This window comes from Cygnus atratus, chromosome 12 (assembly GCF_013377495.2).
Source record: "Cygnus atratus isolate AKBS03 ecotype Queensland, Australia chromosome 12, CAtr_DNAZoo_HiC_assembly, whole genome shotgun sequence".
Taxonomy (NCBI): Eukaryota; Metazoa; Chordata; class Aves; order Anseriformes; family Anatidae; genus Cygnus; species Cygnus atratus.
In genome coordinates, this window is record NC_066373.1 from 18,582,443 (window position 1) to 18,654,531 (window position 72,089).

Here is a 72,089-nt window from a genome sequence, read left to right on the forward strand (position 1 = left end):
GAATTACTTGCAAACATTCAGGGTGAAAACACAAAAACAAACAATAGAAAATACCCAGAGGGGCTTGCAATGAATTTATCTAGAGAAGATTAAGCACTGGATTCCCTTGAATGTGTGGCATGGTCTGGAGTTGCTTTACTTTGTTCTCAGTTGCTGAGAAGTGTCATTGTCTATGGAAGGTAGGATTTAGTGTGTAATAAAATGCTTAAGTCTCTCACTGTCCCTTGCTGAGAGCTCCTCCTGTACAGGGCAGGGGTCTGTCGCTCAATAGCAAAGGTCCTAGACTCAGCCTTCATTGATGATCTGGGTTTAGGTGTTTGCAGTCTCACCCTGCGGGGAATAGACTGTTGAAGAGAAGGTCCTTCACACTGAGGGATTACTAAATCCAGGTCATTTACAAAAGATTTGGTCTGCGATAGAGACTTTCCTACGTGTTGCTATAATAAAACATGCCTTGGCAGGAGACGTTTTAGAAATGCTGCTTATAAGAACGCAACATTAAAATAAAATTAAAATTTTGCCCTGTACTCCCAGCACTCTGAAAATTGAACTCTGCTTCCAGGAGTATATAAACTTCATTCACATATTTTTTTTCTTTAAATGCTGACTTGAAACATTTGGCTGCTTTATAGACTGACTGGGGTTATATAATCATTAGAGCTTGCTAATTTAGGGAAACAAGGCTGCTTTGTTTATAAAAGGTCTGTTCGAAAAATGACGTGCTGCTCCAGCATAGTCTTTCCTATAGATTAGCCACAGTACAGTACATGTATTGGGGCAGCCAAAATACATGTAGACAATTAGCTTTTCTACCAGAGACTAGTTTTGTTAACATTCCCTTGATTTGACAGCTGGAATAGATGAATGTCATTCCTGACCTTTTCAATTTTACAGCTTCTTCACTTTCATAATTCCAACTCCTGCAGCTGCAGCATGGAAATGAACTTTAATAATGTCCCCAAACTCTTGAAAATGCATTACTTACAGTTAAATTTTATAATACTCTAAACAATAAGAACCCTTCATATCATTGCTGTTTAAACTATGGAATAGTTGTTAGCAATTAAAAGGGGTGGACTTTTTTTGACTGCTTTCATGGAGCAGATTTGAATAATCAGACATTAGGTATCCACGTTTCATTGTGATTTATGATGATGGAAAAAATTATTCTGCCCTGAGTTTTAATTATGGCTGGAAGATATTCTCTAGGTTCTTCTATTAATGCCTTTCATTTACTATTAGAGGATCAAATACTGTTCATTTTATTGATCTGAATAATTCCACTAAAGCTAATACAAGTAAATAGAGGGCAGAAAGCAGTTACACAATCTGAATTCAAGAGGTACAATTGTGTAAGCTGTGGTATGCCACTAACAATACAGTGATGATGTGATACTGCTCTAGATGACTCTCTGCTTAGTTAATTAGACACAGAGTAACTAGCACAAGCACAGATTGTGACTAAATTCAAGTTAAAGAAAAGGAAAGGTTAGAGGGAATACCGCCCCTATACAGAATGTGAGATTAAATAACCTGAATTTAATACTATTATTAGGGGTCTTTTAGTCATATCTCCAATGTAAGGCTAGTCCAGTTTTAACTGTCCAGATTAGATAAAGGATTTAGAAATTGCGAAGTAAGGTGTAGAATATCAAGGCCCATCTTAGAAACATCAGAAATCCAAGATGTTGGTGCTGTTCCTTGATGGGCTCTAGGGGTGACTTGAGCCTATGAGCGGCTGTGGCTGCAGGACTTGTGGAGAAGCCCGCCAGTAACAACCTCCTGCCAGGCAGCCTGATCTGAGGGGAATCCTGGGAAAGTTCACAGCGCATTAACCACTTTCTAGTATATTCTTATAGTCCTTTTGAAAGGATTATTTCAAAGCTTTCATGTAGCTAATGGCTTGAGCCTCTTTTGAGAGTTCAAATATCCTAATGAGATTAACTCATTAAATATCTGCCCATCACTTAGTTGCTGATACTCTGATTCGTTTGTGGCATTGCAAGACAGTGTGGCCCATGAAAATGGAGACTGTTTCTCTTTGAATGTTTTTAGATTATTACCCTTTCCACCCCAGTCTCCTTTTCTCTGTCATGCAAGTGGATTGGACTGTGCATTAACAGTCTTCTTCTCTTCAGGATGGTCGGGCAAAGGTGACAGATTTTGCCACCATGACATTACCTCCTTCCTTAGGAATCCGACTTTAAGCCTCCCCTTGACTAACTGCTTGTCTCTCAGGATGGATTTCTTAGTGCGCACACAACCAGAATCACACAGATTCCTTCCACAGAACCAGATGAAGTGAAAAATACAATAACGTCACCTTGAATTTTACAAATTAACCAAAAACCACAAGGGGAGACAATACACACGTGAATGTTTCTGAAATAGCAAAAACCATGGCAGCTAACACAGAGTAGTGCCAAACGTGCATACTGGTGGGAGGTGGCAGGAGCTGCTACTTGACTTTAAGAGGGGTGGGCTGAGTCTTGCTTCTGCTGGCTCGTTTGTGTCCCAGTGGTCAGGGAAAGCTCGGGAGTCAGTGTTTCTTTGGAGAAAGGCCAGAAAGGAGCTTGGTTTTGGAAGGGCCTATGTGGGGAGCAGCTGAGGCTTGGCATAGAAGCGGGCGGCAGAGCAGACGGAAAGAAGTCCGGGCAGCACGACCTGGCTTGGCTGCTGCACTACGCTGGTGGCCCCAGTTTCGAGAAATAAATGCTCTGTCCCTGGACAATCGACACAAATAATGCCAAGGCCAGGAGATTCCTTTGAAGAACTGGCTGGCTGCTTGGGCTGCTGGCATGTTCTACCTTTAACGGGCCTGGGAGTTTCCAAGCACGCTTGCTTAAGAAAGTGCTGAAATGAAACAAGTGGCTGTTGCAGGGACCTACACAGATGCAGGCAGTGGCTTACTGGAGCAGCCGTTGGGAAAATAATAGCGAGCCCCATTTGCAAAGCTCTAATTTGAGGAGTCCCTGCATAGCACAACCAGCATATAGGCATGATTTGAATGGTCTGAAGAGGTTTGGACCCAACAGTTAATGAACTCGCATTCGAAAATCAGACATGCGCTATTGGGATGGCTGACTAAGACCCCACTGGTATTGTGATGATGCTAGTGTATAATCAGCAAGTTTATAGCTCTTAAGATATAAAACAGAATTAGATGCAACACTTAAAAGAAACAAGGTGTTATTTTCCTTATAGTCTGTGCTTCTCAAGTGTTTGTCTACACAAAGTCTTTACTATTGCTTTTTAAAAAGCTCTGGTTTCTGAGAAACTCTTTAACTCTTTTTAGTGGTATGAGCCTGCCTTGCTTTTCAGGTTCTTTTGGTGAGCAAAGCTAGTCAAAATTATGGATTTGAAAATAAAATGTGAAAGTTTTGACTGTTGGTGGAGAGAAAATTTAAACAAAATCTGCATTACGTTTTTTCATGTTTTTAACCCATTCTAGTATTGGTTGAAATATTTAAAATAACAATATTTTGACTGTTGAATTGGGATAGAAAGTAGGAAAAAGGGAAAGGTTTTTGCCTGGTCTTTTTGCAGGCATGGTCTCTATGTACCAGTCAACCACAGAGGGACACCAAGGTTCTTTATCTGTGCTAGGACTCAGTACATGTTCATCTCTATGGTAAAAAACATCCCAACTATTGAACCTACTAAGGTAGATCCTTCTTAGTTTCAGGGCTTTGGTGTTTTGTTTTGCTTATTTTATTTAATTGAATAAGTCATTTGAAAACAAATAGAGCAATGTATTTTGAACATAGCTTTATGGTTTGCCTAGTCAAACTTTTAGACATACTGTATGGTATTCAATAGATTATTAAAGAGCCTAGGCATTAACCCTTCATATCGAATGTGGGAGCCTAAATTAGATGTATTTTTACTATTTTTTGTATGGTAGGCTAATGTGTTGTACTGCAGAATTGTCCTCCACATTCTTGGAAAGCAATAACTGGAATACAAAAGTGGAAATGCCTCAGATTCCTAATGGTGGACCCTGTGTGGGGCCATTCAGACGAAATGGCAGTCAACATCTGATCCATGCAGTACCATTTGTAAATGAAACAAAAGAGCAGCAATACCTCATTGCTAATTTTTTGCTGGCTGTAAACTTCCTTCAAAGACAGCAGAAGGAAATTGGAAAGGGTGGAAACTGCCAAAGTCACATCTGTACCTAACTGTGTCTAACATTACCTTTTATGCCAAATCATTAGCATACCCAGGAAAAAAACACTGTATTTAGTGCCAGATGTCTGCTTATTACAGCAAGGGAACTGGGAGAAGACACTGGGAACAAGACAGGCACTTAAGGGGTACAGTACCTTTGCATTATTAACACTTGTAGGTATTACCAGCATCACTTCGGGATAGCGGGCAGGAAGCATCATGGTGTGGAGCTAGGAAGCACATGGTAATTAATGACTTGGTCCCACCAAGTTGTGACTTGCAGAACCTGCTGCCAGTCTGCTTTCAGGGGCCAGAAGAGCAGCAGCAGCACTTTGGAAGAGCGACCAGCACAGCTGCTCAGCCAGCGGTGGTTATAAAGTGGTACAGGCTAGCAAGCAGTGGAGGGAAACAAGCAGAGGCTCACCTATAGACAGAATAAAACAGAAGAACCATTTTGTCCAGTCTGGGTTTAGTGGACAGAGTGCCTGGCATTGTGTACAAATATGTTGCTAATCTGAGCAAGGGAACAAAACGGATTTGAATGAGGAATGTAAAGGTGGCAGTAAGGTTCAGGACTGGCCCTGACAGTGGGCATCCCAGTGCTGCCTTTGGTTTTGTTCAGTGATGAAGACTGGTAACTCAGAAGTTTGATCAATATTTAATGCGAGAGACACCATGTGAATGCTGGCTTAAAAGAGAAGTGCATGTACACTGTTATCTCTGTTTTTCTCAGATAGGAATGATGGCAGTTTTCATATTGCATTCAGAGTTACTGTGGGAAAGAGTGTGTTCAGTCCAGGATGCAGCCTATTGAGTGAGGTGAGCTCTAGAAATGCAGAGTAATAAGAGCTTATGTTAATAGCCTAAGCCATTGACTACGTCTGCTTTGATAGGAGAACCCCACCACTGACTGAACTTACAATCACATTGTAGCTGAAGTCAGGGACAGATGCACCTCATGAGTGTTTTTAGCCAAACAATTCTGATTCATGTGCCCGTAATTGCTTCAGATTCCTATTATTGATCTCTCATGTCAAAATAATTGAACTTTATGGCTGACTTCTGATGCTTATTGAGAAATCATATAATTACTTCCAACCAGCTGTGAGTCAATAAAAGTTGAGTACATACCACTACTCAGATTGCTTAATGCATAAATTTCTCTCCAAATAAACACAAGATGTACAATATATGAATAAATCTGGTAGTGCATGCTCCTAAGTTACATAATTACATCCTCTAATATTTGAAATAATAGATATATCCGTTACGCATTCGTATATAAAATATACCTACTTCAACCCCAACCATACGGTGTGGGGAGGGTGCTGTGCCTGCAGAAAGCCCTAGCATGTCTGCTGACATGCAGGGCAGGGATCAAGGTCTTGCTGGACACACAAACACTACGAAGCAGTGGGAGCCAGTGTATTTTATCATGCTGGGACTGACTGGGACATGTCCTAGAAGTTCACACCTGTCTAGAAAATCCTATCCTATATATCACTTTTTTAGTTTTGCCTTTACTCTTTTGTTTATACCAACCATCTGGACCCTTACTTACAAAACACTGTAACCAGGACTTCCTGGCCTTAAGAGAGGGTCTTCATAGTAGATGTACACATGCAGTGTCTTCAAAAAGCTCATACTTCTATGATTTCACAAAAGCCTAACATTTTTGCTGACTACAGGATGGTGAGAAGTAAACGGTTACACTTTTGACAAGCTTTTAAAAAAGCTCCCTGATAACCCAAAATTGTTTTCTAGAGCGGTTTCATGAAGCCAAGAATTTTCACACCCCACTGCTGATGGTGATAGACTATGTAGTGTATACACACACACAGTTGGCAAGGTACTTAAGTGATAAGAAAAATGTTTTATGTGAAGGTAATGAAGACTTCATCTTGCCTAGTTGAATAGCTTTAGCTGCCAATTACTAGATCAAATCCTGTCTGAGAAAGCACATTAGCTTTACTGTGTCTTGTTTTCTGTGTAATCACTGTGCTGCGAGTGCTGGTTTTATTCACTCCTGCATTTCTTTTAATATTGTTGTAGTAATTCTCCTTCCTTCAGGGGAAGGAAGCATTAATCAGCCCGTGCATTTAGCTCCTACTTACATTAATATATAGACAATGCAGTGATTTAGAATTCTTTGCACCTTTTTGCAGGTTTTTCATTATATTTCTTAATGTCTTGAGGATGCCTTTCCTCATGACACTTTACAGCAAACCTTTGCAAAATGAATAGCTTTCATTATGAAATCAATGATATTCCCTCTAAACTTCAGGGGCAATGTCAAAGAAAAGCTACTATAATTGCTAATGCCAAGCAGTTTTTTATGACCAAACTCTACTTTCCAGATGTCACAGCAATGCAGTCATCACCTTCTTCAGCACTCTTGCCCTCTCTTGTCACCGTGGTTCTTTTTCTCAAGAAAGTGATTGTCAGCTATGGCTTTTTCTATTCTATGTCTTTTCTCTGGTTCTGATTCAACCTTAAAGCTACCCTTTCCAGCAGAAACAGTCTGAAGTTTACAGTTGTGACTCTGCCTAGCAGGAACCCTTGACGACTGCCTCTCCTTAGGCATGATTATATGAATGAATTTTAATTCTGAAGCACAGTAGTAGTTATTAAGAACTTGCAGCATTTATTTTAACTCCAGATTTTTTATTTTATTTTGTTTTTAGGAAGATCTACTGTGCAGACACAGAACAGTTACTGTGACCAACCCAGTCTTGGCCAATCTGGGTTAGTGGACACAGTGCCTGGTGTTGTGTTCAAATATGTTGCTAATCTGGGCAAAGGAACAAAAAATACTTGAGTGAGGAGTGTAAAGAGGGTAGTACTGCCTCTGCCACACATATACTAGACCTTGTTTTTACACAGTCTGAAAAAGTTGAAATACTGTAATACGGAAATTCTGGTTTATGCATCTGAGTATATGCAGTAATGTGGAGTCATCGGTTTGGTGAAAGGCTTATAAACTAACAGGTAGAAGTAATCATCGTCTATTCATTAAACACAGATAGCGTTGGGTCTAACAATGCAAAAAGGCATCAGCCTGTCTCTCAGAGAGACACAAGTTTCTTCCACTTGCAAAGTTAATACTTATGTTTAGTTCTGGTTGACAAGAAAATGCAACTGAAATCCTAAAAATTTGGCAGCATTTTGATATTCTCTTAATTACAACAGTTTAACTTACTCTTCCCTTTTTAGTGCAGAAACGGACATCTGAGCCACTAATTTGTTTGCTCTCTTTGAGGTTGTTGAAATGTAAAAGAGATGAGATAGCTGCCCCTGGCAGTGGGGGCAATGAGAGAGATGCTGACAGACTTACTTATAGCATGGTCATGCTAGCAGGCATTACAATAATACATTTCAATTGAGGAAGTTAGTTTGACTTCTTTAAGTAATAGCTGTAGTTAAACAGCTTTCTAAAGCTCGTCGTACCACCACATGTGTTTAGACAATTGAATTTTTGTCATAACCTGGGTACCATACTAGTGGTTGTCCTGATGCTCTGTTTTACTTTGAAGGCATAGAATTGGCTTTTCTCATTCCTTGCCTTAAATACTTTAAATGTACTGACAAGCACAACTGACCAATTAATAGTACTTTTTCTCATCTTACCTCATTTGTTATCCACGGTGCTCTTCAATTTTTCATGACCCAAAATAGTAGATGTACGTAATGAATACAAATAGCAAATTGATTAAATGTAACATGCATTGTAGCACCAGTGAGATTGTCATTTGTTATTAATGAGAGAGATTTGTCAGGTTCCTGTGAAAAGGCTCGTGATGCACAGTGATCCAGACCTAATAGCTGCAAGACTGCAGCCAACCGTCAGCTCTTTCATTGTCATGCAACGAAAATAGGGAGGACACATGATTTTCAAGATAATTTCATATTTTGGTACCATCTCAACATTTTCAGGATTATTTTCAAAACATGCAAGTCAGGTTTACCGAGGATGTTGCAATAAATGGTGTATCATTGTAAGGCACTGAATTTCAAGGCCAAAGCCATTCTGTAGGAGCCAAAACACTGAATTTTACAAGGATGAAACTGAGTGGGGCCTTTGGCTAAGGCAGCATGGCCAGCAGCAGTTCAGTAGTCAGGCAGCTCGTGCAAGAAAATAGCGTTCAGATTTCACTGCCTGATTTAACTAGGCACACAAATATGTACCTCTTTTCACATCCTTGCTGAGTCACCGAGCCATGAGGCAATGGACAACTCCAGAGCCTTGTTCAGTTGCTCCTGATCAAGCTGGTTTATTTTACATAAGTTAAGTATCCATTGAAAGTTCCTCTTCTACGTACTGGGGAATATTTGCTATTGTGGCGTAGGCAGGGAGAGTTTGTGGTTTTGCGTGAGCTCTTCCATGCCAACATTTTACAAGAAGTTTATCTGAAATCCAAAAGCTTTTTGTGGAATGAGGAAAAATGTCATCATTGTTTTGCACAGAATGTACCACTGAATTTGCTAATGAACAGCAAGGGAGGGCTCAAAAATGAACATGGCAATGCAGGATATTATTTCCCAACCTTGAGCAACGAACCTAAAAATCCAAACAGCTGAATCCTTGTCCCCACATGCAGCTTGCTGTTTCAGTGTGGATCAACAAAGTTTTTGTTTGTTTGTTTGTTTGTTTTCTAGAATCAGAGACTTGACAATAGTTTAGTTCTTTGTTATTGCAAATTGCTTTAGCTACACTGACTTCAAAAATACTTTGCATCTGCTCAGGTCTGCCTGCTGGCCAGTTTGTTCTAGCCACGGACTGTACTCAATTAAAAATTACAAAAAACAGGTTTCCTTTTAAATTACATTATGGTGTGTACGTGTATTATTTACATAAATTTAACAAATTAACTGGAGATCAAACCTTGCTATTCAATTCCTTGGAATTCTGCTTTCATAAGGGAATATAGGAATTTTATGGGCATTATTTAAAACAAAATTTTTGATCGTAATGCCTCTGAAGAACTAAATAAAATGTTATGCAGTTGTTTCACATCTCAAGGTGAGGAGAATCTTTGAAATTTATTTTGCAATTAGAGGCTCTATTCCGCATAATTTATACACTGAGTATTCATAAAAAGCACTACCATTGAAACTCACCTGTCATCAAAAGGAAAAACACAGAAACAATGGCTAAGACCAAGGCAGGGAAATGGTGTTATGGATGTTATTTCCTAAACATTTTCTAAGGAACAGTTTCTACCAGTTACTGAGGAAATTAAGGAAAAGTGACAAAGCAACAATCATTTCCAAGTAATGGTTCTTTTTTCTTTTCATTATCTGTGCTGTCTGCCCTCAGATCTCCAGCATTGTTCACATTTCAAAACATTTCCTGTTGTAATAGACAAGCAAGAGCCGTTCTGCAGGGGCAAGGAGGAGAGCTCTGCTCCCGCAGCTCAGTCGTGTATGGGGCAGCTCTGGGGTGTGCTGCTAGAAACCTGGACTAAACAGCCAGCTTGGGCATCTTCATAAATTAAGGGATAATTTTTCTAGGCTCGGAACTTGGTTTGGGTAAACCTGTAAAAACCAGGCTATAATTTCATTATAATGAGCTGAAATTCGGCTTATTTTCTTTTTCTGCCTCTTAACTTCCTGGGAAGGACAAGTTTACTACTACTTGTCTTTGGAACCACTTTGGGCTCATCAGGTTTTTCCTCTCTGCTGTGTTACTGGCAAAGGTTGTCTCAAGAGCACCTGTTTCATCTTCAGCAGCAGTGTTATTATTAAACATGGGTCCTGAGCAGGATTTACACCCTTCCTCTGGAAACACAGGAAGCTTGTGTCAATTCCTACTCTTTCACAGACACGCGTCAGCTTGTGAGGGCTTGTGATTTTTTTCATTAAAAATTTAACAGAGCAAACCTGACAGGATTGGTCTCTTGGTGCTACAACAGTATAAATATTTAACAATGACATGATGATACATTTCTATTAACACCGCTGGCATTCTGCACTTAAGCACAATGGGATAATAGTCCTTTTTATGACTACGTAGGCAGTAAAATATTTATGTAATAGGTGGACGGACCAAAGCTACAGTGAACAGTGCAGAACAGGCAATGTCTTATGACCAAAGCGATGGAAATCCCTAGTGATTTTCACATAAAACATTGTTATTTGTGGACTCTGAAAGGTTGGTTTCCTCTGAGGTAGAAGTTCCACTCATGTTTGCCCAAGCCCATTGTGCATGCTCTCTTCTACTGCTCACTCCTACTGTACAAGGCTAAACAGACATTAGATAGAAGCTCTTTCTTTGCTATCAGGTTAATTAGCTGCTCTGCCATTTTGTTTAATAATTCAGCTGCAGTGTCCAGGAGGTCAGTCTGACACTGCTCGTTGCCACAAGTTATCAGTGTTGATTGTTGCTGCTTTTTACCTGTTGAAAAGTTGTCTTCCAGTACCTGGGTGCCACTGTGGACTGGCAAGTCACCACCCAGTACAGGATTTCATTCCTCCAGCGAGCACATTTCTTTTAAATCCAAACAGCAATTCCATTGAGTTTTAAACTGATAATTTATGATAACAAAGAAAGAGCAAAATAGAAGGTCATGCAAGATTTTAAGCTAATGATGGACAGGTAGAATCAGAAAGCATGGGGACTGCCCTCCTCCTCACCATATTCCCTAAAATACCTCTTTTTGTGGAATGCAAACATCTCCCTAGGCTCCAGAGAGAAGAGGATAGAGGTGTCTGAATGGCAGCACTCAGCCTTCCTCCTACCCTTACCTGCTGTGGCAGGTGACAGGAGAAAAGCTCAGCAGCATGGTCCTCTTCTTCAGGGTGTTCAGGCACTGCAGGCAGCCCTTCTCAGACATTCAGTTAGCTCCTGCCCTCATGCATCTCTTCTCAAAGTCCTTATAATATCTTCTGGGGAAAGTCCATCAGCTAGATCCCACATTAGAAAACAGAGGAAGAGCACAGGTCATAGAGGTGTTGTTTTGGAAGCTGTTGCAACTATTCAGCCGTAACAAAGCCTATCTGTATCCAAAGGGTGTACCGCGGATTTGATGGAACCAAGGGAGCAAGAGCTGAAGTTCAGACTATCGTGCCGTGTCCCTGGACCTCGCAAAGATTTCAGGTACTTGATCTAGATGTGCTAGGAGCAGATCATTGTTGTAGCTACACTTTTTTAATAAATTCTTCTTTCATGATTCTGGCCAAATTTTGAGATTTTATTCTGTTACCACCCAAGTCCATGAGTTGTTCCAGTGACTGCTGTGGAGACTTTGTGGAGCAGGATATATAGATTGCTAATATCAAGGAATCGTAAACTCCTATAAAAATTAGTGGAGGAACGGAAATTTCAAACATAATCATCCTCTCTCTTCTTACATTTATTAGCATTTTCTCATGTATAAAGTTGTGTGATTGGAGACCTGGGGAAGGAACAATATATTTTTACCTTAAAAAAATGCACCTATTTGGCTTACCTATGAAATTCAATTTTCTCGTCTAAGTATTCTTGAATATAAATTTTTGAAACTGGACTTAATTCAGATCGTAATTGGAAAATTGTTTAAAGATTTTTTTTTCTCTCAGCTCTGTCTTTGAATTGATGTAAATAACAGAACTAACCTGGCAATTTTTAACAGTATGATCAAAAGTACTGCTTTTTCACTGCTCATATTTTGACTTTTTTACTCAGGTCTTTGCTTTGTTCAGTAACTCATGCCAGTTCAAGGTAGATTGGAGCAGAATTACTTATTTATCCAATTAAATAGGTTATTTTTCTTCAAACATGCCTCAAAAATCTGTGCCACTCGGTCAAGTGTAGGTAAACTGTGCAGTGTACAGCAGGGACAGGCCTGTTCTCAGCTGTGCACAGTGACACTGAACTTGGTCAATGTGAAAAAGCAGATGGTTTAGCATATAGGTAGGTTGATATACCTGATACAAGGCCTGCTATATACTACCTCTGAGCTTCTTTCAAATCTAGGGTGCACAGGCTTAAGCTAGCAATGTAACTAATATATGTGCAAACATAAAGGTAGTCTTTCCCTCCCTTTCTTCTCAGCTTAGAGGAATATTCTAATCAGTTATTGCTGGCAGGAGAAGAAGGGGAAGAAATTTGGAGCAAGGGAAATGTGTGACTGTTGACTTTGCAGTAGCCCTGTCAAAAAAAAATGTATTCTACTTTTAATACATACCATTTGGAAAGCAAAGCCCCTTTTAAAATGCTTCAGAACTCATGTCCTTTTTAATTGCCTGGAATTCATGGTGGCTGTGTGAGAAAGCCATAAACATATACAATCATAAAAACACATTTAGACAACCCAAACAGAATCAGTGCCATATTATTTTAGTTTATTATTCCTAGTGGAGTACAGATTGGTCTTCCTACTTTGATATTTATTTATACCAAAGAACTACAAGGACATAAATGCCACTCTTGGGATAATCCTAATGCTGGGGCTGAACAGAATACACATTGCATCTGTCTCATTTGCAGTAAAATGAAGGCGTGTTTAGGTGTAGTCCTGCTAATGAAGGACAAAGTTGAAGGTCAAATGTAGTCTTCAAAATGAATGTGTCACTGTGCAACTGAGAGAACTGTACTTTTTGCATTAAGAAGTTTTCTTACAATATCAAATAATGAAGAAAGGGAAAAGGAAAATGTAGCTCCTTGGCTTTATTATTCCTTTTCCTTTGAAGCCACTTAAGGATTCTGCTCAAGACTTTAGTGCTCATATGAAAAATTAATGATGGGTTTTTGCTAGACAGAAAGCCTTCTTATTTTCCACATGATTAACAAAGAAAACTCAATGCAGAAGCAAGATACGCAGCAGGGGGTGGTTCTCTCTGAGGCCAGCTCACAGCTTCACACCAGAACATTTATTGACATGGGAAAATACCCACTTTTATCCAAAGACAGTTAAACAGATAGGATATGTGCAGGGCTGTACATGCTGAATAACAAGGAACAGATTCTTGACAAAGGAAAATGTCAACCAAAATAAACAAACAGCCTCGCAGCAGTCTGACCCTGCACCGTGCCTGTGGGCTGTTTTGAGTCTACTGCAGAGCCAGGCGCAATGTTAGTCTTTTGCTAGTTATTGTCAGCAAGTAGATTATCAGCTGAAAAGCTGGAGGGTGACTTCAGACAGTCTGCCTGTAGCAGAAGAAAAGCCAAGGCCATGTAGGCAGAATATGTAAGCCAGATCTGCACTCTGCTCACATGCTATTTTGATTTGATGTTCCTTGGCTACAAAGGTCTCACTTTGGGGGGCTGGGGTACTTTTCCCACAGGTCTTTTCCCACAAGTGAGAGCACAGATTAAGGTCACACGAGTTTGTCCAACTGAAAGCAGCCTGGTTTAATTCTGTTGGTCCTGCATATACCAATTAATTTTTAAACCTTCTTATTTTGGTCTGGTCAGCCAACTTGGTGCATCTTCTGGGGATTCAGAATGGCCATCTGCTCCTGGCACCCTAAAGAGGAAAGCCAGCCAAACAAGGTATAATTTTTACAAGTTGTGATTGAAGTGCAATGAGTTTTATTTATTTTAAGCATAAGACAAGACAAACCTCTATTACTGGTGTACATTTATGATCTGCCCCCAAGTACAGGAGGCCCTTATAAATCTCTGTTAAATACAACAGTGCGCTACAAAGAGCTGAGTTGGGTTATGAATCTCAGGTCAGATTCAGGGTTTCAGGTGTAAAACGGGAATGAAACAGATCTCCCTGGGCGAACTGAACCAGAAAGCTTTTTTTCCTTTTCTTGTTATGCATGTAAACAGAAAATGATCCCCCAAATACTGCCATTATGAACTAGAAGCTATGTTTATCTGTAGGCTCTAAAAGGAGTTATGTTAGCTTTGAAAGTACTATGCCTAAGTATATATGAAAGGTGCAGAATTAGTGTCAAACAAACAAAAAGCAGTGTTCCATGTAGAAACCTGATTTCCTTAAAGCTTTATTCCACATAGAGAGCAATGCTGAAGTTTTCCCATGCTATCTGGAGTGCCGCTTGCTTTTGAGGAAAGAAATGTGGTGAAAGTTAAAGCTGATAAGAACTGGTCTTTAGCAGAAGGAGGCAACGTAGGGCTTATTTTGACTAATAAGTTATTATCTCTAAATGATAGGGAATCAGATATGCTAGATATAAAAAGACATTAAGCTTCAAACAGAGCACCCGATAACAGTACTTATGAGCTTTTCTAAAAGGCTTCATACTTTGTCTGATTTGGTTATAGTTTGTTTGCTTGAGCAATCCTTTTGAAGTTACCTACAGTGGTGGCACTGAAATGCAGTGACTAGTGTACAGTCAGAGACCGAGGTTGGCTGATGACAGAACTGGCTAACAGCCATTTTCACAGCAATTATTTTTTTTCTTGTGGACTTTTAGATCAGATCCCTGCAGGAACAGATTGAGTGGAATTTTTGTTTTGTTATTATGAATGTTTTGATACTGCAGTAATGATTTTTTGATATTTGATAATAAAACCTTGGGATGATAGTAGTAGAAGCCTCAGAGTAGCTTTCATAATCTATTGATTTTGTGTTTTGTAGTGGTGATTTTTTTTTCTTTGTCACCATCAGTCATTCATTTATGTTTTCATATATATAATTTTTGTGTGTATTTCTCTCACTGCTTTTGCCTACCACCAAGTACTGCTATTTACAAAGTATATAGAAATAAATGTGCTTCCATTATCCTGTCAAGTGCTACCAAACAAACACAAAGCAGCACAGCCCAAGTTTTGTCCTGCAGGACAATTGAATTTAGTGGGAGTTCTGTTTCAGCTACACACACAAAGAAGATTGGGCCCTGTCTGAGAGCAGCTGGGATGTTTTTGATCAGTGAGGTTATATTCCAGCCTGTAACTCAAGATTCAGACAAAGAGTAGGTTTTAAGAATTAATATAATTTATGTCCCTCAGTTGTAACATCTCTAAAACAGGAATTGCATTGCCATGTGTCATCTGCAAAACATCCAGAATATTTTGGCAGGGGAGACAGAATATGACGATGCAATTGTAACTACAGCTGTGAAGCGCAGAACTAGAGGCTTGCCTGAGAGAGAGCCGTGCCCTGTGCTCCTCGGAGCCGCCTGCAGATGCAAGTTGCCAGGTCTCACTGTTGCACCCTCACCAGCCAAGAAGCAGTTTCTGCTCTGGCTTGTCCAAACTTAGCCTGGTGCTGATGAGCAGCCGGTATTGGCTTGCTCGTCAGCTGCTGCCAAGCAGGTGGCACAGGCTGCATTTTCCTCACCTTTGCTCAGCTACAGTGGAGACCTGTGTTTCCTTCTTCTCTCCAACCAAAAATGTCTGTGAAGTCTTACAGGTATCCACTTATTCTCAAGATCTACGTTGCTTTTTTATTTCAGCTGAAATTGTCCGACAGGCTAAAAAGTTTCTGTGAGGCAGTATGAGAGAAAAATCAGGACAGACAGACAGACAGCAATGGCATGACCCTCATTTCCTTAGGAAACCAAGCTAAAAAAGAAAATGTAACCTCAGACCCTTTGCTGAGGGCTTTGAAAGCCACGATAAGAACATATATATCCCAGATCAGAAATGACATCTGTGGAGATTACTCTGTTCTTGTGGCTGTATTAAAGGAGTCAAGAAAAGAAACCAACTGAAAATAGCTCTTAAGTCCTTTTAAATGACCACTATTATTATAATTATTAATAACAATTTTAGTGTGTTCACTTTTCAAATTAAAAAAAGGTGATATGGTACAACTGAAACCAGAGAGGGACACCTGGGAGCCAGAACGCGATGTGCATGCAGAGGTGCCCCCCAGCCCCGCTCCCCGCTCATGGGGCAGACTGAGGGGTGGGCTGCTGTCATGTGCTGTGCCGGTAAAACCAACCAGGAAAGGAGGTTGGCATCAGCATCCCTTCCCTAGGTAAGGTCTACAACAGAGAGAGCAGAGAGGACTTTGCATTTTGCTGTGTAGCAGCAGGGGGGTACATCTGTGGAGCGTGCTCATGAGAGGAAAGCCACGCATCCTCTCTGAGGCCACGCTCACCTAAGCACTGTACTCACAGGCAATTTGTAACCATTTAGGTGGGTGTTTGGCATGATTTGACTTTAAAGCTTTATTAAAGCCCTTCAGTCCATTCACCAGTGACCTTGAGAGGTTCTATCATGTACTGGCAATTGTGTAGATGATGCATTTCCATACGAGGCACTAAACCCTTCTGTATTGGAAAAGTCATTTGGTCTGTTAGATCTTGCATGGAAAAAATACAAATATTTCATAAGGACAAGTGGGCAGATTATTCTCAGGCTATTGATTCCTCATTTTGATCTGCTGAAAACCTGCTGCCGAACAGACCTCCCTACTGGAGAGACTGAGCAAAACAGCCATTACAGGGAGAGGCTCTGGGCATTTATTGATTACACATGAGAACACTAATCATGCAATAGCAAAGATTGAGCATGTTGTTGTGATGACTATTTGCATAAAAAGGTATCATTTGACTGTTGGGAAGCTAGATCTTTTCAGAACATTAATGGTAGCTGTCTCTGATCTGGTCACATTCCTTGCCACAGCCAGCTGGGCAGCTAGTTCCTCGGGCTTTTCCTTTTCCAGCATCTAGACAACCAGGACAACACACATTATGTTGTCTGTAACAAGTAAGTTAGCAAATATATTTGGTGCACTAATTGAAAATGAAACTCCTATCTCCAGCAAACCTACAGGATGTTGTTTCATCTCTCAAGAATACTTGAAAAGAGCATCAATTTTGGATTTTTGAAATGGCTAACGATTTTCTATTTGATTCTTGTAATCCAGATGTCAGTTCATTTCAATCAGTTTTTGTAGTCAAATTCTTGTAAACTTTCCTAACTCCTGACAAAATGCTAATGTTGCCAACTTCAAGTATTCAAAACTCAGAAATGAGGAGGCCCTTACAATTATGAGCAAAACTATTACAGTTTACTCTTTCACAACAGTATTTATTTCTTTCCCGCTTTACCTTTCTGATTTTTTATGCAATTCATCAAAGATACAGACCAAAAATGAGGATAGAAACTTTCTACACTGTTTTTTTAACAAATGACAAATTTTACACACATTTATATAACGCCAAGCTTTATGACTTTAAGAAAACACACGAAATTATAACACTCGTCATCAGACTAGGTAATGCTTCGTAAGCTGCAAATGATTGCTACAAAACTTACCTGTATGAAATACTTCACAGTTTCTCCACTTTCCTGTCTTTGTTACTGTAAGCTGGTAGAGTTAGTCATTGGAAACATCCACAAGTGCATTCATTGAGCATTTTGCTTGGAGAATAATGTATATAACCAGAAAATAAAGCATGTTACCAGAGAGGGTGTAAACCTTGGTCACAAGCCCTCAAAATCTGGGGACAGCAGTCACTGGGCTCTGACCATGCCCTGAACTGGGCTCTGAAGAGCATGTAGGTGTTTGCCAGAGGCAGGGGAAAGTCAGTCAGAGAAAGAAACAAATGGAGGAAGGTTGTTTACTACATATCATGTGTGCTCAGTCTTGGAGAGAGACCCTGGACAAGTGCAACCTTTGTGTGCAGCTTTTTAGGTACCTGCTGGTCCTCTGCTTTGTCAGTGGATGCCCAGGCATCTCCTCTGGCAACGCCACTGGGAGGACTGCAAGATTTCCATAGATGGCAGGTGGTTATATAGCTCTACAGGTGCTTGGACGACTTATGGCCATATACTTAATCTCTGTTGTGACATTTCTCCCTTGTTTTATCACCATATGGCTGGTCATACCAGCTGCCTTGTGAACATCAGAGTCCCACATTTAGAAAAAAGATGCCCTCAGCTATCAATCTTGTAGCTTAAACCCCACAGCAAAACATTCACGACCTTTTCTAGAAGCATCTAGAAGTAGAGGCTGAGACAAATAACAATTTAGTATTGTTTGTGCTAGGGGCTGGAGCCAATGAAAGATTTAATCTGTGTTTCCGTACGCATGTGGATGCCAACGGCACTGGTTTGGTGCAGAAGACAAAATTGCTGGAGTTTCTGGTGCTGCTGTGCACTTGGGCATATTGGAAACAACCAGTTCCGAATGAATGTATGAAGACACCACACTGTGCACGCTATGTAGCTCCATAAGTGCAATATGGTTTTGTTTATTAAGTTAGAAATGAGAACGGCCCAGACCGAGCTCTTCTTCCTTAGATTAGACCCCTTCCAACTACAGTACTTTGTGCCTAGTGCCTGCAAGTCTCAATCCCTTGCAGGTGGGATTCAACAAGGTATCTTAAGCACCAGTACCTCCACAAAGTACTTTACCAGATGAGGTCCTGAAAGATATCAGTCCCATAAATGCGTGTTTGGCTTGCTGAGGGACTGGAGGATTTGCTCCACGTCTGAGGAGAGGAATCAAATTGTCTGTTCAGTAGGATAATCTTTCTGTTGTAGGGATGAAAATCTCAGAGGACTTCACTCATGCTCAATGGTCTTGTAATTAAATGTTACACACTTGATGAGCATTGCATTGCAAGCCTCAAGGCTAATTTACATGTTACCACCAAAATGTCTTATTTCAGTTTGTTTATAAAAATACTGTGCAGGCATCATTGCATGTCATTGCAAATGGTTTGTTTCAATGATGCTTGGGTGAGTCTTAAAATTACTAAAAGCTGTACATAATTACCATTAAAGAGCCCTGTACAGAACCAATAATACTTCCCCTACAATAGCTATTTTATGACTAAGATGGCTTTCCTGATGGTGACTGACAATGCTAGGATCACAAACAAGCAGCCTGCCAGCAAATAAAGAATAGCCTTTTCGGGAAACAAAGTAGTTTGATTCAATTACAGTATTATGTGCATAATTAAAGTGTATGTCACTTTTCCAAGAGTTGCCCATAATTCACAACAGTAAGGCAGGGTAGGAGGAAGGAGAGAATAATGAAAGTAGATAGGAGCGCGCTGTATGAATGGTGATAGGTATGATGCCATTATAAGGTATTTACTGGCACATTTAAATGCTTTATGTAGTAGAAGTTGCTTTTAGTGATTTGGGGCCACGACTTATGTCAGTGTTTTCATAATGGATGAGTGATGAGAGAAAAAGCTTTTCTAAACTCCAGGATCCATTTAGCACACACAGCTTTATCAGTTTCTTGTTCTGAGGAGGTCGTCCCGCGAGTAACATTTCAACACAGGCATATCAGATGGACTGAACTGAGGTTTCTAATAACTCATGCTTTCTTTAATACTTATTTGACTGACTTCAAAGCAATGCTAAAGCACTGCAACCGTTCATTGGAATATATTAATAATAATAAATTAGAGTTTCATTCACTGAATTCAAACCCTTAGAAGAAAAAATAACCTTGTGCAGATGCAGAGAAAAGGCAGAGAAATAGTAGGTGACTTACCCAGTCTGCAGCACATGAGTGGAAGAATTAGGAACAGAACCTTTGGTCTCTGGCCTTTCTTCCAAATCATCATATTTCCTGTGGTTTTGCCACAGTAAAATGGTTTTGCATATGTCCTGTCTTGGAAATATGAAAAATATATGCAAAACGCAAAGCAGCCAATTGGACTGTCTTTTAGAATATATAATCATTTATGAAAGGTACGTCTTGAAGCCTAAAGAGATCGTGTGCAATTGCACACTGTCAGAGAGACTGCAGCACTTCACTGCCAATTTGTAAATAAAATAGTGGTCATGCAAAAGGGCTTAGGCCAGTGGGGTGAGTTTCCATAGATAAAGGAAAGGCAATGTGCAAAGATAATGCAACCCAATTCGTACACTCTAGCCTTTAAGAGTTGTGCTGACCCTGTACGAAAATGGAGTAATGCAGAGTCATTGAATGCAGTTAGGCTTCTCCAATGGTAATATTTTGCATAATCCAAACAAAGAAATCCCTGCTTACTTGAAAAGCTAAAAAAATAAAAAGTCATCAAGCGCAAAAAGTCCTTTTAGATTAAAATCTTGGCAAATACATAAGCACTTTTATACCTTAAAGACGTGCTGAACAATGTTGGTAAAGTGTGGATCACTCCAATACAGGGGACTGCAAACAAAGCAAAATTCCCTTTATTTCCTGATCCTGACCGTCAAACGATCTTTGTTAAAAATATGCTCCTCCTGGTAGCTGGCCAATACCTGACTCAATTCCTTATCCGGTGCTGTCTAGCTCCCTTTGTATCACTGCTGTTTCCATCCTATATCTCACTGTTCCCCTCCATTATGTTCAATAAATACAATATGTTTGGTGCCACTGCTGATCTGCTGAGCCAGTCAGTGGCCAGCCCAGTGACTCAGACTTGGTCTCAGCTTCAAAGGAAAAATGATGATGCCTGTCTTTCTAGGTCTGAACTCCTCCGGTGAGCAGTATCACAGATGTAATATGGATCTTCAGTAATTACTGAAACTGCAGTTTGTCACAAGCTGCTAGGGGCACTGATGGACAATCGGCTTCTGGGTATAGTTAGGGGAAGGAATATGTAAGAAACTGTGATATTTGCGACAGGCTCATCTTGGATTTTTTTTTCCCCCAGGGGATAAAATGTACATATGGAAGCAGTGCAAATGACAAGCTAGTACCTATATTCATCTATAGTGCTTTCCACCTCTCTGATATTTAATATATATGCAAAAATTACTCCAGTGTAAATGAGAAGCTGGGCTAAGCAGTAGCCACATCTACACTAAATGCAACTTGTATCTCCTGTGAAGTTCATGCACATCAGCAGTTTACTAAACAAGTATTTTTGGCCCTTAGGAAAGAGCAGAACTGCCTGCATATCCCAGCCACCCTCCACACCGGTGCCACTAGGGGATCCTTATGATGCTCAGCAAATAAAAAATTCCTTCTCCACAGCCCTGAGCCTTGTAGCAGGCCCAGAGCTTACTGCAATGTACAGGCATTTTCCTGTCCTCTGTGAGCCTTAAAAAAAAAAAAAAAGGAAATCTAAAAGTTTGCTCTTTTTGTGAAGCAGTTCTGCTTTTTATTCTTTTTCTACCCTTACCTTGTAGTGCAAATACAGCTTCAGAAACTACATAAAACATCCAAAGCCACAGATTGTGAAGTAAATTCAAGACTGAGAGAGGATGAAAGATAAAATGGACTCAGAGCCTGACAGGCTTTGGATGAAGCTTTACAAGGAGCCAGAACTGCAAAGGACGCTGTTGCAGTGAGGACCTGTCTGTGCATGTGAACCGCAGGCCTGGCGTGCTGCACAGTTGGAAATCCAACATTCAGAGGTAGGAATGTACAGTGTGGTCCAAGCCAAATAATTAATGGCATTTTGTTTCATGACTTAATATTTAAAACTGTTGTTCCAATTACTGAAAACATTTAGTTTTCTATGAGAAATATCCCCCTCCCCCAAAGGAATGTATTTTAACTCCATTCAGGACTTTTTTCTAAGCTGCACTTGACTCTAGAATTAGGCTTCCTTCAAAAATCATCACTGACTTTATGGCACAGACAGCTATGTCTCTCCAGCCTTTATTAACTCAGCTGCACAAAATCTCCATGTCCGCAGCTCGCCATTTGTTGTTTTGTTTGTTGCACTGTTGAAGACTACCAGCATTTCACCAGCAAAGGCTCTCATGTCTGCAGCTATCCTATTTTCTCTCGTGTCACTCAAGCGAACTGCCTTGAAGCTTGCCTGCACTGAGGTCGGAGTGGAGCTGCAGGAGCCCGGGGACCCTGCTGGGGGCTGACGTGCCAGGCACCCGCTCAGCCTGCGGGAGCTGCGGGTGCAGATGCGAGCAGGGCTCCCCGGCACTGCCGGGAGCCAGGCAGACTTTTGCCTGAACGAGTACTGGGGGATGGGGCACTCGTTCAGAGCCACAGACAACTGCTTAAAATACCAGATGTGTGCAGAAGATGGAAATTGGCAATGTTACGAATTCAGAAGGCATGGGATGAACACCTGACATAATGACAATGGCCTCACCCCCCTTTCTGACCAGCTACCCCAAACACAGCGAGCCCTCTGAAACAGTTTAATTGTAGCCCTTGCCCTTATTCATTAGAGTTATTTTGATGTACTGTGATGAATGGGGGAGATCACTATATATAAAAAGAGTTCAATAAGCAGTATGGAACAGTGCTCATATGTTCGTTTACAGGTTTACTCTGTCCTTACTAGATTGGTAGTTTCCAGCCTGGAGTCATGACAGTTTGGTTGGCACTCAAAGTTTTGCCCTCCTTTCCCCCTCTCTGTCATGGAAGTCATCATTTTCAACCAGGTATTTTTGAGTGTTACCTTTATTTTAGTTGCCAGTGTCTTTAACAGCTTAACTCTGTTCCTCTTACCACCATCTCTGCAGGTACTTCTGGAAAGCCAGAAGGAGACTTCTACCTCCTGTGCTTGTTGCCAGCATGATTCTGTGGTTTCCCAGCTGTGGTAAGGAACTGAGGTATGCTGAGCAATACTGATGCTGTCCTGGCATAACAGCAGGTATGTAAATACATGGTACTTCAATGCCACAAATATTTTGGAAGGTAGAACAAGGAACGAGGGAAGAGTGTATTATTTTCTTTAGAAATAGCCTTCATCCTCTGCCTTCCCTTGACACCTGCCTCTCACAACACCCCTGTGTTGCAAAGTGCACTTCTTCCCCTGCGGAGGCTCTGCTTCTTTTGGAAAGGCTTCCAAAAGGATAACAGCAACACTGAAATCCCACTTGGCCTGCTTGTTTTTTTGCCAGCCCTACTCGATTGCCCTGCAAAAACAGAGAGGAATATTTTCCTTGCTTTCAAGAGTAAAGTCCTCAATTATCATGCCACGAAAGGAAACAGGCTGTTTGGTAGCAAAGTAAAAATGCTGACTTTAAACCTGAGATAAGGTTCTATCATTTACACTAATGAGCTCACTGGTGGGGAATTTGTAAAATTTTATGATAAAAAGTAGCTGTAGTCAGTATTTGATGGAATTTATTATTTCAATTTTTTGCTGAAAATACACATAACCACTAATAATTTTCTCATCCAAACCTAGAGAGAAATAAAATACAGTGAGAATTGTCCCAGTAGAAGTTCAAAGAATTTGTAAGTAATCCATTATTTTAGAGTTATTGCTTAACCACAGGTTGTTCTGAATTCTGCTGGGAAGCCTGTAAATACTTTTAACTAGTTGAGTAATGAATTAGTTACTCAGAAGGAGGAGACCTTAATGAAATATTAATATTAGGATTTTAATTGCTGATAACTTGTGGTTAAAAGTTAAGCCTCCAGATCTGATAGTCATCATTGTCATGTCAGATTTTGGTTTCTGGTGGAAAGGCACTCTGGGATTGCCCTGTAATAGTTTCTGTGCCAGACACTGTATATGTCCAATGAGTGCAGTGAAAAAGGGGAAGTATCTAATAGCCTTTTCTAGCATATACTGTCAGAGCACTGAGAAACATTAAGGAAATCTTCCATTCGCTGTAGGTTACAAAGACCTAGACTGTTCTGTTCAGAACCAGAATAGACGTGTCTGGCTGGAGAGAGCAACAGAGCAGCCCTGCTATGATAGTGTTATAAATGGATGAAAGCAAGGGATGACAGAAAGCAGAGAGGAATAAAGATGTCTTCAGTTGAAGGACTGGAAAACTCTCAGTTTGACACCCGTGTGAGACAGGAATGAAATTCCAGCAAGTTTTCTCTCCCCCTCTGATATTTTTCCAGATATTTTTCCAGCCTACCCACTGAGCTTGAGGTGTTTAGGCTCCACAGTCTCTCTGGTTCAATGCCTGGAAAAGCTGGCCAGAGCTGCAGTACGGCGCATGGACTTGCTTGCATGACCACTCGCCACTGTCTGCAGGCAAGAAATAGGTCCTTACAAAATATCCCACGTGCTGGTTGTACCTCTGCAGCCTTGTTTTCTACCTATGGGTAGCTGGGCTTCTGCAGTGCTGTCTGAGCTGCCTCATCCTCCTAACGGTCATGGGTTTGTCTCATCACTGTGACAGCAATTTGGGAGGGGGCGCAGGGTTGCATTATAGGCACTAATCCCATAGTAGAAATAGCTGAACAGTAAACGATGAACATGGAGACTTAGATATTGAGAAAGTATGTAGTGGATAGGAGAAAAACGTTTGGAAGAGCTAAGTGGGATGGCTGGTTTACGGGCAGTTACTGACGGTTTCTAACTCTGTGAGTCCTGCAAGGTACTGGCAATATGGGATAAACGAGGCAAAACAACAAAAAAGATGGGTGTGAGGGACAGAAATGGCTGAGAAGCTGGTCTTGCATGTAAGTGATCACAACTATTATCATCTCTCAAGCAAAACATTGCATTTTTCACAAAAATACTGTCAAATCTACAGCTCTTGTTGAGCATCTCTGTCTTGATAAGGCTCATATCACTAAGAGATTTGAATTTTGTAGTACATTAAAAATTGTGTCTACTTGTTGCCTTCCAGTCTAGCATCCCTCCATCCTGTACCCATCACTTAGTGCCTAATACAGATGAAGCGCTGACATGTTGCTACTTTTCTGTGAGAAGAGCAGCCACTAGAGGGGAGGATGTACACGGAGAAGTCCCGCTCAGTACCTCTGGTGCAATGAGAGGCTTCCTGGGTAAGTAGAAAAAAAAAAAACAACTTCAGAATTTTACCCATCATTTGTAGGCTGGTCTGGTTTATCCTTTCAGGTAAAATATATTGAATGAGATTATTTTTAGTAATGCAGTTTCACTGTTCATCTTGAAACACAGCCAAAACTAAGGGCCAGGAAAAAAAATCATTGGCTAAATTACACAGAGAAGATTGGATTACCTGTTCAAACACAGCTCTTAATTCTGCATATAAATAGAATCCCCAAATACAAGAGAACTGTAGTAGAAAATAAACCCAACCAACAGTCCCTAATAACCCCTAATTATTAGGAGTTTCAGTTAACATTTGGACAGCATTGGTCTTAATTCTTTTAAGTCTGAAAAGGAAGCATGACCGAGGTAGCCCCGTTTACAATTACAGCAAGCACACATGCTGTTCCAACCCACACTGGCTTTAGCTGAGTGTTCTCTGGCTGCTTGGGTTGGAATTTTGCCCTGTTAAAATACAATTACCTATTTGAATAGCGACTCAGTTTCAATGTGAGTTAGTTATTTGTAACAATGCACGTTTTGACAGAAGCGTATGACAAGGAAAACGGGTCAAGCTCCTGACTTCGGCATCATTGCTCACTTTGGAATTTTTTGTTACTGAAAGAAAACCTGCTAATATCCTATCCAAGCATTAGCTTTCATGCTATCAGTAAATACAGTAGAGATCTAGCTGTAAAGCAGACAGTCTCTCAAGGCAAGACTGAAACCCAACATTACTTTAAAATAAAGAAGACAGAAAAGCTTGACAGCACTGTGGACTTATGGACAATTATGGTTGTATAAACCAGAATGTTTAATAATTGTCTCAAGGATGGTGCTTTCAGGTATCTTTGGCATTGAGCTAACATTTTTCCCACTTTTAACATTATCCTATGTAATATATAAATGGGAGATTAGATGTCAAAGGCTGCAGGCAGCCAATAAAAAGCAGCAGACAACATTACCCATGTTATGTTAATAAACTGTGTTGTTCTTGGAAAACATACAAAACCCAATATCCATGCAGCCCAGTGATCCTTCAAGGTCGACAGTTTCATATTCATTTACTGCTGCACTCTCCACTTTGGTTAAGATCATCTAACAGTTTCTCTTTTAACCTTCTGTTTGCAGTTACCCGTATCCATCAAAATTTCTCCCTTCTGAGACTGAGATTCGCCATGATGGTAACTGCAAAAGGTGAATTTTTATTTCAACATTTTATCACTGTCTTTGCGAACATTTCAAAACACATTACAATACAGGGAAAACGCTAAGCTTAATTTGTTTGATATTCTCTGGCCAGAAGTGAGATCTGAAAGTAAAAAATCAGAACTATTTCTCTATAGGAAGGAGCGTATGATTAACCTTGGGAAGCAATCTGGTTTAATTTGATTAACTAAAATTAGAGAATGTTTGGATATGAATATTTGCAAATGTCTACCTGGCGGTTGTTCTCAGGTATGCACCCAGCAAGCATATGCACTCTGTAGGAGTCCATGTTACTGGCTGGGTTTTACCCTCAGCATCCCTTCTTTCTCCTACAACCACAAGTGATCACGAGAGAATTCCTTTGGCCTGGTGCTGCTCTGCATGGCCATCTGAAGCAGACCGTCTGTGCCATTTTCCGTCCTTCCTCTGCTTGTACAACCTGTGCTGGCAGGCACGTGGCCCAGCAAGTCTCTGCGGCCTTTCTTATTCCACGGGGTGTGGAATGACAGATCATTTCTGCTGGGTGGGACCCTAACAGTTCATCTGCTCCTGCTGTGTACTCTTTCACTGAACTCAGTCTGCTCTTTGAGATACCTTAATTGCTTGCTGTGGAAGCTGAAGGTGACACTGTAAGCAAATCTCCATAAACACATGCAAATCTCTCTTACAACAGAAAATGAGATGGTTGTAGATAGTGCGCAGTATGGATCAGCAAGAGCTGTTTTGCTCTAAATCTCATTTTCACACATCTTCAGACTTTGTACAGAATCCCAGTAGATGCTTGGAAAGAGGAGTATCTTAAGTTTATATGGCCATATATGAATCCCTGAATTGCTTTTTGCTGTTTATCCTTCATAAACTAATATAGCAGCGAACAAACTGCATTTCATATAAGTTATCCAGTTACGGGCCAGACCTTGTATTTTGTACTCAAGAAGTATTAAATCAAAAAGCAGTAGTCTGTGAAAGGGTGGTTTTCTACACAGCTAGTTAACTCTTGATAAATTATTCTCTTGAAGGAAAAAAAAGGCTTCTAGTAGATTTTTCTGTACTTGTTTTCAGAAAAGCTTATGCTTGCCCCCCTTAGAAGCTTTTTTTCATAAGTGGAGCTAAAGTTAAATGTCTAGTCAGATTGAGTTTCCAGTGGTGCTTTCCTTTAAACAGGATTAAGGCTCACTGACAACGTAATGCAGGGTAGGTAATGCTGTTGCTCATGATTTAAACTGCTTTGTGGCTAAATTGTGCTTTAGTTTCTAGAGATCTAGATCTAGTTCAGTACCTCTTAGATTTAAACTTGCTTCTCTAAGGTAAAAACCAGTTTATTTTGGTCTTTCTGTATTTTTTCTGGACTGAGACAAGCAACCCTCTCATTATCTGAGCAGGACAGTAACTGGTTCTAAAGCGATTCTTCAGAGATTCCTGGGTTCTTCAGGATCATTCCACTGTTTTTTTTTTTATTCCTCCAGATTATTTCCAAGTTGGTGCTTTTCTTTAAGCATGGGTGAAACATTCAAGGTGTTCTACAGACTGTGCTCGAACTGTCAACAACTAGGTCATGGCTAGTTACCGTGAGATGGACAGTTCACACATTTTCTCCATACCCACAGAAGTACTTCTGAAAAACAAACCAAAAAGGGTTCTGCTTGAGAAATACCTTAGTTTCTGTCCAATACCTACAGCATCTATTATAGTTTGTTAATACCTTGACCCAGCTGCCATTGTATCTGAACATCAATTGCCCTATTGTATCTCAGTGACATTGATTAACAAGGCAGTTTGTAATTAGATGGAGTAATGTAATTCGTGGCCCTCTGTAAACATCTGGATTTGCAAATCTGCACTCCTAGCTTGGGAGCTCTCTGCCACACATCACTAATTAAGCCATGTTCTTGTATATCAGTACATACATCCTCCTGCTGAGCATCTTTTCTTTGTTCCCAGTACAAGTCAGAGCCTGTTGTCAATACAGAGAAAATCAACATAACTGCCTAGCGCAGCGTGTGACATTTAATGAAAATGAAGTAATGTCTAATTTGCATGGCTGGCGTTACTTTATTAAAGCCAGAACTGCAGAAGCTGGGTGCTACAGCGCCAGTCAAGTGTGCAAGACTGATAGTCCATGGGAACGACAGGGTCTCGCTTGGGGAACTCTGCATCCCCTCCTTCCCTGTCTGCCCACCTCCTCTTTGCAGAAGAGGGCTTCTGGTAAAAGTGACAGATTTGGTCATTTTTCCAGGTCCCTGTTCTTGTTCTTTGTGTTATCTCCATCCTTCAGAGCCTGGGGAGCTGGTGGGATGGCTGGAGAACAAGAGCCCACCTTGCCTCCCCCCAGAGGGGTCCCCACGAAAACACCAAGCTGATTTTGATTTGGTTTAGCCTTATTAGTGCCTCTTAGAAACGTTTAGAAATAATAACTTCATTTAAATACAGTTGTTGATTCAGACTTTGGCTCTCAGTTAGGCCAGGCAGCAATGGCACGTTACGGCTCCCAGCCTGGTACCTTGCAGTGCGACACAGCAGCCTCCTCGCAGGTGTGCGTGGCTCCACCCATCCCCCTCCACTTCATTTGCTGCTTCCCAGGAGACTTTTTGTCTCTCTTACATTAGCTCCCCAACACCTTTCTGGCCATTTTCCTTGCCCTACATGTCTTTTGCCATGACGTTGTTTTCCAGGCTGTTTGGAGGCCAAACGCCTATAACGGTGTGGGGCACTTTGGGTGTCCCGGAGGCACGATGCCACTGGCTATAACTGCGTCCCGTCCCCTCAAAGGCAGTGCCAGCCCACCGGCAAACTGTGGCACTTCCCATCTTGTCTGAGCAACTTTCCTGGTGCACGCTCAACTTAGCGGGGCAAAAACATGGATAAAGTTTTGTTTGCACAAACTAAACTCTCGGGGAGAGATCCATGCGCCGGGTAAAGGCAATCGGAGCAGCCCAGTAAAATAAACTAAAAATCGAATCAAAAATTTTAATCAAAACTTTATCAAAGTTCATACTGATTTGCACTTGGAGCCCAGTTTTGAACTGTATTAAACTTCCCAGAGCGGACGCTGCAAACCCCTCTTCAGGCTTTTATCCCTGACCACGAGTTTAACTTTGCGGACAGCCGCCGGTTAGGAAGGCAGGCAGCTCCAGCGCTGTGCCGCCGGCAGGTCACCGCCACTCTCTTCTCCCGCAGTTCCAGGCAGGGATTTTGCCCCGGCACAGCCAGGGCGAGCCCCGGGGCGGCGTCCACCGCGACCAGGCGACGCTTGCAGCCTGCGGAGAGGCAGAGGCGCTCGGCGGGGCGGGACGCGGACCCCCGGACCGTGAGCACAGCGGCCGGGTCTTGGCTCAGGGGGCTGCGGGGGTCCCGGGGGGCTGCGGGCTCCCGTCCCCCCAGCAGCACCGGGGCCACCCCTGCGCCCACCCGGGGGGCCCGTCCGCGACCCTCGCAGCCTACCCCGCCCGCCCGCCCGCCCGTCGCGGGCTCCCCGGCTCCCCTCGCTCCTACCTGCGCGGTGCTGCGGCGCGGCGCGGCGCGGAGCGGGTCGGGCACCTGCTGCCGCTGCCGCTGCCGAGCCGGGCGGCGGGCGGGCCGGGCGGGCCGGGCGGACCGCGCGGCCATTGGCGGCGGCGGCGGGCGGCGGGCGCCGGTTGGGCCCGGGCGCGGCGGGGGCGGGCGCGGGGGCGCTGACGGCAGCGCGGGGCCGGTGTGGAGGCGGGGCCGCGCCCCGCACGGCTTTGTGCTCGCCGCCAGCGCCGCCGCCGCCTCCCCGGGCTCGGCTCGGCGCCGCTCGGCTCGGCTCGGCTCGGCTCGGCTCGGCGCGGCCCCGCTCCGCTCCGCGCTATGCGCGCCGTGCCTCCCCGCGGCCGCTTCCCCGCCGGCGGGGCGCTGGCGGCCCCGCTGTGAGCGCGGCGGGGCAGGGGGCGAGCGGAGCGGCGCGGAGCGGGGAAGGGAGCGCGGCGCCATGCGGGGCCCGGGGCTGGCGCTGGCGCTGGGGCTGCTGCTGCTGCTGGGCGCGGCGTGGCTGGCGTGCGGGCAGAACGAGACGGAGCCCATCGTGCTGGAGGGGAAGTGCCTCGTGGTGTGCGACTCCAACCCCACGTCCGATCCCACCGGCACGGCGCTCGGCATCTCCGTGCGCTCCGGCAGCGCCAAGGTCGCCTTCTCCGCCATCCGCAGCACCAACCACGAGCCCTCCGAGATGAGCAACCGCACCATGATCATCTACTTCGACCAGGTAGGGCGGCCGGGGGAGGGCGAGGGGCCGGGGGGGCCGCCGGGGGAGGCCGCGGGGCTCGGCGGCGGCGCTGACGGTGCCCTTCCCTCGCAGGTACTAGTGAACATCGGCAGCAACTTCGACTCGGAGAGGAGCACTTTCATAGCGCCCAGGAAAGGGATTTACAGTTTTAATTTTCACGTGGTGAAAGTCTACAACAGGCAAACCATCCAGGTCAGCCCCGCTTCGCTCCGCGGGACCGGCGGGCGCGGGGGGGAGCGGCCCGGGGGGGCGGCGGGAACGGGACCGGCCCCCGGGCATCACAGGGCTCCCTCCGCAACCCCCCCGGCGGCGGCAAGGGGCCGCGGGCACCCCTCGGCCTCTGCGCAGCCCCTGCCAGCATGAGGTGGCCCGGGCCGGAGGTGGCAGCCCTCCGAGGTGGTAGCATCCCACCGTAGGTAGCATCATGCCCGAGGTGGTGGCATCCTACTGGCTAGGACGGGCCCCACGCTGTCCCCAGCTCCAGGCACATCCCTGGACAGAGCCCGGGGAAGCGCTGCCCGGCCCTGGCTCCTCACTGCTCCCGGGAGGTCTCACAGGGGCTTGGGGTGCGGGGAGGCGCCTGTGGCATGGATCCCATTGCGAATATAGCTCAGCGTGTGCAGATACCTGTACGCATACGCGCCTTTTGTGTGGGGTTCGATGCATATGCGCCTCTAGGTAGGGATAAGAAACTATCGGCGTGAAGCCAGGTAGCATAACCTAGGCAGAAAATCTGTCTGTGTAGCGATGTACATTGAAAAGGTGAACGCAGAGCTGCAGCACCGTGCTGGTGTAAGCAGCTTCACACATCCAGATCAGGCAGGTAGTGTATTATTAATGTGGGGTACGCGGCCCTGAGATCATTAGAGTGAGCTGAGCAGAGCTTATTGACTGTTGTGGCATATTGTCTTTGCTGCCTAACAAAGGAAAACTACCTCCTGAATACACTTCAAACGCGCTGACTCTGGCGGCTGTGGCTCTGCACCTCATGTCTCTGAGGTTTCGCATAAAGCCATCTTTCAATAAGTATGAGCTCTTTTCATAGCCTGAAAACATACAGGCACCCTATTGAAATCCTTCAAAATAGGATCAATGTCCTGTTTTATATGCACCGGGTGTTTTGATGTGGGTCTGAAACAGCAGTGAAAGCCTTATTCCTTTAGAGTACATACCTTAGCTGGGTTCGGATTGATATTTCATTTTTATGGGGCTGGAGTTTCAGCTGTCAAAAGAGGCCCTTTCCTAACTAAGCATTTTACCTGCTAGGCGAGCCCCGGCGGTGTCATTGTCTGGCTTTAATTGACGGAGGGCTTTGTTTTATCTTGCTCTTTAGGTGAGTTTGATGCTAAATGGGTGGCCAGTGATTTCTGCCTTTGCAGGGGACCAAGATGTGACCCGAGAAGCTGCTAGCAATGGAGTCCTGATTCAGATGGAGAAAGGAGACAGAGCTTATCTAAAACTGGAGAGAGGCAACTTGATGGGAGGCTGGAAGTATTCGACGTTCTCTGGATTTCTAGTGTTCCCACTTTAAAGCACTTCTCAACCGAGCAAAGGGAGAACCGCAAGTCAGAGAATCTCTTACAAATTCCCAAGTCGTAGCTGGGTTTAAAGAGCCGTGGACAGCAGACTTTTTACATTCAAATATTAAAGAAGCTAAATCCTGCTTAGGTTTGTGTACATCCGCTTTGAAGAATTACTACTTATTTTTGTTGTGTTGCAGCCAACAGGCGGGAGACACTATAATTGATCAAACCCCCATTTATATTCCTCTCTCTCCTCCCACAAAATTAGTTCCCATCTCTGTGTCACTGGTGTAATCTGCCATCGTTCCCCCATGGTTTCTGCCTCACACAAGTAGGCTTTAGATATTTTCATTGTCCTTTACAGCATATTTTGTAGTTTTGTTTTTAAAACATGTTAATCTTGACTCTTTCTCTGAGTTTAACTTTTAAAAAAGCAAAGTATTTTTGAATACGTGGATGCCATGATGGAAGGAAAAATGCAATTCTTGCTGTGTACTGGCTGGCTAAAGGAAAAATTTATACATGAAGAACTATTCACAGCTAAGGCTGACTAGAGTATTTCAATATTTCTATGTAATTCTGAGTGATTGTGAAATTTAAGGCTGCTAAATGTTTTGATGCTTGTTTTGCTCTTGTAAAATGTGGCCCAACTAAATGCCAGGAAGTATATTGAACTTTTACTATTACTCTGTAATATATGTGTGAATATCGAAAATTACTTTTTGCTTTAATTCAATAAAGTTTCAATGGGACTTTTATTTTTCTTAACCAGAAATAAGGTTCCTCAATGCAGGCAGGCGGGGTCGGCGCAGTGCAGGCAGCGGGGCAGGAGAAGCGCGCAGCCCCCGGGCAGGGCTGGCGGCCCCACCGCTAGGCAGCTTCCCGCAGGCTCTCACATCCGATTATTGATAGCATTTATCTGTATGATATTCTAGAGACCAGATCGCATTTTATACAGCCGTCTAAAACTATCTTACGATGTATACTTCGATGCTCGTATTATTTATTCGCTCGTATTATTTTGTTTACAGCCTTTTCAAGATGTAAATGCTATAATTTTGCAGTACTCAAAGAGATGACTACTTTTATTAAACGGTGCTGACCCGGATTTCGGTTGTATCTAAACTTTGGCGTGAAATGAAGGGGCTCGGCGGGGTTCGGGGGCAGCCCTGCGCCCAGGCTGTGGCACACCTCGAGGGGTTTTTGCGTCCCCGGCTCCCCGCGAGGAGTTTAACGTGCTTCTCCGGGATGGGGATCGAGACGAGAACGATGAGTTTCGTGCTTTATTCCCAGGTTTGGCCCCGGCTGGAGAGCCGCGGGGCGGCCCTGGCCGGGCGGGGAGCGGGGCGGCCGCGGGCTCTGCCGCTTCGCTTCCAGGTGCGACGCCGGAGCCGCTCCGCAGCAGCCGCTGCCCTCTGAAGGGGACTCGGAGGCGCCTTTCCCCCCGCAGCCCGCGGCCCCCCGGCGCTGGGAGCCCCCCGGACACCGGCGGGAGCTGCTCGGGAGCCCCGGCGCCGGCAGCCGCCGGCGAGGAAACGACCGAGCTCTGCGGAGCAGGGTTCGTGACTGGAGGTTGCTGTCGCTTGGAGTTCGGACCCGCGCACCGGAGCCGGCGTGCGGCCGCGGAGCACTCTGTCAGCGCCTTCCCCGCGGCCCCGGGCCGCTCCCTGCGGCAGCGCCCGGCTCTGCCCCGCGCCGGGGGCAGCCCGGAGCCGGCCGGGACGGGTGAGGGCGCGGAGCGGAGCTGCCCCGGGACGGCGGCACCGGGAGAGCGGGCGGCAGCGCCCGGGGCCGCGGGGCTGGCGGTGGTGCTGATGGTGGTGCTGATGCTCCTCTTGTCCTTTTTTTTTTTTCCTCCCTCCCTCTCCCTCAACGCGAAGCAAACAAAGCCGCCACCTTCCTTCCACCGCAACTTTCCGCGGTCGTTACAGCCCGGTTAGCGCGCCGCAGCCGGGCGGGGCCGTAAAATCCCCACACCGCCGCCGGGCAGCCCCGCTACCCCGCGCCGCGGCGCTGCCGGCCCCGCCGGGAGCGATCTTGGAGGGGCCGCCTCCCGGCCGCGGGTACCCCGCTGTCCCTCCGACGGGGCTCCCCCGGCCGCCGGCTCCCCGCTGGGCCCGTGGCCGCGGCCCCGCGCGGGGAGCTGGGGGCGGCAAGGTCAGGCCACCGCCCTCACAGGCCGCAGCCGCCATTTTAGGCAGCGGCGGCGACCGCTGCCTCACGACGGGGTCGTGGCCAGGCGGGAGCGGGTGAGGGCCGCAGTGGGCGCCCTGCCTCGCTGAGGGGGCCCGGGGGCTCCTCAGGGCTCCCTTGGGTGCCCAGGCCTCGTCCCCATCTCCTCAGGGCTCCAGCCGCCCTTAGCCCTTCCCACACCCGCTGTCCTGCTCGGCCCACTTCCAGGCATGAAGCCGTGCCTTGGCTTTGAGCCCCGAGCGGCTGTGACTCTTTACAAGGCTTTAATATATCTTCAGCTGATGTAAGTAATGTCTGATTGAATTTATTGCTGATTGGAGTTGAGCATCAGTTTATACAACAAGAAATTATGTTTCATTCAGTTCATTAGCATGACTAGTGTTTGGTTTATGAGCGTATCACTAATGGTAATGACCAGAGCTGATTGATTTCTAATGTGAATATAATTACACAGATGTAGGAGAATTAAAGAAAAAAAATCTGCATTGTTAATTGTTGGTTTTTTAGGGAGTGCATGTGGGGGTGAGGGGGTGGAAAGGGAGAAACAAACCAACTTGCTTCTGTGTGAAAAATGTGAACATAAAGATTAATAGCTCCAGTAGGAGACAGCGAGTTGCATCCAAAAGAAGAAGTCAAATGCCGTTAACCCTGGGAATAGTTAATGCACATCCCATATTGCAAAACATAATTTTCCCTCTTCTACCCCCCCAGGTACGGCTTGAAGCTCAATAAGTTTGCTGGGAAGAGGTCATTCCCGAGGAGCGGTCAGAGGCTGGGCTTCGCGCATCGCCAGGCAGCCAGCTCCCTCCAGCCTCTCCGGGCTGGTGTGCCGGCAGCGGCATGCTGAGCGGGCTCGGCTCCAAGGCAGAGCCGCTGCCGGGCAGAAGGGAGAGCTGCTTCTTCCTCCGGGGTCAGAGCGAGCAGCAGAGCTGCAAGATCGTGGACGGCAGCGCCTGGCAGGGACTGCCTCGCCTGCCCCGCTGCCCTGATCTTTTCTGGCTGGAGCAGGGTGAAGGTGTGCAAGAGGTAAGAGGAGCTGAGCGGGACGGCGTGGTCCAGCCGCCAGGTGGGATTTTGGAGGGGACGGTACTCAAGTACGGGGTTAGAGCTAGTCTGAAGCAGCCTGTGCACTTCAGCTCTGTCTCATCTGCGTGCTGTGTCCCCGAGGGTGACCTCTGGGATCATCTGTTCCGCTGAAGTGGAAAGGTTATCGGGAGCACAGTGATCAGAGAGTTTTGCTGGAGGTGTTTCCAGTGGTATGTGAGGGATGAGGGGTGCAGGCTCATGTTCCACGGGAAGCCCTGTGGTGTAGAAATTGGGGGAGTGGGGGCAAGAAGGAGCGGGAGGGAGGTTACTTGCAGAACTGATTTTCCTGCCTTCCTTCAGGCAGGGTCAGAGGGGGGGAATTATGGGGTATGTTATGCCAGCTAAGAGTTGCCAAAGGGCCTGTCTGATTGCTTTCCCACAAAGAAAAGAGGCCTTGTGCGTCTGTGGTGAGAAATGGGCCTCACTGTGGGAGAAGAGGGCTCAGGCAAGACTGGCAGTAATCGGTCACACCGTCCTTGGGACATTGCTGGCCTCTATGCCCTCAGCACTTCTGCTGGAAACCCAGCATGAACCAGAGGCTGCATCGCCTGCACTGGGGATATCTGAATTAAGCGCATTTCTCCCAACTTCCACTAGCATCTCCAGGCTTCCATGGATGCAGGGCAATGGAGTGCCTCTGCTTCTAGTGGTCCTGCATCCATAGCAGTGTTCACCCCAGTGTTAGCAGCTGTGCACATCTGAGTGCAGAGCTCTCCCTTCCTAACCCCCATTGCGACTGTGAGCCTTCCATTGGACAAGTGAGGATGATGATGCTGTTCATCCTGCAGTTTTAGACCTATGTTGGAGTCACAGTAAAGAGCCATTTTAAGTTTCGCCAGTTGAACTTAGTTTCTTACAGTGTGAGATTTCTAACAAGAAACAGTTGATGTTCTGAACTGCTGAAAAGCCCAGTTTGGGGAATTTTCCTTCAGGAGGGAGTGGTAGTGCTATCAGAGAATGGTTCTAGCATTGCACAGGCATCTGGACTTGCAGAGAAATTCCCAAGAGTCTCCTGCTTCTTGTGCCAAGGTCACTAACAAAAATGAATGGGGTGTCAGGAGTTTTCCCTGAAGACTGCTGCGTCCAGTGCTCTGGTTATCAGCTTATCAGCAGCCTTTTAATTCTCATTCTACCGTAGCGTAGCAGGTCATACACATTTTGATCTTAGCCTCATGCTTTCTCTTGTGTGCACCCCTGCTGCATTTTGGAGAGTAGTTCTATTTGGGGAAGACTGTGAAACTCTGCTAAGCTATCAGAGGAAAGAAGATCTGAGGAAGAGAAGCTGGAAGAATCTGAGCACAAGAAAGACAGATGTGATTACTTTTCATTAGTTAATCTTGTTGTGTACAGTATATTAGAAGACATATCAGTGCATCAACTTCAGTTATATTTCCAGTCTGAAATATTGAAAATTTCTTTGCCAGAGATATCCAGAAATAATCTGCCTTTTTTTTTTGTCTATACAACTTTCATTCAGGGGCTAGAGGCTCACAGAAGGACTCCTGCTTTGTTTGCAATTAGTAGTCAGTCAGCTTATAGTGGAAATGCTCATTTCATTCTTGCGCTTCATGGTAATAAATTTTAATGTGCTTTTGATATTTTGGGCTTCAGGGTCATTCAAGTCAGGGCCATCCTCCTTGAGCTTCTTCTATACTGGCACTGTTTCCTAACTTTGTCAGTAGTAACTAACACTTTTTAAAAGGTAAATACTAGTGAAAATAAACGTAATCCTGAACACTTTCTGTTAATAATGAAAATAACAAGTAACTTCATGACGGTTGTTCTCAGTGCTGCTGTCACCAAAGTAATTCTGTATTTCTCTGTTATCAAATAAAAAGTCTGGATTTAAAAAAAAGTGAGCATGTTGTATTGCTCATTCTAACATTCCTTCAAAATCCCTTGTGAAACACTGCAGACTACCTGATCTGCTGACCCGATTAATAACATTTCCATTGAAAGAACAGGGAAGTATTGTCTTTATTCCCACTTATGTGGTACTGTTCTTCATTTCATAATTGTTAAAATCTGGTCTACAGAACTTGAAATTTCATGGGTCAGTTCTCCTTCATACTTTGATTTTCCCTGTAACTTAAGTAATGTGCTAAAATTATTGACTGGCGTGGATCCGTAACTCCCCTCTGAATGTTTGTATCATTTCTTTATCTGGTTTTGTATTTCCCAGCTGTCAACTGAGCTGAATTTCCTTATGATTCTGTCTGTTGAGGTGTAGGGAAAGAGAAGCTTCTGATCTCTCTCCTTTTAATCTGATTTTATTGTTCCTTTGCTGTCTCCTTTCTGGGTGATTAATCTCACTATTTTAGTCTTCAAAGAGCCTTTCCAAGGGCTTGATTGTTCTTAGAACCCAGAGGATTGCAGCCCCTAGTTTTAAAACACCTCCTTGGAAATGGCACAACCAGTTCTATCCAGAATATTGAGGTGATGCTCTGCAGTTATTATATACATAATAGAAATAATAATTCAGGTAGCCGTGTAGTTTGTCACGTGGCCAACATTTTGCAGTAATGAATTGAGCAGAGATCTTTACTGAATTTCCTGCAATATTCCCAGGTCCCTATCGTGGCTTGATTAAGCTAATTGAGAGCCCAGCAAGTAATTCGGCACCATTAATATGCATAAATTTACCAACTTCGCATTTAGCTTATCATGTATGTGAAAAATTGCACAGCTCTGATCAGAATTAAGTTATTTGCCCACACTGGGCTAAGACATAAGTGAGTCTTGAAGTGCTGGTTTAGTGCAGTATTTTTGGTCTGTGAAAGTCGTAGTTATTTTCCTAATGGAGGTAGTGGAAAGACTTTGTTGACTAGAAGGGGCTTTGGAATGGATACGTGGAGAGAAAATCAGCTTCTTTCTCTAAGTGGAGGAGGAGGAGGATCTTTCATTATTAAAGCAGAAGTGCCAGCGCTCAGATTTCAAGGCGTAGTTTTAAATTCCAGTGGGTTGTTAAATGAGATTTTTCTGCTGACAAAAATTTGCATAGCTGTATTGCAGTGCAAATTCTTGCAACTTATTTCACCCGTGGGACATTGTGGCAGAAACCAGGAAATAGTGTTGTTACAGAAATACCTCCCAGTCCTATTACCTCTGCAGTTGCATGCAACTGCTATATCTACGCGAGATGAAGATTATTTGGATAACTAGAACTTTGCAAGAAACATATCCATGTTCCTGTTCTTCTACTTTATTTTCATTTTGGTTGCGTAATACTAACTGAATTCTTTTGGCCCTGTTTTTGAGATCATATAAAACTTTTGGATAACTGGGGGGCATCCCAGTGGCAAAGGCATGGTGTAAGGATGTAGTTGTCCAGAAGTTAAGATGTCTAAGATAGGTTTTTGAAGATAATTGGAGTGTCAGAGAGTCAGGGCTGTCCAGTGTTACCTGGTGATGGTCATGTTAAGTTGCATCAGTATAGAGTTCTGGTGGCCTCACCTGTTCTAGTCCTGTGACAAACTTGCCCTACTTAAAATATTTGTAACCATTTATTAAGGATGTAGAAAAGGAAGAACAGTTAAAAGCATTGAAACGTAAAATGTCAAGTAAAGTATTTGCTTGAATAACATCCCTTATTATTTTTTCTTCAAATGGTAGATGGATTTATAAAAGAAACCATCTCCTCTCTGTCCACTAGCAGTCTTTTAGGTGATACTGAAGGTTGGAATATTTGTCCCATGTGAGAAAAAAGTTGTTGAATTGGTCTGGAGCTGTTTTAAGACAAAACAAGTGAAATGCGTACAAAAACGTGGAGAACACGGTATCAAAGACAGAAACACAAGTTCTGTTTCTTTTCCTTTTTTGTGGATTTTTATGGCTCAGATTGTCATAGCATAAGGCAGTATTGGCTCCTCTGAAACCAGGCAAACTGATGTTCAGGTTCTCTAGGCCAGCTAGTCAATACCCACAGGTTTGATCATGACTGCTTTATGGTAATAACAGTGGTAATGCAGCCAAATCCCTTTGGTTATACTTCAGCAGGGAAGATAAATGAGTCCTATATAACTACGAATCAACTGGAGAATGATAATTTTAGTTTAATGTTTAAGCATGTTTTTAATGTTCCCCTTATTGCAGTGTGTTTTCAGCAAAGCTGGAAGATGTTGCAAATACAACATTGCAGTGTTGTTTCTAAATTGATATCATTAAGAGCTGGTCTGATTAGTGCGATTAATGTCAGCATGTTCCAAAGAAGGGGAGGGTTCTTTTTTTCAGGTTGGCTTCCCATGTATGCTCTTAATTTGAAGTTGTGTGAATACATGTTATATTTTCTGAATAGATCTGTCACATCTTACCGTAATGGTGACAGCATATCATACCACGCTGTGTTTCTGTCTTACCGTAGCTATACTAGTGTCTCATGAATACTTCTGCACAAAGGCTGCTGTAGGTAGTGCAGCTGAGTGAGTTCCTGTCTGACTCAGATGCCTCTAGCTCAGGCTTTTACCTCTGCAATTTATGGAAATTTTCCTCCTGCTATACTGTGGCCAGGTTGCAGCTAACCTCATGTCCATTCTCAGGGTCAGAGGAAGAATGGCAGACAACCCTTACTGCTTCTGTGCAGCAGGAAAGCATTTTTGCAAGCCTGAAGAGGGGGGACTGTTATGTGATGGGAAGCACTAATCGCTTAAGGGAAAGCAAGGTAAGGTCTGGCCACAGTTGACCACTTAGAGCAAAGCTTTAAACCCTTTGCCACAGCACTTCTTTGCCTACAACACTGGCAATGTGCTGTTGAAGGACACTCCTTTAGATGTTGAAACATTTTCTGTGTATGTCTTCTCAAGCTGTTGCTCATCTTCTGTGATCCCTCTACCACTTGTGCAGCTTCTCATTTTTTTTTAACTGTTTTAGTCAGTTTCTTCTGGTAAAGCCCAATACTTTAGCCATGCCAGTCAAGAGAAGGCCGCCTTTTCTGTGTTAACTCAGTTTGTGTCTGCCTCGTTATATATCTACTTCTGTCATCTCTGAGTTGAACTTTAAACAATTCTTTCCATTAGTACCCCTTTCCAGTTTTCTCCACTACCTTTACGGGTTGTTCATGCTGTGCTTGTGCTTTTCCTTTTCTAACTTAATCTTACTTAGAAAGAAGAATCCAGTTGATATACAGTATCACAGTCTGTGCTGGAAACCAGTAATACGTTAATTCTGACTGAAGTACTGGCTACCCACATCTCATTGGTTCTTCAGGAAATGATAGAGATAGATATCAATATATGGAGTTACTTTGTTGAGAGGCCTACGGTTTTGCAAAACACTTAAGAATGTGCTTGATGTGAAAAGTCTGTTTATCCAGTTGAAAGCAACAAGGTGCTTCATGTTACTAAAGTTAAAGCACTTAAGCATAAGTTTATCAGCCATGTATACCTTCAGGCTGGATAACAGAAGAGGGTTATTTTATATTTAAACCAGCAAATAAGTGGCCTTTTAAAAATTGGAACATTCTTTTAGAAGGAATTATGGGCACCAGTCAGCCCATTCTAAGGTGGATCTTGTCTGTTTGTAAAAAAAAAAAAAAAAAAAAAAAAAGAACACAGCTGTGGAGCTTAGTTCTGTATTTGCATTTAAGCCCAAGATAGACAGTGCGTTTCTTTTACTATTATTTAAAGGTGTATTTTTGTTGATGCTCATTGGCATGCTGCTGTGCTGTTAAACACAGTAACAGAAACTAATAAAAACCATTGCTCTGGGTTGTAAACTTATGCAAGAGCTGAGGTGTGGTTTCAGTGTCTGCTTTGCTGAACCAAGGAGATAAATTGTACATGTGTCTTTGGCTGGCATGCTTTACTTTATTATCTGTACAGGATAGGACAACGACTCTTCCCGTTCCCAGTCATGCATGGCATAAGAGCCCAGAATAATTACCCTAGTGGTAGCTCCTTAAATAAGCATCCATCTAGGTTCATGACTGAGCATGAAGTTTCTCATGGTTCAGAGTTCAGTGTTACAAGGGAATAAAATACTTCTCACTAAATAATAGTGGGAACACAGTAGGAGGCATTTTGTTGAGGGCATACAAGCTATTGTCCTACCCTTGCCCAGAAAGCAACATACGTCAAACAGAAGATGTCTTCCTTACATTCTAGCTAAATCAATGTTATTTCCTCCAGAATACTGCTGCTTCCATTCCTAGAGATAAAAAACCATAGCTCACTGTCGGATAATTCTTCCTCTTGGGCTTTCTGTACTTGACCAGTGGTTTTTAGTTTTGTTAGAAAAGGAAGACTTTTGTTATCCCCGGAAGATTAAATTGCCTTGCTGGCAAATCTGGTTCATTGAAGAAAGAGAGGAGGAAAAGCAGATAGGGAAGAAATAGAAAAGAAAATAATTTCAGGGTATCTTTATCGTCTCCTATTGTTAGGATGTCAATTACTATCATATATCACCTATACCACAAACTTGTCATACCTAATGTTATTTTTTCTTTCTTTTTTTTTCCTCCAACTAGTAGGAAATTTCTCAATTATCCATAGGATTTTTTTTATTATTATTGTGGGTCTCATCTTTAAAATACAGCCGTTATGCTCAGAGATTTAGTTTTTAACATCCAGTTGAGAAGGATGAATATTAAAGGATCATAGTTTTTCTATCCAGTTCTGCATTCCATGGGAATGATTGCAGAAAATAGTGCCCTTTCCCACTTTTTTATATGGTAATGCTCTGTTTCAAATGCTGTTACCTCACACTACAGAACTGCTAAGAATGCTAGATTAAGCAGTGTATTCCATAACTGTGGGCTCTGATTTAACACTGTAACACCCCTTTTGATGAGTGCAGAGTGTGTTCAGTTACTGTAAACATGGGCTTTCCAAAATGGGCTATAGGAGTAGAAAGAAGGTTAATGAACCAGTTACTGAGGAAAAGAAAAAAAGCTTCTCTAATTGACAAAAAGGTCTGCAGGGAGTCAGCTAGATTGCATGCAGTTGAGGCAAGCAGGCTGTGGTCTGTGATTGTGGACAGTGGTTAGTTATTGATGACTGTATTAGGCATTCTGATTTCTGAGAGACAGCTGCAGTGTGCTTAGCTCTTAGCAGTTGTGGGTGTTTTTTTTTTTTGCCTCCACGGAAATCAGACTTTCAGGGTACCAAGAATTAAGGGAAGCACATATTCTCAATACATGTCAACTTGCTAACTTTAGGTACAGATCTTCCCTTTTCTCAGTGATGTGAGAACAAGTGACTGATGTCCCTTGGAGAGCAGGTATTCACCCCAGCCCTGGAAGGACAGGACAGATCCATCACTACACCCTGGTAGTGCTTGTTTGACCTTCTTAGAGCAGCTCCTGTCCCAGAAGCTCTGCTTTCAAGCTCCAGGATTGACTGTGGCCAAATAAAGTTTGTCCGAAGGGCCACTGGCTCTCTCTGGGAACAGAAGACAGACGGTAGATAATGAGCAGAGCTAAAAGGTGAGAGGTGTCTTCTAGTTCAGCTCTGTCTTGGTTAAGTTCTTGATCCTCCTTGATCTACCTAGTTCTTAGGTAGAGTCAGTCCTTGTTTTCCTTTCAATTACAGCTCCATCCTACTTTTCTGTCCCTTCCAGTTTGTGGAGTTTAATCCTCTCTCAGTTCTATTTCAGTTGTTTTTTTCTTTGCTTTCATGACTCAGGACTTTTTTTCCTCTTTTTCTTCATGCTATGTCATTTCTTCTGGCTGGAGTGGTGTCCTCCTTTTCTGAAAGGAAACATCAGCCCTGCAGGAGGATTAAAGGAGATTTTTAAACAAATTCCCATGGAGCCTCTACCCCTTGCAAAAACTGGAAGAAAATGTCAGTGAGTTTCAATTATAGCAAGCTTTATTTCTGTACAGTATAATTCGTAATATTATCAATATCTATAAAAGCATAAAGAAAAGATGGCAGTAGGAGTTACAAAAAAAAAACAACAAACAAAATCAAAAGTCTTATTAAACTTCAGAACACTGTAGAAGAGGAGAAAGTGTCAGGGTCAGAACCGCAAATCAGAGGCTATTCTGGAAAAAAAACAACTTTGTAAAGATACAAAAGTGAAGACAAGATGGAGGAAGCCCCCCCGAGCCAGCAAAAGAGAAGCTCATGTAAGCCAGTTCTAACTGAATAGTTTAGGAACTGAAGGGGTAGAGAGTGCTTGGCAATTTTGGCTTATATTGTGTGCAGAAAGAAAACATAATCACAAACTTTCCAATGGGTGAAGGGGATCAGAGACGCACTGTCAATTTGACTATATTATTGAGACAGTGTTTAAAAAATAAACAAACAACCCTGCAGCTTTCTCTTCAAAATTCCCCTCTGTAACAACAAATAAAAGTAGTCCAAAATTTAAATCTCAAACATCTCAATCAGTCAAAACCTAGACAGAATAAAGCATGATAGATTCTTTAAAGTTAGTAAATGTGTCAGAGGTGAGATTGCAAGGTCTCTTCTCCTTTAATGAACATGATAAAACCATGGGGCTTCCTTTCCATACCACCTTGAGAAGCAAATAACACAATAGAGAACTCCATCAATAAGGTTACGTGCTCCATTCTTAGTTAACACTGCCTTTCGTACCAACTCCAGCTGCTAGTAGCAGGATACAGGTCTGGGTAACTTCTGTCTGTTTCTCCAGAGTGGAAACGTGTCTGTCACAAGTGGGGAGCTTCAACCTGCGGCATGGGCACAGTGCCTTGAAGGCTTGCAATTGTTTGCTGAAATAAAAGCAGAACTGAATGAGATTTTTATGAGGGAGCATCAATAAGATAATGACAAGTTATAGCAAGAGCTACACCGTGTTTAGTTTCTTTGTCGTAGCGACGGCTACCATTATTTTGCCCTGAAGACTATTTTCAGGTTATTAGAATCTGCATAACTTTGAGTGAGTTGCTTTTCAAGTTTATTTTATTGAGTCAAATGATAATTTGCATCAGTTCTCATGTGTAGGAATCACTGCTTCGTTGCATAATAAATCTGTTTCCTTAAACATTCTGCCTCAGGCCTGTGCAGCATTATGGATCGTTACATTTGAAATAAGGAGCGCTTCTTCTAGTTAAAAAGACTAAAGAAGTGATGAAGTGGGTGAATCTTTCCTTGCACCTCGTGAGATAAAGGTTGCTGTTTTCATGTTCCCAGTTAACTGAACTGTTTTGACTCAAAGACAGGCTCAGTTTGGGAAATGACAAAGAAGCCTTGGATAAAATAGCGGATTTTTGATTTGATTAGTATTTCAGGTTGATACTGATTCAGAGTTGTTACTTCTACTTGGACCTGGCAATAACTACTTGTTTTCTTTTGCTAGCAAAATACTGGGCACTTAAGACAAATCCATGTTACTAATATTAGGGTATTCAAGACTTTTTCCTTGTCAAATAAGCAAATTCTTGGTGTGGCTTTTCAAAACTCAGATGTTTAATTTCGCTTTCAAATTTTCACAGTGCTATCTCTGTAAGCTGATCCATTTGTAATTTGGTTAATTCCAAATGTTCTTCTGCAGAAACACGGAAACTGGAGATAAGATACCTGTCCCAGGCTAGAGAATTGAAGAACAAAATCTGTGCACGCTCCCTGGTAGGTCCTGGTGTGTGTCAGGGCTGTGTTGTCAACCCCACAGACCCCAATGTAATTCCCAGCTCGTGTGATACCACCTGCTAATAGGAACTGCTCTTGCAGAATTCTGCTAGCCATAATAAGGTGCACATTGTATACAAATAAAAACAGCTCAGCTTTATTACCTGGCTTGCATGCCTGGTAATGAATAGAAGGAAGGCTCACTCCTTCATGAACAGCAGAATTTAATATAGTCTCTTCCTGGAGTTGCACCAGTGGGACTAAAAGTTTATCTCAGCATTCCAAGGGCAATAAAAATCTAAATTTAAACTCAAAATGTCTTACTGGGGCAAGAGTGCCCAGAGGCTATGTACTCTTCAAACTTTGTTTAGGTCATAGCTGCTTATGTAAAGTTAGTTTATACCAGCTAGTTAGTTTTTATGTTTTTGAGCAGTATCTTCATTACAAAGGAGAGACATATCAAGTGGACGGGTTGCATATGAAAGTTCAGCTCTGCTTTACTACTGCCTTTAATTTAGCTCCTTACTGCTTAGCGCATAGCCATGTGAAGAAATCCCCAGCTCTTAACCTTCATTTTACATATGCCTTTAATTCTCTTCTGATTCATTCCCACAGTTAGACAGCTCAGATATTTGGGGCTTAAGGTTAATATGAAAGGAAGAGGTGGGAAAGATACCAGCTGAAGGCTGGCAGTAGCAGGGAATCTCCTGTTAGCTGGTCACGGATTGGGAAGACTGCGTGTTGAAAGTAACCAGATGCTGGCCAGTGGGTTTTTAGTTTAGAGCTTCGATGGCCCAGAGCTTCGATGGCCCAGTGGTGGCTTGTTGTCTTTACCAGAGTGTCAAAGGAGGGGATGGGAAGCGGAGAAACTCACTGCCGTTTCTGCAACATGAATATGAGTCAGACAGGTTGAGGAAACCAACTGGAGGTTTTCCTGAGGTCATATAAAAGATCTAGTAGCCAGGACATCCGTCAAGCACTGTATGAGATTGTGAGTCGCTGCAGCCCATATCCTAAGACCATTATGAGCCCTCTTTGTTCTGGAAGGGGTTTGACTGTTCGGTTTAGCCACCAGAAAGGAGAAGTGGACATAAGGAGTGTGGGAGGGTGTCGTTTTGGTGATAAAACTTGAGGGGAAGCAGCATTCTCACCTAGTGCCCCTTTGTAGCCATTTTCCATCTCTGCATGCAGCTCCCCTTTGTAGGAACACAGCCGTGCTGCCACAAAGCAGGCAGGGGGACGTCGCGTGGAGCAGGTTCCAAGAGCAGAGCTGTATGCCACAAATGCTTCCACAAGTGTGGCTGGCAAAGCCCCTCAGCCTGACTTGGAGAACTGAATGTTTCAAGTTTTGTCAGGACAGATTATCGACGTGGGCAGCCATGGGATGTGAAATGTGCTGGTTGTAGGTATCCCTCCTTTTCCTTCGGCTCAAGGTTATGGGCTTCAGATGTCTTGTGTGGCTCTATTGCTCTCAGGTTGCGTATCCTTAGCTTCTTTTGGGTTAGAGAAACAGCTGCTGTTGTGTGTCTGTAGGGAGTGCAGAACAGTGCAGGGGAGATAGAGTGACATTGGGACATCTGGCCAGAAAACTGGCCCTTGTAGCCTTGGAGGGAAGTGTCAGAAAGCCCAGTGGTTGCTTTGGGAACACTTACCTGTGGTGTGCCGACCACTGCATTCTTTTCTTGGGTAGGCGTTGAAAATGTCATGTTTCCAGTAACACCATGTGACGATGACTTAGCTCCTTGCTACTATACAGAAAAGCTGAAATCAAAACTCTGATAACATACTTGAAGGTTTGGCTATGCTTATATGTATGCTAAATAACTTCCTCTGACTTTGGTGAGAGAACCTGCAAATTTACAAGCATTTGAAATTCTCACAGGTTCTGGGTGACTCTGGGTAATCATTAAAGTTGTTTGTGAACAATACCAGCACATCTATTTACTCTGTTTGTTCATTCTTTGAAATAGTTGTGCTATGGGGAGCACGCACAATATCTTTAAGGTATTTGATATGATGGCAAAGATTAGGAATTACAGTGAATCAGACTAAATTACATAAACATACCTCTTGTTATTCAGAAAAGGTCAAAAAATGTTTCAGTATATTGGAGGAATAATATGCATATGATGTAATCTCCAAAACTGACAGTCTCTGAAACTATGGATGAGTCTCGACACAAAGAAAATAGTTGAAGAGAATTCCTTGCCTTTTATAAATGTCGAGACATATTTACAAATCACCTTATGTAAGTCTCCTGATAAATGTTCACACTTCTTTTTGAAGCTTCCTCTTTTTCTGTCAGCTACTGATTTATGTACCATTTGTCAATTTTGTCTGCTTTCCCAACTCTACTTAGATTTCCTTTCATCTTTTGATACCTGCCTCACCATGACTGCTGCATCTTTCTAATTTCCTACACTTCTTGCATTTACTGACATTCAGCCATTTGCATTGCTAATTTTATTTTATTTTTTGCAGACCCACACCAGTGTTTTAAGACAGCTATAGTTGTTTGTTGTTTGGGCAGTGAAATCCCCACCAGTCAGATTTCCTGTGGTAGGCAGATGTGTAGGATTTCCTCTGATGTTTGTTGTTGTCCAGGCTTCCAACCAACAGAGTCACAGCTGACTCAGCATTCCTGAAGACTGAAATTGCTGTGTGCTTTCATCCTTTCCTTGAGTATCCTGCTTCACACGTACTATATTCAGAGGTTTTTGTTAGTTTTAATATAACATTTTTCCAGGATTGTTCGTCTTCAGCATTCTGCCTGTGTAAGACAGCTTTCCAGCAATGAGCAAATGTTGGCTGTTCTCTAGTTCTATTTGTGCATGTGTCAGTAGTAGTTACCACCATGATAGTAAATAAAATAAAATAAAAAATTAATTTATTATTGAGTAGAGCTGTTACTTTTAACTATGGACATGCTAGGGCCTTTTGAACAAAATGTTATTGGTTTGGATTGTGTTAAGATTGGACGAACATCTAGATGTTTCCAATCTTTCGCAAATATATTTAGGTTTCTATGAGAAAAAAGATTTCTGTTTCTCTTTGTTCCCTCTTTTATGTGCATTATTTTTGCTCCAGCCCTAACTGTAGGAGCTGTACAAATTACACATTTTCAAAGCAAATGAAACATCAGTTACAGCCATATAAACTTCTCTGGGACATAGCTCTTTCCTTGAAATTCACTGAAGACATCGCTTCTGGGAGCAAAAAATGTATTTGTTCTGTGGCACTTTGTTGTTTGGCTTCTTTGAAAGAGCTGGTTGGGGAGCTGGTTGTTTCTGATGGCAATAGCGGTTGCTGCAATCTCAGTGAAGTATCCGACTGTGGCTTTAAGGTGAATATATGGCATAAACTGTAGCATGAGTAACTTTTCTGTAATACATTAAACTTCACCAATTTGTTTCACAAAGGCACGTAATTCTATACTGCTGTTTATAGTTGGTATCATGATCGAGTACTCATCCTTTGACTTGCATGACTTGCAATTTCTTCTTAAATATTATGTTATTAATATTATACTGCATATTCTTCTCCATCGTTTCACTGATTTATTTTTACTCACAGGACCAACAGTTGCAGCTTCTTATGTTTTCGGATTTACTTCAAAAGAGCAAACATTTAGAGCTGTGCCAACACGACTGTGTGCATCAGAATGAGTTTGCATGTGCAGAGGCCTAGTTAAACACCCTACTAGCCACATGCACGTTTTCCAGTACTACGTAGTACCTGTTGATTGTATGCAGATATGGTGCAATGGTTGATGCTACAAACATGGTCCTCAGGAAGTATATAGAGAAGATTAAGTTATTTATTACTTGCCATTAAAAATCACAGAGCTACTAGAAAAGGGAAAATAATCAGCTTTAGTATCTTTCCCCTTTTCTTAAATAATATTATAATAATTAACTTTTAATCTGTAAGTTCTTTATAGGTAATTAGTGGTAAAACTCTGCATATATGTGCCTGTTTCAGAAAACAATTCAGTCCATAATCTCATAATGTTGAATTCTACCTGGCAGGTTTATTTGGACTTAATTTCTTTTTCTTCTAATGCTGTTAGCTTGAGAGTTATGAGACAGGCATCAGCTGACAGCACCAGGGGAAGGATAGGTATTGGCAATGGCATAAAAGCCGAAGAGGAGGAAAAAGAATAGCTATTGTAGCATTTATCAGTATTCTACTAATAGTCTGCTCAGACACAACTCTGGAATAAAATAGACGTTCATACTGCAATTTCTTTCAAAGGTTGAAGCTATTCATCTGCAGGGCTACAAAACAAAAGTCTAAACCTTCCAGATATTATAGCTATTTTATTGTATTGTTATAATAAGAAGAAACACCTTAGAAACCATTTCCTTAAGTGTAAATATTCCACCCCCAAGCCTCTTTGGAGGGAATGTGGATGCAGGCAGCTGACTTTCCTAGAATGCATTTTAAAGTAGTTGACGACTTTACATGTGAAAAGAAAACCAACTATAGCCAAACATTCCAGACAGGTAATGGAGGCAAGAGGCTTTTCATTTTGGGCTTGATAGACCATCCACTGAAGTATACAGAAAGGCTCCTGTTGGTTTCCATATTTTTGTTGCTGTCATTTCAGTGAAGGAGCATGGTTTAGTGTGGGCAACTAGGTAAAGAGATGCTCCACAAGAACTCATCCTTTTTCACTGTAGAAGAGACACGAGCAACAGGGTGGGAAAGGAGTCTTCAGTCAAGTCTGAGTTTAGAAACTCACTGGACATATTTCTGTGTGAAGGTAATGCAATAACCATCGAGGCTGTTGTAATTCTGATCCTGGGTGGCAGAATTTTGTCCATGGTGTTATTAAAAGAGCTCTCTCCTTTTGTACAAAGTGATTGCTGAGCAGGGAGAAAGAATTTCAGTGGGCAAATAAAATGTCATATTTTACAAACTCTATAATGTCCAAAAATACTCTTCAAAATGGGTTATATTTACCCAACAGTTTCCTCAAGAAAAATGAGGTGCTTTTCATGTACTCAGATATTCAAGTCTTATATTTTATTGAGGTCAATCAGTCTGTTTTGTTTTAAGTTTTAAGATGCGTTGTGAGGATTACAAATGAAGGGACGAACATTTTGAATTGAGAAATGAGCCAGAATTTCTAATTCTGGTCGAGAAAATGAAGTAAAATATTTACTTATATAGAAAAGCGGTATTTTCTTCCAAATATTTAAACAAACGTGTTTGTTCTTTTGAGAAATCCTGTTTTCTGAAAAGAAAAGTCACTGAATTTTCAGTTGGAATATTTTATTCTTATAACTACAGAACAGAGACAGTTAACTGGGATCCTTGATAAAGCCTATTCAGTCAAAATATTAGAACACTGAAGTGGGTTCAGATTACATTAGAAAGTACTTGTCATATTCAATATTACTGCCAGAGAAAAGATGATGAAAAAATAAGGAATACCATATCAGTATTCTCAGTTGTAAGCTCTAGGTATTATTATTTTATGGATTTTACATCATTCATTCTTCTATAGTCACTCATGTATGTTTAGATTTGTGCAAGGTGAATAAGAACATTTAAACATAGTACTGTTTTTCCATGGAGTGGTTTTCCTTGGTTAAAGTTAAAAGTGATAATTGCATTGTATTTTTAAAGGCAAGTAGCATTTGGAAATATACAGGAACTCTGCAATAATTACACTGATGTCTTCTGTGAGTTTCTGCTGTTCTCACTAGCTAGCCCTTGAAGGGAAATATTTTGTGTGCACGTTTCTGTTGTCTGCCTTGTGTCAGAAAATGTATGTAAAATGCTACCAAGTCTGACACCTACTTTGTCTCCAGTGTTTTCCCTGTGTAAATGACTACCCAGCTGCATGGAAATAGGGAAATGTCTCCTGTTTCAAAGAAAAGTTCCAGCTTTCTGCAGGTTATTCTCAGTTGAAGTCAATGAAAAGGAATAACTGGGCATGTTTTATGTCAGGTAAACAGGTATGAAAGTCTGAGAGACAAACTCAGTACTCCTTTTTTTTGGTGAAAGTTACACTACAAGTAAAACGCATCGATGAAATGGGATTAAATTCTTCCCACCATTTGTGAGAGAGATTTTGCCTTTTTCATCCAGTTTTGTGGGCAACACTGAGGTTTCCACTGTTCTGAAGTTTTTCTCTCTTTGATAGCTGCTGTAAAGGAGGGACTGTTCTAATTATGAACGAAGAATTTAACATTTAACATTACAAAGGTAAAATAGAAACTCATTTACAAGAGAGTAAGCTTTGTCAAATGCACTTTTATATTGAAATGTTTTAGAAAAATCTCTCACTAAAGATTTTTTAACACAGAAGTGTAGGAATATAATTTCCTTTTTTGACATGCTTTACCTTTGCAAAGTTACTGGGCTGTTGACAGGTACAACAAGACATATGCTACGCTTACACGCTATTAGTGCAGTTGGCTTTGAAAAATGTCTAATGCATTGGCATATCTGACAATTTAAGGTATTAGTTAACAGTAAGACTCTGTAAATAGAGTGAATTTTAGCTACAACTGCTGACTTGAGCATTCAGTCAACATCTGCAGTACAGGGCTGAACTATACACAACAAATAATGCCATTTTATGCTATGGAGACGGAAGCTGGCATTATACGGTGTGTATGGCTCAGTCTGAAAGCAGTGATAATTGCAATATATTGAAGTTTTGCATTGTAATAAAAATAGAGACCATTAGTGGATACCATTTATGTCATTAGTATTTAGTGGCTGTGTGTTGCAGCTTTTTTAGTGCTCATAAAACTGTCTCTGCTTGCAGATATGTGACAACACTGATATAAATTTAAATGTTTAGAAATCCATAAGACATAAAATATAGATAGTAAATAGGGGCATAACATTATAGACAAAAACTTAATAATTTGGCACACAAATGTTTATATATTTGCATGTCTAGTGCAGAGATTAGCATTATGGTGATCACATTTATACTACAGAAGACCTTGATTAAACAGACAGTAACGAATAAGATAAAACTGAAGCACAGCAGTGGAGAATTCTTTCAGGTCCCCTAGAAGAGAATTTGTAATGTTGGAAGGTACGTCCTCTACATATGTCTGGTGGGATATTGGGTTTTCTCTTTATAGACTTTGTGCTAGTTATGGCACCTGTTCCACTAATTAGTATTATAGTTGTTCCTTAGAAGCAATTATGTTAATTAACCAATAAAAGTGAGAAGAAGGCTGTTAGGGAACCCTGAGATTGAGATTGGCCAACACTTCTTTAATAGTAATGGAGCCAGCCAGCACTGGGAAGATCGTCTAACATCTAGACCAAAACAGCAACATCTTGCCAGGAATTTGGAGGCTGGCATGAGGACTGAGGAAAGATGTCTTTGGAGAGTGTGGTGGGAGGAGCCCAGGAGCAGAGCACGAGAAGATTTCGCTAAATACCAAATGTTACGTGTTAGCCAAATATGTGATCCACCTTGTTCGGACTTCCCGGTGTAAGATTTTTGTTTAAGAAATTTGGAAGCCTATTTTCACTTCCATGCAGAACATCTCTGGAAAAGCTATCTCCTTTTGATTTCAGGAGTGTCAGTTTTCAGTCCTTCTAGGATCTTTTAGAGGTTCCCACCACAGTTGGTTTTCCTTTAAGAGACTGCCCATTGTGCTTTACTGTCCATTTTTTCTGTCAGTGATGGGTTTAAAATGAGAGATTCTGATACTTGTCTTCGGCATGCTCCGTCCCCATCTTCTTCAGCTCTGACCTTTACATACTGGAAACACCCTGGAGGTTTCTCATGGAGCTCTTGGGGGATTTGGAACTCAAACAAATTACACAGCTCTAAGGGAGAACACAGAAAACTCTAAAAACACTTCAGTCATTAGGAGTGAAGTGACAGGAAGCAGTGTTAGAAAAAGTATCTTTCCAATTAAAGTTCCTTTCAGAGCACTTTTCTCAATGTTTTTAATTCTATGTATGTATGAATGTTTTGGAAACATTAGTTTCAGAAGAAAAGAAAACCTTTGATAAACCTTCTGAATCTCGTCATTAAACAATGGTGGGTGAGCTGGGTGGGAAAAAATGATAGTAGAAATGGTGGTGGGCATGAACATTTGCAGAAAGGTTATGGCTCACCTTAACAGATGCTAAGGTTAGAAAATCAGATGCTCTTCAGAAGCTCAAGTAATAGGCAGAAGTGAAACATAGGCCTTCTGTACAGTGAATGTAAATAATTCTTTCTGTGGTGCCTACTGTTTCTTACAACCTAACTATGGAAAGTGTTACACTGAAAATCTTACTGTTCCTTTACAAAACATATTTTTGTCTGTTTATCTGTTCAAAACAGCCTGAAATGTAAATCTCTAAAATGCTCACCATCTTCAAAGCATTCAGTGCAGCTATTTATATTCATGTAAATTCTGAAATCTTTTTGAAATTTTTTGTTTTTGATTGCAGGATTCAGTGTCACTTCTTAGTACGTTGAATACCGATGGCTTTGAACATACAGTATGGCGCACAGCGATAACGTCGCTATGAGCGCTACCCTGCTGAGAGACAATTCTAAAGGAAAAGTGATATGTTGAATGATATGTTTTATATTGAGGTTGTTGGTTGATTTTGGAATTATGGGAAATATTAAAAAGGATAAGAATTCTTTTAATTCCTCTGTACACTGCTAAATTGCTTGTTGCTTTATTTATCCAACAGATATCCAAGAGAAGAAGCCACTTTCTGAAGCCATTCTGTACATAGATTTGTACTAAAAGCACTAAGGGACTGAAATCATAATACAGCTAAATGGGTGAGTTTTGCAGTAGAGACTGTTACGTTTGACTGGGTCTGTGAACGCTTATTAAAAGCATACGAAAAGGAAGCATATGTATTAGAATGATCTTAGTGGGCTCTCTAAAATCTATTGTGTTGTAAGGCAGAAAACTATTTAGGTTTCTGGCAAAACATGGGTGAATCTGACAAAATGCTTTACTTCAAAGAATTTGCATTGGAATAACTGTAGTTACCATACAGCCCTATAATAAATCTGAGTGTAGCATATTCCATTAAAAAGGACATGCATATGTAATGTTTTGAGTTGGAAGAGAATGTTGAAATGGTGGCACTTTAAAGTATCTGTAAGGCTATATAAGCAGATTTCCTTATTCTTAATAATGTTTTTTTCTCTTGTATTTTCTTATATATCTATTTTTTTCAGTTCCCTTTTTTTCCTGACTGCTAGGTGATACTTGGTATCAAGTTGCTCTCTTGTACTTTCTCATGTCTTGCAGGTAGACAGTGTATCATCCCAGATTCTTCTGGGACAGTCAGCCTTATTAGGTTACCCAAATTGCTACAGGTCACAGCTGAGATGTATTAGTGGAATTTAATAGGAAAGCTTGCCCAGTATAGGCTCAGCTGTTTGTACTGCTTGTTATTGCTTTCATGAGAAGCACAGGAGATTATTGAAAGATATGTTTATAAAGTGTACAGTGCAGTACAGCTACAAACCGGCTTTATGCCAAATTAGGTCTTGAACCTGAATGGATTCAGGCATCTACTGCAGTGTAGATTACAGTTCTCTGTGTGACCCCACACATACAGGTTGGCCTCCTCCTGGCTTATTTAATCCATCTGCAAAATTGAGAAAAGCAAGTACCTCAATGAAAAAACAGGTACGCATCTGGGCCCAACTGTCCTGGGTAAATAAATTACAGCTAAAGCAGTGGCTCAAATGAAGGGATAATAAAGAGGAAATGCAAGTCTCTTTGTCTCCTACACACATTTATCATTAACCTGGTGCTGTACTGTGTTTACATTTATTGGGTATGTTTAGTCTCACTGGACTTCCAGCAGAACAGATGTGGAGTCGTTACCTTTCCCTGCAATTCAGTACGCTAGAAGCAATGTGTGGTTAGTCTTACTGGAGGGAACCTAGGCAGCAGGCTTTAGTGACTTGTGAATGAATCAATAAAGCATGTTCCTGTAGGTTTCTGAATTGTCTTATTCATTAAGAATGGAATTGGGCAGTGGAAGGTTGATTTTTGCAGCAAATCAGTGGCTTTTTTTTTTTTTTTTTCAGCAGTCCTTCATTTGGACACTAGATTTATGGAGTCACAAAGCTTCATCAAAATATTATGCAGCATTTAAACTGCAACAAGAATGACAGTAAATAGTTTAAATGTCCCTTTTCAGAACACTTCTGTGAGCTCAGAATGACATAAGAGCTGATCTTTAGCAATCCCCATCAGTTGACTTGCATCACTGGAAAGGTGCTGAGCTCCCACAGCTGATGAATGTGGCTCACAGAGTGTCTGAAGGATGTAGGCAAGAGACACTTGGAAAGAGAAGCGTTCATGAAGAAATGTTACCCGTTGTCTAAGGATGTAACCGAGAGTCATGGCTTTCTATGTCATAGTGGCTTATGCCAGCCCTTGACAATTGAGATGTGTGACATTAAATGCTACTTGAAAAGCAGCCATGCTTTAGAAACATCTAAAGTGATGATGATTGTATAGGCATGGAACCGGTTTAAATTTTGGCAGAGTTATTTTAGTTGTACTTATTTTTGCCCAGTCACCATGTGGTTGTGAAGTTCTGAAAGAACGTACCTTTACAGATGTGTTTCACATGAAAATACTGTTCCTGTATGGTGCACAGAGGCTACCTGGGTTTCAGTTAATTGAGCGTGGCAGTACGCCTTGGCAGTGTGCTTTCAGGCTAGTGTAACTTGCCTGGGGGTAATGCAATGTTTGTCTGGGAACCTGTGTTCTTCATGCACACGTGCATTTCCAGCATTTTGAACCAATGTTAATTTCACACATAGACTGGGGACAGATAAGGGGAGTGCTGCATACGCAGTTCTTAATTTTTTTTTAAAGTCTAATCAAGTAGGAATTTGGAACCCTCACATCCTGAGGGAGCTGGGGAAACACTGATGAGCCACAGTGCTGAGCCCAGACAAAAATCAGCTGAATCAAAATCAAGAGCAACATCAACAGTAATACTTCTAAGCACAGTGCTTTATTAAGAATTGATAAATTGCCAGGCATTAGTTCCTACATAGATACTGTTCTAAGACGTTGGCTAGCAGTAAGTCATTATATATTCTAAAACAAGTCTAAGCCACGTGCGTTATTATAATATATATCATCACCTGTTATGAATACTTACCTATATCTTGCTTTTACATACCCACAGAAGATCATAATATTCTCCAGTAATTCTCATGAGAGGCAGTTACAGTAATTTTCTAGTAATTACTATATAAGTATTGATTAATGTTACCCACATATAAAACGCTCAGGAATCATTCCTTGCTTGGTGTCAGCCTGAATCTTGATTCTGCCCGGTTGGTCTCTCTGTGGGGCACCTGTATAGCCAGCCTTCCTAGTTGACTGCAGGAGCATGCACAGTTGCATTTATCCCTGAAGGATGCCCATAAATACTGTACATACAAAGTAAACATGTTACAACTCTTGTAGCGTAGTAACAGATGCTGATGGTAGAGTGCCTCAAAGGGTGGGTTCTAGTTCAGTTTTCTCCGTTACGTAGTCATAATTTGTGATACTGCTTTTGCATTGTTGTGTCGCAAGCCTCAGTGGTCAGTAAGTTATTAAGGATGGTGAACTTTGCAGAATACAGAGGTTTGGCTGAGGTAACAAATCGGAATAGTTCTTGAGAGCTTCATGAGAGGTGGGCTTTTCTGGGTTTTCAGGTGGGCATCTTCCCCTTCAAAGTGGATTGTCAGTTTTTGTGGGGTGCCTCCTTGCTCAAGAGCAGGAGGCAGTGAGCTGCAGCTGTGCACTTTCTTTCTCAAACAGAGTGTTCCTTAGTTGGGATGACCATCAGCAGATGTTTCTGAGGAGCTTTCCTAAGCAGGCTTTTAGCACTGTCTTTGATGTCCAGCGAAGAACACTGCTCTAGCCTTGTAGCATTCTCTGGAGCAATTCATAATACAGTAGCCATAATTAAGGGTCATGTAAGAGAGGCATAAGAGACTGGTTGTTATTGTCATGTTTATAGAAGAGCTTATAGCTTATACAGCTCTCACTGGAGATGAACTGACAGCTGTCACTCTGGGAACTGTTTTTACACTAGCTAAAGGTGAGTTGGTGTACATTATTTATTTAGACTTTTACAGGATCCATTGCAAGGGAGGCCCGGAAACTAAAAGTTGTATTCTTAAGAAATATCCATTTAAATTAGTGAGTATATTGTTTGAATGGGGGCAAGGAAACTAGTCCAGCGTGGCTATTTTTTTAAAAAGAGAGATGAACAGAATTTTTCTTTTAAAACCTGAGTGTGGTTAAACGAGAGGAAATGGAAGAATCTGGTAAGCTGGTTGCCCTAAAATTAGAGCTGTCCCTCAAAGCTGTGGTCACATTCTCTCTGTGTTAAACTTTTCATCGTCTCCCTGTGAGAGTGCCCCAGAAAGGAATGTACTTGGATCTGCTCAGGAGGAAGAGAACAGAAGTTGTACTTGACTCTGGACTTTGGTGAGTCCAGCAAGGTAAAAGACATACTAAAGATGTGAATGTATGCATTCAATTGTTTGCGTGTTTCTGAATGGTAGAAATGCTAATACTGCTGAGTCCACATGGGTTATAGTATATCAGCACTTTCATGGGATCAAAATACAGAATACTGAGTCACTGCGTAGCAGAGAGACGTTAAAATCAGTGTCTGGGGTGGGAGGGACAGGCTGACAAGCTCAACTGAGAAGTGAGATGCACTTTTGAGTGTGGGGTAATAAACACTAGTGTAAATGGGCGAGAGGAAGTGATGAATTTTCCACTTACAGATTAAGACTGGAAGTCTTTCAGGAAGATGTGTTTTAGTCAAGTATGTTGTGAGGCTTGATATAGAAGTAACTGAGTAAAAATCTGATGTGGGAGGTCAGACCAGAATGTCTTATGGCCCCTTCAGCTCTTAAGGTTTTTAAAATGTTAAACGGAAATCTCTCTAAACTAAGGTTTGAATAGCACATCTCTGTGGAGTTGTAAATAGCTCAAAGTCAAGAGCCATTAAAGTTTTAAATGCTTGCATCAACCCATGTTGCGTGCTTGAGGACAGAGGCCTTATAATCCTTGATTGTGTAATGGAGATAGCCAAATAATGGACATGAACAGCTAAAAAAGACTAATGTGCCATGGATGAAAAGGAAAAGGCAATTCAATGCATATAAAAAAAATACCAAACTGTCATAAAAGGATAATAGTGTCTTCTGGCTTTGGTTCCACAGCTGGGCATTTAAAGCCCTCAAGTAAGTCCTGCTGAAGTGAGGGGCTGAGGGAACAGGGAGTGAGTCCTTCGTAGTGAACTAGGACAAGGATAAGGATGTTACTGACAAATGGTCACCTTTTCCATCTAAGGCTCTTGTTCAAGCCCTGATAAAATTTGAACCATAAAGGAAAGTAAATAATAAGAACTAGAAAGTTAAAAAAGAATACCCAATAAGAGAAATTTTTATTCTTGTTCTTCCTCTTCCTCCATTAATGCTCATGTGGGATTTGTACGAGCCTAGGAAATGTAAATGGAAGTGGTCCCCAGTTAGTGATAAACACTGCTGCAGAGCTATAAGGTGGAATCGGATAAAGGTCTTTACTGAAATTCCCCAGGATGAAATAATGTCACGTCTGTCTGAATAGAAATATTTGTCAAAACTTGTCCTTTGGGGTGATAGTTTGTTAAAACAGAACGCCCAAAGAGCAATGCTGAACTACCCTATTTTAATGTTTTCAGGCAGAATGTTCAGTCAGTAAAAAAAAAGTTTATTTTAACTTTCTGGATAGAAAAATAAAGCATTTCAGTTTAAGAGATGATATTAAACTAAAATATACATACTTACCCAAACCAAAAGTCTTTTTACATTTCATTTCATGAAAACTTGAGGTCCCTTAGGCATTTCTAGTGTTTTGAGATCACCTTCTTACCTACATAGAACACTTGGTTGCGTCCCAGCTCTGCCTCACAGGTTCAGAGTTTGGCTTGGTTCACAATTGCCACAAGAATTAGTTTAAGACCAGAGCAATTAAATATCTTTTTATGGTTTATTATCAAATTCTAAATACAAAACAATTCTGACAAATGCTCTCAAAGAGATTAGACAGCTGACCTGCAGACTGTGCACTGCATTCGCTTACATATTTAAGCTATTAGTATTTCTATGAAGATACAGTTTATTAATTCATTGTTATTTTATTGATGTTCAATTGATGTCTTATTAAATGTAAATTAGATATTTGGGAATAATAATGTAATGGGATGAGGCAGGTGAGATTCCCCCAGGATACTTTGTAATGAAGCTTCAAATTATTAATAATTCTAAGCTCATAAATAAATTATTAAGGGTGAAACAAATCCAAAAATTCTAAAATAAGCTATGAAAATATTGAGTGGTGGTAAACAGACACATAATCTGCTGCGACTTCTGTGTGATAATGTATATTTGGCACTAAGTCACATAAGTCAGAATCATTCAATGCTCCCCAGTCTTTCCAAAACATTTACTATTTAGCCAGGTATCTTCCCCTTGTATCCCATTATTATGCGGCACCATTCTGTTTGCAGACTTTTTGCCTTGCCTGGGAACACTGTTAATTTAATATGCTAAGCTGACCTTGGGGGCACAGAGATGACATGGCGGCAGCAGTCGAGTGCTGCAGTATATCCTGCTGTTAACAGCTGGGGAGACCGTGCACTTTTCTGGACAGTCAACTGAGAGCTCTTTGGGGAGAAGCGGGGAAGCTGGCTCTTTGAGCACACTGTACGTGTCAAGAAGGATACGTCCTGTCCCTTAGCTATCTTTCCTCTTTTCAATGGAAGACATTTCCCAGGTACTGCTCTTATTTTCTTTAAAGAGAGCATCAACACCATTAGCGTCCCTCATCTGAGAAAAGAAAGGAGAAAATACGCTTAGGTAAGAGAAGAAGGAGTGCGGAGGAGAACATTCTCTTTAAAGTATTTTCTCATAGGAGAAAGGAGGTGATATGGAAGAAATGATCAGTTGAACACGCTTTTTCAAAATGGCCTTCACTGTTGTTTGCTACCACTGCTCATTCATTGTTACTTAGCATTACAGTTTTTGTTTGGATTTCTTGTTTTTGTTTTCGGATCCTCAGCATCTATCGAAGGTCTTTAGAGAGCCAGTGTTCTTTCAGTAAACCATCAAAGCTATCCCAGCCTGTAAAGACAGACCTAAATCTCAAGGGAGTGTTTAGTATCTGTATTTTCTACTCAGTGGGAATTGCAGAAACTCAGCACTTAAAATACTGCTGGTAGTTATAAGAGTTAAGTCATGTGGCAACTTAATACATATGAAAAATCTTAGTACCTAAAATTAACTTCCCGATATTTCTGTCAGTGAAATAAGGGATAACCGAATTCTGAAAATTTGGCCCCATGGCTGTAGTGTCACACATAAGTAGTGGTGACAGGCATTGAGAAACAGATTTGGATGTACCCAATGGGGAATTTTGTCCCAAGGTAATTCTTCAGAGCTTGTTAGAGGGGTTTCCGGTACGCATGGAGCGGTTTGGGGAAAAAAAAAAGTTTAATTAATATTTTTTTTTTTTAGAAATGAACAATGAGGTGGCTTACTCACTGGCTTAGACTTTCATCTAAAATTATATTCCAGGTATTTGATGATTATTGACTGGCCAAAGGGTTACAAACTAGAAAGTTGGCTTAATACAAGGTGCAGGAAAAAAAAATGCTGCTTTTCTGTTGAAAGACCTTGGTTGCTAGGAAGAGAGTATTCAAGTGTTTGCTTACGTTTCGCTGGGGTTTTTATCAGATAACAGTGTCTTTTAAATAATGTTTTCTTAAATAGTGAAGCTATAACCTAATGAAGAAATTGCAGTAATCACATTTCCTCAAAAACCGAGAATTATGATCTCTCTGTAATTATAGCATGTATTTTTCAAACATAAATCTGCTGGCTAATATTGTTTTTTTTTGTAATTACAGATTTTGAAATCAGCTTCCTGTTGGGGGGAAAAAAAAAAAGGAAAATGCTGGTCCCTCTCTCTAACAGGGTGGTAAGTACAGAGAAGTCACTTGCATGATTGGCAGCAGCCATAGCAAAATGACATTCTGTTTGGTAATTGGGAGTAGTTAGTCATGTGCATCTGCTGTCAGGAAACCCACAAATACAGAAAGCAGATACAGTTTGAATCAGTCTTAATTTTTTTTCTGTGATGTGCCAGTCTAGCATAGTTAGGTGAAACTGTTGGCAAGTTCCTGTCCATACACAGATGATGCTTTTCTGGGGGGTGCATCTTAAGCAATTCCTTGGGTCACAAGGTTCCTGTTTCCTTCATCTGCTTGCACAGGCTGGGCTTGGAAGAAGGTCCTGCTCTGCCCTTGATGCTGTTTGCACACTCCTCAGATTACTTGTGACTCTTGTCAGCATGGTAAAAAAACTGTTTGCATGTTCCTTTTGCTGCCGTGGATGTCAGAGCACTGTGAAAGATGAACAAATGGTTTGTAAGATCTCTGCCACTTTCTAATTTAGGAATAAGAGAAGTCTTGAGGCTGGTTTCACACTTGGGGCTTGTCTTTTTGCTGGCAAATAAATATTTCTTGTCCTGAAAGAAAATAAGATAAAAATAACTTCAAACAGAGCTCCTTTTTCTACAGCCTTTTTGCAGACAAAGGTGTTATAATTGAGAGAACATATCTGTCTGTGTAAGAACGGAAAGATTCTAATAGGCATTTAAGCTGTGTGGTGTCCTATGTATTTCTGGTGTGTGTACATAAAACTGGGTACAGGGAATGTAGTACATATCCTGCAGTCTTCAGGGGCACCTAGAAATTTGTGATTCTGCATTGCCTTTGTCTCATTTTCTGTTACTGGTGCTGCATATCATAATTCAAAGTTACAAATGTTGAGGTGAAGTAGAGGATAACATAGTAATTGGTAATCAAAATGAAAGAGGAAACAAAAGAAAAGGCCAATAATGCAAGGCAATCATTAACTGCCAAATATAATTTGTCAAAGGTGTTCCTTCTAAATTAGATGGTGGCAGCATTTTACCAGATCAATATTCCCTTAGTGACTCCAGTGCAGTCTTGGTAGTTTTTGGCTAACAAATACAAAGAATTGTGGTATGTCCTATGTTTAAATTACAAAACCAAAAACTTGGTGAATTAGTAACCCTTAAGTGTGATCAGAAATCCCTGTAAGACTGGGACTGGCAGTGTCCAAGGTTTGGAACCGTTGTGCATCAGAGCTATTGCTTGGTTATGAAGCTAGCCTTGTAGATCAGTCACAACCAGAAGAGCAACGCTCAACAGCAAACTGAGCTCGGTAGTAAATATTACAGCTCAAGGAACACATGCCCCAGTGCTTGGTGATGTTAGTGGGAAAACATCTATTGACTTCATTTGGAGTTTGAGCTGCTTGTGAAAATAAGTACATTAAGTATTTAACCCGGGTGTTCTTGCCCATCTTTTTCTGCACATCTTACCTAGCCTCATTCATTTAATTAACAACATAATGCGTCCTTGCTGCAACTTAACAGTATAATATATTCTAATTCAATTTTATTGTGGTGCAGCTGTATTTCCAATGCTGTGTTTTATTTCAAAATAGAAGGTAGGAATTGAGAAATTCGATGTCATGCAATAGAGTGGCAACCTTCTAATAGGTAATAGCATTTCAGTTACATTTTCAGAGGAGGAACACTAATCTAGATATTTGCTGTATCATAGTAACCTGTTGACAAAAGCAAGCATCTCTTTGTTTCTTAACTGGCTTTCGTTAGTGCAATAGGAGTCCCAGACTTACTCATCTGTGGAGATGAATAAGCAACCTTTAAAAAATTTGTCCCAGGTCCAAAGAAACCCAGGCCCTGTGTTCTTTGGCCTAGAACCCAGGCATCTGGAGTCATAGCCAGCACACCTTACCTTTGAGACCAGCCGAAGTGCGCCTCTTCAATGTCTCCTTGAAGGAAAGAGTCGTATGTATGCACACGCACGCACCTATGCGTCTGGTAACTCCACACCTTGCTGAACGCATGCCTGTGGTAGGAAGGTGCATCACAGCTGCATTCTTCAGACGAATATGCAAATTTTTGCTGCAACAGTTGAATATAACCTGACAATTCTTCTCTTCAGTGTCTTGGGTTAATTCTATCTCTGGTTGAGTTTAGAATCCCCAAATGGTTATGTTATAGGTACAAGATATCTGATAATTTAATAGGTATTTTATGTTGTTTTTTTTTTTCTTTAAAGCTATATTAATGTCATTTCTTGGGTGTCATTGCCGCCTCTTCAGTCCATTGTGAATCATGCGCACACAGCAGAGAAAGAACAGAACCCACCGCAGCCCATGAACGGTAAGAAATTTCAGCTGGATGACTGCGTAAGGGGTTTGCAAGACTGCCAGTAATTTTTTATATTCAGAGTTAAATAGAGCAATAAGATGGAATTTAAGCTTTAGTGCGATGGATTGAGGCTCTTCAGTCAATCAAATTATAGTTCAATCAGTTCATTTTAATCACTTCTCTGGAGAGAAGTAAACCCCTATGTTGAAGAATATGCAGCAATTTTATTGATGGAAAGTTTAATTGTTTCATTTTTCCTTACCGTCTGTAACACACTAGACTTTTAATCAGTGGGAACTGAAGTTATAATGAAGTAAAGTCCACTTTCCACAGTTCACAACTAGCTGAAAATAATTGGGTTGAGACTCCCATCCAGACAGTGTAATGCCTCTGGCATTTTCCTGAAAACTACACTTAATTGCTTTGCTGATGTTGTTAAGTGGTCCTGAGGGGGATGAAGTAGTAAAGCTGCCCACATATGCAGAGAAACAATACACAAAAAAAATGTCTTACAAGGTCCTTAAAGGAGGACCAACTGGTGACTAAAAGAAAATATATGGCCTTTTTTTTTCCTCCCTTCTCTATACCAGAGAGAGCACACAGAGAGGCTGATAAAATAAACCAGGGAAATTCTATAAACACTAACAGTATTTTTATTTAAAGACAGAAAGCTTGGGACTACAAGTACAGAACACGTCAACTCTTGCAATCAAACCTGCAACTCACTTGGCATTTTTACACTGAATGCCAGTTACCGTGCTGCCTATCTTCAGCACCTTGAGTTGAGCAACAGATGTACTTGTGTCCCTACAGAGGGAGGACAGGTTGCTCGCTGTGCTCCAAAGTGGCAGGATGTGAGCCAGCTATGAGCTGAAAGCCTTGTCTGGGCACCAGTGGGACCAGCAAGTGTACTGCATTAGGCTCTAAAAATGGCCAGAGAAGGAATAACACTTCAGAATTGCTCCTTATTTAGTACAGTCACAGGGAAACCCTCCTCAGCTGATTAGTATTTGAGGCCTAAAATGATGGGTGACCTGCTAGACTCAAGCACATTCTGATGGAGAGACATTTAATAGAGAAAAGTACTAATTTAGGTCATATGAATCGGGTAGTGGGAGAAGGGAGGACAATAGGGCGAACTTACCTTCACACAGATTTCTAATTGTTTATTTACATATGTGGGCACAGCAAAATCTCCGGCAACAACTTGGCCTTCCTCAAGGTGGCATCTGTGTAAAGTTCAGTATGGCCTTTGTTTATTGTATTCTTGCTTTCACAGGCTCTGAGCTGAACAACTGCCCCGCAAGAATATAGGAGAAGTTTAGGCACTGAATTCTAAAGCAAAAATCCTAATAACATCCTTTAACGTCACATCTAAGCCATCGGGGGGATCCCACAAGAACATCCTTGACTCTCAGGTTAGTACCTTAGATTTTGGCCAGCAAAGCTCCCCAGGCACTTGAAGTGATGTTTTTTCCTCTAAAGTATGCTCAAGTCTTTACAGAGCTTGAGTACCTCGGCATCTAACCCTGTACTGGCCTGACCAAGCCCCATAATATGCTTTAATGCCCAGTTCTCCTATAGCAAAGTAGTAACCTCCCATACACTGGGACCACTAGCCATATGTCAAGGAACTTGAGCTGTTGGTTTTGAGACTAGCACTGGGAATAGCCCATTGTGTCTAATTTAGTCTGTTTGCCTGCCTCTGGGAGAACAGCTCAGCAGCAGCAGTGGTTGTGCTCTGTTGTTCTTGGGGGTCCCTTTGTGAGACAAGTAACATGGTATGGAACAGTTACAGCAAGTAAGGCCTATGTTTGGAAAAGCTGGGAGAATCTGTTTGGTTTTCGTACTCTGATTCTGAAGGACTGCAGAAACCAAGAAAATCTTCACTGCAGAGGAAAAGAACCTCAAGTGTGGCAGGCTGAAATGTGCCGGGCTGTTTTAGCTACTCTTCCCTGAGCCTTCTTCAGGAGACAGGTTACTGTCCCAGAAGGGGTAATGTGTCCCACAGCTGTAATGTAATACTGTACGGCAGAGGTAGCAAGCTGGCTCTCACTTGTAAGCAGATGTGCTTAGATTCCTGGCTCTAAATAGAAATAAGAGGGCGTGAATGCTTTGACACACTTTCACCTGATTTGGCATAGTGTATGATTACAGCGTGGTACATCCTCCAGAGGAAATCCAAAATACACCTTCCTGTACAGGCACAAATCTGACTGTTTGGGTGATAAACTGTTCACATGGAAAGACACGATTTGCATGGTTGTCATCAAAGCCAGTGTGTGTATTCATTAGTGGAAGCATGTCAGATAGCGTATGTCAGTAAGATGCCTTTGATATATTGGTGTCTGGATAATTTTTTTGACCAGCTGAATGGCATATGTTTAAATGTAAACATCTGTTCTGTATTTGTACTGTCTGTATTCTTTATATTTTCCCTTGGTTAAGAGTTTGATTGAAACCCAGGAAAAAATTGAGATTCATCCCATTTTTAAAGAAACACAGCTTTTGTATTATTTCAATGTGTAGCCAGTATGTTTGTTTTCCTATATGGGGAAGGCATTTAAAAGAGGACTTTCTTTTCCATAACCAAAACAAACTCGGTTTCCAGGCAAAATAAAGAAATTGATTTGGCTCTAAGTGTGTTAACTGAAAAGAATGTTGTCCCTGTAAGAGGGGTGAGTTCCGTAGTAATGACAGTATAATGGTTTTATCCAGAAAGTTTTCTGATGCAGTTAAAGAACTTGCAGTGTAATTAATGACTTAATAAAGGAATGAAATAATACATTTGTTAGTCTATTTATTATACATGGGTGTAACTGAAAAGCCAGTGTCACAACAAAGGGATCTGAAAACAGTTATTACAGCTCATCAATCAAATGAGCCACTGGAGCATTGTTCATGATTCTATAACCAGCCTAAAAAGCACAGTTTGGTCCGAAGTAATGAACAATATCTTACTATTACAGCAAAATGACACAAGACATTAGAAACCAACTGGGAATACCTGGAGAGTGCAGAGCTGAGTGTCTAATGCTAAAGTACAGGAGGATCTTCAGAAACATTGCTAAGTGACTGTGTTGACTGACTATGAACTTACCAGCATGATGGCAGGAAGAGGCTCTTGAAGCAACCACAACAGAAAGTTGTGTACTGACAGCATTACAAGCATTTCTTTAGTAAATGTTTTGTTCAAGCATGCGATCACACTCTTGTGAGTGCCTATGAATAGTGGCTTCTACCTTTTGATAGCATTGAATAACAAATGTCAGCTCTTGGTGAACTTCTGCAGTCTGGTCTTTGTATACTTTTTGTATATGTTGGCCAATGCCTAAAATAAAATAAAGTAAAAACAACAAAAAACCACCGTCACATATGATGTGAGAAAATTAAATCTATCGTAAAAAAGAACACCCAAAGCTTCATATCATAGTCATTGCAGCAACACAGAATCACAGCATTTCATAGCAATAGCTTAAAAACAAAACAATAAACAAAGCAACCAACAACAAGAAAAAACACACTACCAGCTGAGTAGTATTGGTGCCACTAACTAGTTGTTCAGTTTAAAAAAACTATTTTATAATAAAGCCCAAACTGAGTTGCTGCAATGGCAAAACCTTATAAACCTTATTCCTGGGCACTAGGAGGAGGCCAGCCAGGCTGAGGTGCCTCGGAATCAGTGCCATCTTGTGGCTCTTCATGATATTAAAAAAAAATTTAAAATACCAAAACCCACACCTCTGCTACAATAACTGCAGGTGTTCTTAGGATCAACCAAAGTTAAAAACAAACTGCATGTGGTAAATGATTTAAAACATAGTAAGGCTATGTAAATTTGACCATAACTGCTGCAGTTAAGCATGGAGCTGCTCACACCACCTGAATGATTAATGAGGCAAAGGCCTACCAATTACGGATTGCTGAAGGTGCACAGTGAGCTGCATGTAATTATAAATCCTAACAACAGATGGAAAATTTTGCAGCATCAAAACCCTGCTCCTTATTAGCCATGTCCTGTTCTGTGCAAGGGAAGCAGCCAGGGAGCGCGGCTGCCGTGCTGGGGCATGGCTGAACCACACGTTCAGAGGGCGACTACTTCAGCTGGGGCTGGGGCGTTACCTCCACTGTGGGGCTGCCCGGGTGCTGCAGGCAGTGAAAAGCCAGCACCCCCTTCCCTGCACCCCGGGAGCTGCAGAGCAGGTGCTGGCTGCCTTTACTATAGCAGTGTGCTGCTGAGCTACATGAACTTGGGTGTCAAGGTGAGTTGTGCTTTAAATAAACAAACAAAAAACATCCCAAAAGCACCAACCAAAAGAAAAGCTTGTAAGAACAGCATTCGCTTGCTTTTTAGAGTTAACTTGCTTCTGCATTACTTACATAATGTCAAACACTTCACATCTGAGATGCTCATTCCTGGCATCAGCCTTAGCTGGGGCCCAAAGAAGCAGCTGCTATTGCTGACTCAAAAAAAAAAAAAAAAAAGGCAAGAAACAAAGAAAACTAAACACAGATGAAATTTAACACCCATCCTCCTCTCCCCACAAACCCACCCAAGTAGCTGAAAAGCACCTATAGCCTTTGTGTTGTCATTTTCTCCCCCTCTCTCTCAAGATATTAAAATTTAAGTAAATATGTAATAATATAGTATAATACGATACCTATTTCATGCACAGCATATAATATAGCATATAAATATAAATTATGGAATATATGTTTTATATATATATATATAAAACTGTATATAAAGTATAAGTAATATGAACACACATTAAAATGTAAATACATCAAATATGTATGTATATCATACATAATACAATTACAATAAATATATACCATAAACATAGGTAGTTATAGGTAATATAATTATATCATAATAATATAATGATTGTTATGAAGACTATATAATTTTTATTATATGTTCAATTAATAATTATGAATATTAATAATTATTATAAAAATGTTATATATTATAAAATAATTATATTGTGTCATAATTACCTATATGGAATCAGTGACTCCTGCAGTGTCAGAAGAGGCCACATTTTGTTCCTAGCAGTGTAACATCGATTGCATAAAAAAGGAAGGCAATAGCTACACGGACAAGATTTGAGAGAGATCTTTGAGGCACAGTGTGAGTCGTTTGCCAGGCTAGCTGTTACACAAGGTAGACATTACTTCTTCACTCCCAAAAGATGCTGAAGGAAGGCAGACAGAGCCCTGCATGCTTGCAGGTAACACAATGGCTCACCAATACCTTTAATTCATCCATGTCTCATTATCAACTTCAGGCTGCTCAAGCGAGCCAGACATTTCCTGCAAAGGCTTTTTGGGAGTGTGTATTGTTTAGTGACAAAGTTAGCATCTTATTTCTGCTTTCCCCTGATGCCACTTCTGTCTAGTATTTGGCCTTTTTTTTTTTCTTTTCTCTTTCAATGACCCGTAATTCTTGTAGTTTAGGTTTTTGGGATTAAAATCATATGTATTTATATTTATAGATTTATTTTAAGGAATATGCCATATGTTTAGCAACCATTCTGAAAAGGAACTCAGTCTCATGCTACACAGTTTAGTGCATGGCTCAAGCCTTCTGATGACCTTTGACATTCATCTAGTATAATTTTACTATTTACTTAAACTTAGGTACAATTACCAAGCATGGGCGTTTTGAGTTTGTTTTATGCTTATTGCAAGGCACTGAAACATGTCACAATCTCTCTGTAGATGGTAGAAATGCTGTGATTTCAGACATCAAAAATTTTCCATATGTACAAGGATTAAAACTAAATTAGAAACTGATTTTTCCATGTTGATTTGATTATAATAAAGTAAAAAAAAAAAAAGTGTATTATATTACATTGTCCTTAACTATTTCTGTTTGCTACACAGATGACTGTAAGATTCACTCCAACTTGAATGATGCATTTTTTAAGTTTTGTTGTTGTTGTTCTAAATTAGGCAAACAGTGCTTTTATCTAATGTTAGGGTAAACTGCATTTTTAATCTCAAAGTGGTCTTATAGTTATAAGCCAATATTAAAATTAAAATATAATTGACTGCAATTGCATTTTTTCTTAAGAAAGATGAAAGCAAATAGTATTTCTTTCAGATGTCTCTAATTTTCAGTACTTCACATAGACTTCTGTACGTTTGCTAAACTTTCACTGTAAATCTCTAACTAAGCTAACTACTGTCATTCTCAAAAAGAAATTTGCTTTTCTTTTGACTAAAAATTAGTCATTCTCACCATAGCCTTTTTCATCATGTAATGTGCACCCTACAACAACCTCTGAAGGAATGGAAGCAGAAAATACTGCATCTGCCATTGAGAGGTAAAATTTGAAACCAGCTCCAGATTTAAATTTCAGAATACCCAAGCATCAGTGTTCTCAGCACTCCCTTTCAATTTTCAAAAATACAACACAGATAGTAGCTCACATTTCAAAACGTTCAGGGGTTCTCATTTTAGAGTTTGGGCTCCAACTTTTGGAGAGCTCTTGGTTTTGTAACCTCCAAAAACATAAGGCAGCCAAAAATAACACTCTGGCTTGACTCTCCTAATGGAATGTTTTCTCTCATTTCTTCCCTTTATAAAGCTGGTCACAAGTCCTGTTTTGCCTATAGGATTCCTTACTGTGATATAGCTCTTTATATTAGTCTAGGTTTTCAAGTTAGCCCTTGGAGAGATTGTATTTCTACTTTGTAATGATTTTACCATTGGAGAAGTTCATCTAGAAAGATGCCTGGAAAACAATGAAGCCACTAGGGGAATTCTTTTCTTCTTGAAGAATCTATCACTCCACAGTAGAAGAATCGGAGGGATATGTTAAGCTTGCTACATCCTCTATCAATCTTTTGTTTGATTATCACTTTATCAAGTTGCTTGCACTGTGAGAGATTAAAACAGTTAGGTGAGTGCAAAGCACAGAGTTACCGAGCACTCTGAATATAAGTCAGACATCAAACTAGTTTTTGAAGCGCAGAACTACTGAGCTTTCATTTTGTCACACAAGCAGATGTTGCCGAAGGCAAGGAGGAACGGAGCGATGCATTTTTTTTTAACTTGGCTGCTGAACTGTACGCTACCTGAAGAACCAGACACTGTGCAGCTACTGGTTAGAAGCCTTTCAAACCTGCTTCTGCCTAAGGGCTATCAGATGTGCAGCTGAGGTGAAGAGAGATTTTTCCATTGTCAATCTCCGTAACTTGAGGACATGCTGCTCACTGCAGTAAGTAAATGGTTGGGCTGCTTTAGATCAGGAGAGAGCTTTATTAATTTAGGAGTCTGAAAATATTATTCTTTTCTTTTGCTCTACTTTAAGGAGAGTTCTGCCCAGTGTGGGAATGAGCTGCTAATGAGCAGAGATGAAATATCTCATCTAGGGATCCTGGATAGTTATTCAAAATCAGGGTGCAGGTTAATTTAGTCTGAAAGATCCAGCCAAAGTATCTGCCATAGATATTACTTTCTGGTAACTGTGGCCTGCTATACGTTTCAGCTACCTTTTAATATTGATGGGATTTTGTCCACAAGAGAATCCTGGAGTCTGGTAACTTTCCAATCCCATCACCAGGCTCTCCACCTACTCTCCAGAGTCCAAGATGCATCCAGCAAATAACTTTCTAGGCCCAATGAACTGGACAGGTCTCTAGGTAACCACTCATGCCTCCCACTGCTCAAGTAAAAAGTGTTTCATGTTCTTACTTGTACCAATATTTAAGGAAATAGTATACTACTCTTAATAGATAGGAAATTAATTTAGAGACTCATGGTATGTGATGCCAAGGATTACAAGGAGAGTCAGGAGAACTGCACCCACCTCTCACAAACGTAGTAAGTCATGCACCATTCCCTATAGATACTCTTTGTCCTTTGCATGCATCATATAAACCTCCATTGGCATTATGAGTAACTCTTTATAATAGAGTTTGCCCAAAATATGGTGCTGCAAAATCATTCTTGTGGGCCTCACAGAACGATGGAGGTTTGGAATACTGGGGGCACATTTTCATCCATCTAGATGCCATTACCCCATAGATCCTGCGTGTAACTGGAGGAGCAGACAACAAGGTTGGCGTGTGTGAAGGAAAGCAGGTTTTGGAGGGCCAACTACTGGCAATGTCACAGTTACAGAAGTGAGAGTTCACTGAGAAAAGTTCATTTGAAAACAGATCCTACATAAGGATCAATAAGGTACCAACATAAAGATATGCACCTCAGAGTAGAAACTCTTCTCTGAAGAAATGTGAACCCTAAAAATATTTTCTAATTAACAACTGTCCACAATGTTTTTAAGCACAGTTGGGTATGCCTACTTCCAAAACAACTGCACTATCTTGTTAAGAGTTTTTAGGTTACAAACAAATAAATAAATATCAGAAATTGGAATTATATATAACAATATCCTCCCCGCGGCCCCCCCCCCCCAGTTTGTTCATAGTCACATAGTCACACATTTTCCTGTAATGTGAACCATTAGTGACCCCATGGTTAATTATTAACAAAATCTCACAGAAAACACTACTAAATAGGGAGAAACATGAAAAATCTCAAGAAACAAAAGTATCTGATTTCCAAACAGAATGCCTGTTTAAGACCAAACCTCATTAGGGAGAAGTCCTCCAGGCAAACATCCTCTCATTATTTATTGTCATGGTTTACTGCAGATTCCTCAGTGTAATTCACAATTGGCTTTTAAATAAATCTCTCTGTATGGTAAATGTGATATTCCTATATCTAAGCAGCAGGGTTAGCTGAAAACTGAACAAGACCAAAATTTCACATTTCAGAGAGTCATAAACAGCTTAGAGCCTGACAATAATGCAGTGACAGGAAGCAAAAATATGACTGACAACATATGGCTGAAAAGTAAGATAGCAGTTGTTGTACAACATGATAATGAAACAGGCAGCAAAGCAAAAGCAATTAGCAAGCAAGTGATGATAATGAAGAGTTATTTATGGTGAGGAACTTCTCTACAGTGGAAGAATGGTTCTGTGTTATGATCAACATTTAAGGCATGAAAGCCCTGCATTTAAGGCTTTCCTTCCCATCCTTGGTCCTGAATTCTAGAAGGTCAGCTGGGCTCAAGGGTCTCAAAAGTTTTGAGGCACTCTGATGTCCTGGTGAATTTGGTCTAAGTCTCTTAAAGCTCAGTAGCTCATGTGGAAATCAGGGATACTAATCCTTCTCTTTCTCGTAGGGGGTACTATGAAGGAGAGTGTGGTAGTGACAGGTCATGATGTATTGGATAGCTTTGCCACTGATCTTTTCAAGGGGATGAAAGCCTGGGGGATTTCCCTTACAAATTTTATCACATCAAAGGGTTAACTA

The 72,089-nt window shown here is 41.5% G+C and overlaps 1 protein-coding gene across 1 annotated transcript; it reads left to right on the plus strand.

Annotated features, from left to right (window-relative positions):
- Positions 1–29,839: 29,839 nt before the first annotated feature.
- CBLN1 (cerebellin 1 precursor) lies at positions 29,840–32,582 on the plus strand. The gene is made up of 3 exons (XM_035543462.2): positions 29,840–30,112; positions 30,206–30,325; positions 31,467–32,582. Exons 1-3 carry the CDS (start codon positions 29,840–29,842, stop codon positions 31,662–31,664), a joined length of 591 nt encoding a protein of 196 aa, XP_035399355.1. The 3' UTR covers positions 31,665–32,582.
- The last annotated feature ends 39,507 nt before the right edge of the window (positions 32,583–72,089 follow it).

Bases quoted from the DNA above. Each gene is read 5' to 3' on its own strand.
- CBLN1 (XM_035543462.2), top strand. From the start codon at position 29,840: ATGCGGGGCCCGGGGCTGGCGCTGGCGCTGGGGCTGCTGCTGCTGCTG. The intron at 30,113-30,205 runs GTAGGGCGGCCG...CTTCCCTCGCAG, and splicing joins TGATCATCTACTTCGACCAG to GTACTAGTGAACATCGGCAG. The intron at 30,326-31,466 runs GTCAGCCCCGCT...CTTGCTCTTTAG, and splicing joins ACAACAGGCAAACCATCCAG to GTGAGTTTGATGCTAAATGG.